Source organism: Trachemys scripta, chromosome 4, assembly GCF_013100865.1.
Source record: "Trachemys scripta elegans isolate TJP31775 chromosome 4, CAS_Tse_1.0, whole genome shotgun sequence".
Classification (NCBI taxonomy): domain Eukaryota; kingdom Metazoa; phylum Chordata; order Testudines; family Emydidae; genus Trachemys; species Trachemys scripta.
In genome coordinates this window covers 139,610,081-139,678,300 of record NC_048301.1, presented here as the reverse complement: position 1 = coordinate 139,678,300, position 68,220 = coordinate 139,610,081, and the positions used below count along the sequence as shown (strand labels likewise).

The following is a 68,220-nucleotide window of genomic DNA, read 5'->3' as shown; positions in this document are numbered from 1 at the left end:
CGCTTCCTGACCAGCAGGTTTTCTGCTCCCTTTGCCCCTGCCTCTCTCCCTGGCACAGGGAAAGGGACCTGGCTGAGTTCTCAACCTCTCCCAGCAGATGCCAGGATGGAGAAAGAATCTCCAGTGGGAAGAGTTGGTGGGAGCAGAGCCACATGGAACATCCTGAAGCAGGGCATTGTGGAGACCCCTCAGGGGAAAGGCCCACTGGAGACGAGGTAGATTTGACGTATGCCTCTGGGCAACAGAGACCCAGCAAAGGGGAGAGACCTCACTGCTGCCCAGCGTGTGGGAAGAGCCATGGCCGGAGCACAGACCTTGTCCGGCACCGGAGATCTCACACAGGCGAGCGCTCCTACAAATGCCCCGTCTGTGGGAAAGGCTTCAGCCAGAGCTCCAACCGCAAGTTCTTGCTAAAACATTAAAACTGTATACATAGTAAAAAACACACATACACAGACATGCAACTTTATTATCCCAGGCCTACACATTCTAATTATTCCTTATGTGAGAGTTATCTTCACAGTCTTCTGTCCCGCTCGCTTAGGTACTTCTGCTTGGTCTGCCACCGTTCAAACTGCTTTGCCTTCCTTTTTCATTCTTCAGTGATTTCAGCTCTTATTTTTCACCTTCTGACCAGTCTCCTGATGTTCACTCATTCCAGTGCCTTCCACCCACACTAGTTAAAGCCTATTAACTCTCTGCCTTATATACACATTCTAGTTCTTTCTGATTGGTAGGAATGTGTGGGATTGTAAAAAATAACCAATCAGGTTTAAGCCCTCTATGTGTCAATCAAAGCTAGACGTGATTGAAGACCTGTGCCTTAGATGTTGGACCTGACTGAAGTCCTGTGATAACTGACCCCTTCCTTCATGTTTTTGGAGTGACCTTATTTCAACTCAGCCTGCCGGCTGGCTATTGACCAAATATCTCCCTATCCTCCATTTTGGATTTCTCTGATTGTGACGGCTTGTGACCACTGTCTTATTATCCCTAGTTGTAACCACCTAAAATTATCTTTATTAATTATCAAACCTCTATAATTATAAACAACTATCCATATCGAAGCACACCCTAACACTACAATTCACTGTCACCCCTCTGTTTTTATTATTTTAAACAAGTTTAATTTGGATCTCTCCCTGCTTCAGCTAGTGGTGGCAGCCCAGTGCTTTTGGTGCTGTATGTCTTACACAGAACAGCGCAGCTGAAAAATCTCTTGTGTCTGGCACGGCACAGCAAGGTGAATGCTCAGCCTCTGGGAGAAAGGGTCAGGGGTGCTGTACTGACCTTGCATAGTCAGGAGCTCAGCTTTACGGCTCATCAGAAAGGGGAGGGAGACAAAGGAATCTTTTTTTCCTCACCTACCCACCCCCATCCCTAGCACATTCATCCATCCCTCCATCCCTAACTCCTAGCACATTCGTCCATCCCTAACTCCTAGCATATTCTTCCATACCTAGCAGTCTTCCATCCCTCCATCCCTAGCTCCTAGCATGCCCAGCTATCCATCCCTAGCTCGTAGCACATTCATCTCTCTCTCCATCCCTAGCTCCTAGCACATTTGTCCATCCCTAATTCCTAGCATATTCCTTGATCCCTAGCAGTCTTTCATCCCTTCATCCCTAGCTCCTAGCGTGCCCATCCACCCATTCTTTGATCCAAACATGTCCATTTATCCATACCAACATGCTGCCCTTTCCATCCCTACATTTGGCCTTACCCAAGTGGAGCTGTACCATGCTACCCATGTTCTCCACCAGTGAAGTCAGGAACAAGGTGATACTGAGCAGGATCTCCCCCCCCCCCCCCCGAGACACTGCAGCCCCTGGTTTGAATAAAGGAATGCAACTAGGTTTCCCTGCCTCTCACACCATGGCCCTCCTGCACATGTGCCCGAGAGCTGGGCTTTATTGGAAGGGGGGTGTCTGTGGGAGCCCCTTTGTGGAGTAGTCGTGGGCATCCACAATTCCAGATGGTCAGGAACATTAAACAGGGAGGTGATAGTTGCCAAGTGTACTTTTAATGCAGCTCAACTGGCAAGCCCCTCCATGCTGGGGGCAAAGTACCTGGGTTGTGGGCATCTCCTCCTGCCCTGCTCCCCCCTCCCCTGCTCCTCTTCCCAGTCTTTAATGTATGTATCTCCACTGCACTCTGCGGGGAAGTTCTATTATCTCCATTTGACTGAAAGAGAAATTGAGGCCCAGATCTGTAAATGGGAGGTAGGAGCCTAAATGGTTTGTGACAATACATGAGGGATTCTTCTGTGTTTGTCCTGCCTTGAGCCCCATGGGGTCCTGGTCCAGGAATGTGGCTCTTGGGCCCTACCATAATACTTCTAATAAAGTATGTACAGTGCCTAATGTAGTGGGGTCCCCCGGTCCATGTCTGGGGCTTCTAGTGCTACCATAATTCACCTAATAATGTACAGCATTTAGCAGATTGGGTCCGAGTCCATGACTGCGGCGTCTAGGTGCTACTATAATACACCTAGTAAGTAATAACAAAATTCTTGTGGTTAATTTTCTATTGGTCACCTGCTTACTGGTCTACTCAAGAAAGGTCCTATCTGACTTAAATCTCACCCAACCTGCTGTGCGTCTGGAGATGAATTTTCCCCCCACCCATTTTTGAGGTGCATCGGGCAAGTCATTTCTGAGAGGTGAGGCTTAGAACAGGAGAAAGATGAGTCACTTTGGAAAACCTGGTGGTTTACATGTGGGTGTGTTTGTGACCTTCACAACAGCTGAACGAAGAAACTTCCAGTTTGCTTGCTGTCTTTCTAAAACACACACACACACACACACAGAACTCTGTAACACTTGGGGGCCACACACACAATTCTGACACAAGGTACATGCACACACAAAGCTGGAACCCTATAACACTTGGGGGAGAGGGCACCCACTGGGGGGACACCCCACCCTGTAGTTACAACACCCACAAGCAAAAGTCAGTTCATGGCAACATTGACAACTTTAACTAAGCTTTTTACTGGGGAATTGCCTATAAACTTTGTTTTGTAACTGAATTGACGTTTGCCTGGAAAAAAGCATAAGTGTCCCCTTAGAACATAAGAACGGCCATATTGGGTCAGAACAATGGTCCATCTAGCCCAGTATCCTGTCTTCTGACAGTGGCCAATGCCAGATGCTTCAGAGGGAATGAACAGAACAGGGTTATTATTGAGTGAGTATTATTGAGTATCACCGAGTCCCAACTTCTGGCAGTTGGAGGTTTAGGGATGCCCAGAACATGGGGTTGCATCTCTGACCATCTCCATTGATGGACCTATCCTCCATGAGCTGATCTAATTCTTTTTTAACCTAGTTATACATTTAGCCTTCACAACATCTCCTGGCAATGAGTTCCACAGGTTAACTGTGCTATATGAAGTATTTCCTTATGTTTGTTTTATTGGATGTCCCCTGATTCTTGTGTGATGTGAAGGGGTAAATAACACTTCCCTATTCACTTCCTCCACACCAGTCATGATGTTATAGAATTCTATCTATCTCCTTTTAGTCATTTCTTTTATAAAGTGAACAGTCCCAGTCTTTTTAATCTCTCCTCATATGGCAGCTGTCCCATATCCCCAATCATTTTTGCCCTTTTCTGTACTTTGTCTAATTCTAATATATCTTTTTTGAGATGGGGAGACCAGACCTGCACACAGTATTCAAGGGGTGGGCGTACCATGGATTTATATAGTGGCACAATATTTGTCTGCCTTATTATCTATCCCTTTCCTAATAGTTCCTAACGTTCTGTTAGCTTTTTTTTTTTTTTTTTTGTGACTGCTGCTACACATGGAGTGGGTGTTTTCAGGGAACAGCTAATTTAGACCCCATCATTTTGTGTATATATGTATAGTTGGGATTATATTTTCCAATGTGCATTACTTTGCACTTATCAACACCCAATTTCATCTGCCATTTTGTTGCCTAGTCACCCAGTTTTCTGAGAAACTTGGTAACTCTTCACAGTCTGCTTTGGACTTAACTATCTCAAGTAATTTTGTATCATCTGCACACTGTGCCGCCTCACTGTTTACCCCCTTTTTCCAGATCATTTGTTAATATGTTTCTGATGGGTTGAATCACAGAAACTCCCTGGGAGCAGCCACCTGATGTGCCAAGACTACTTCTGCCCCTGCTTTCCTGCCCTGGCATCTTAGGACTTCAGTGCCCTGCCTGGTTTGAGCCAGACCCATTAGCCTGCTGCAAACCCAGACCCAGGGTCTGAACCACGTCCCCTAATAGCCGTAGGCTTAACTGAAAGCAACTTACAGAAGTATTCCTGTCTTTAACACTCAGATGCCCAACTCCCAGTGGGGTCTAAACCCAAATAAATCCGTTTTACCCTGTATAACGCTTATACAGGGTAAACTCATAAACTGTTTGCCCTCTATAACATTGATAGAGAGATATGCACAGCTGTTTGCCCCCCGGTATTAATACATACGCTGGGTAAATTAATAAGTAAAAAGTGATATTATTACATACAGAAAGTGGGATTTAAGTGGTTCCAAGTAGTAACAGACAGAACAAAGTGAATTACCAAGTAAAATAAAATAAAACACACAAATCTAAGTCTAATACAGTAATACAACTGAGTAGAGATAAAAACCTCACCAGTAAAGCTTCCTTTTACAGACAAGCCTCCTTCTACTCTGGGTCCAGCAATCACTCACCCCCCTGTGGTTATTGTCCTTTGTTCCAGTTTCTTTCAGATATCCTTGGGGTGGAGAGGCTGTCTCTTTAGCCAGCTCAAGACCACCATGGAGGGGGTCTCCCATGGGCTTAAATAGACTTTCTCTTGTGGGTGGAGACCCCCTCTTCTCTCCTATGCAAAGTCCAGCTCCAAGATGGAGTTCTGGAGTCATCTGGGAAAGTCACATGTCCATGTATGGCTCACAGTCTATATAGGCCGAAGCCATTGTCCACATGGTATCTTGTATGACTCCAGGAAGACTTCTTATGTGGATTGGAGCATTCCAAGATGCATTATTCCTTAAGTGCTTCTTGATTGGGCACTTAACTTTGTGAATTCCTTTCTAAAGAAGCTTACCAAATGCCCATCACATCCCTCAGCCCGTGCCACTTCCCGCAGCCCCCATTGGCCTGGAGCGGTGAACCGTGGCCAGTGGGAGCCGCGATCGGCCAAACCTGCAGACGCAGCAGGTAAACAAACCATCCTGGACCGCCAGGGGCTTTCCCTGAACAAGTGGCGGCCCAACTTTGAGAAGCACTGCTCTAGTGGCTTACAGACGGTAAATTAACATCCTTGCCCCTAGGGGGAGCCACTGTATCACTAGCTGGCTGTAGACTAGTTTTTCTGCAATTCACAAATTCAGGGCTCTCCATCCTGGCGCTTAAGCATCCAAGCCAAAGTGATGCTACCCTTCAACCACGCCCCCTGCAGGAGCAGGGATGTTCAGCATTTTACTAAAATACACACAGGGGAAAAGGAAAGGGACATTTGTCAAGTTAAACAAAAGATGCTATCAATGGGCCCATCTAGCCCGATATCCCCACTTCCTGCAGTTCCAGATCAGACCCCTGCATCCGTCTGCCCAGATCAGAATCATGGGCCCATCTAGCCTGGTATCCCGTCTCCAGCAGCGGCTTCAGAGGAGCCAGTAAGGAGACCCCTAGTGGACAGTTCCAGAACAGCCAGCCTGCTGGGAAAGCTTCCTCCAAACAACTGTCACTTCCTTACTCGTGTCGTGTCCTCTCAGCTCCTTCCAATGACAAAAATGGAAAAAATTCGAGACTGAATTCCCAGCACCCTGCTGGGTTTGGATGTTTGATCCCCACCACAAAGGCAGCTGCAAAAACCCCATTCTTTAAAATAATAATTTCCCTGACTCACTGATTTTTGCCAAGTGGTGTGCCCTTCTCCCAGCTAGGACAATGGAGATTGGATGGCCCGGAGGTTACAGTCCTAACTTAGGATGTGGGAGACTTGCATTCATTCCCCATTCCACCACAGACTCTCTGGGTGGCCTTGAGTAAAGCACACACGTGCTCACCACGCTTGCAGCTCTGCATTATGACAATCAATCTAATCTAATCTCATACTTCAGAGCTTCATCCCTGCAGCTGTCAGGAAGGACTTTTCCCCCTGATGCACAGTTGGCCAGGTGCATTCTGAGAGGTTTCTTTCCTCCCTTCCTCTGAAGCACAGAGCGTCGCAGCTGGAGACAGGACACTGGATAGGGTGAGCCAGTGCTTTGAGCTGGTCCAGAGAATACTTTCTAAATGCCTGACTAATGAGTCTTGTTCACATGCTTAGGGTTGCCAGATTTGGGGTCAGGAAGGAATTTTCCCCCAGGTCAGATTGTCTGGGGCTTTGTTGTTGTTGTTTTTTTTGCCTTCCTCTGCAGTGTAGGGCGTGGGTCACCTGACAGCATCATCTGGGCATATCTCATCTAATCAATTCCCTGAGGAGCTGGGAGCTGAGCAGGAAGTTCTTCCCACATGCAGTGCATTTGTAGGGTCGATCCACTGTGGTGGACATCAGTGGTGGGCTGGGCTGGGCTGGGCTCTCCTCCTCCCTGCTCAGGGAGGCCCTGCACGGCTCTGCTCCTGCAGGCCCTTCCTGCTGGGGAGTCTCTTCCATCCCAGGAGAGAGGGTTTGTCTATACTGCCCACTAAATCTGGGGCTACAGGCCCGTGGACTCTGTTTCCAAGCCCATGTGTGAGCATCCACACTGCATTGTGAACAGACTCTCATGGGGCACAAAGGCACTAGTGTGTCTCTACTTCTCTCCTGTGGGTGGAAGGTTAACACACAGCCCCTTTTATTCAGTTTCTCTCTGCTGTAACCCAGGCACTCAGACATTCAAGTCCCAGAACAACCTTGGGGTTATAAATTTGCTCAGCAAACTCAGTTACTATGTGAGCAGAGGGTAAATTAGGAGGCAGGGACTATTTGGGCTGAACTCACACATAGGGCTCAAGGCCACCTGGGTTCAATCACTGTCTGGGTGGGAAGTAGGGTCTAATGGTTAGAGCACCAGTGGCTGGGAGCCAGGACTCCTGGGTTCTGTTCCCTGCTCTAGGAGGGGAGTTTAGTGGGTTCGAGGGGGCGCTGGGAGTCAGGACTCCTGGGTTCCATTCTCAGATGTGGCTAGGGAGTGGTCCCTAAGGCACTAGTGGCTAGTGACCAGGACTCCTGGGTTCTATTCTTGGCTGCGGCGGGGAGTGAGGTCTAGCGGGTTAGAGCAGCATGTGGGGGTGGGGAGTGAGGTCTAGCGGATTAGAGCAGCATGTGGGGGTGGGGAGCCAGGACTCCTGGGTTCCCCTCCCAGGTGGGGGCGGGCAGTGCGGTGAGGCGCTGGCTGCTGGAAGGGTCTCTCTCCACTCCCAATCCACTCGGTCTGCGGCTGCTCCCCCGGCCAATGGCAGCTGGGCTGAAGGGGGGGGGTGGCCTGTGCCAGCCAATCACTATGGAGATTCTCCCGGGTTTCTCCCCCTCTCCCCGCATCCTCTCCCCCCATAACGTTGTCTCCGTTCCTGAGTCCCTCCCCTAGTGCCCTCCCCGCGGGGACCGCAGCGCGGGGCGAGCTGGAGCCGGGGGCGCACCCTAGGGCGGGGAGCCCAGCTGGGGAGCCCGCCCCCGCCCCCGCGGTGAGTGGGTGGCGGTGCTGGGAGGAGGGGGGCACAGGAAGCAGTCAGCACCAGCCCCAACTTCCTCCGGAGTCCCTGGGAGGGGGAGCCCCCCAGAGCGAGCGGGGTAACGTGGCGTGGGGGGGGGCTGGCAGCAGCACGTGTGGGGGATGGGCGGGGAACAGCTGATTGCTGGGGGCAGGGCTCCGGAGGGTGGGGATGGGCCCGGATGGGGCGGCTCCAGGGCTGTTGGGGGACAGAGGTGGGAACCGTCTGGGGCTCAGTGGGAAGGCGGGTCCCTGCCGTGGGGGGAGAGGGGCTGCTGCGTGGGGAGGGGGGGTTAGACACCTTGTCTCTCTTGGAGGGGTGGGGATCAGGACTCCTGGGTTCTACCCCTGGCTCTTGGAGTGGGGTCTGGTACTTGGTGCATGCAGCTGTTTTTGACCGTGTATTTTCCTCTCCCAAAGCCGCCCTTGGCCCCGTCTCCAGACCCGATGGAGGAGGAGGAAGACGAGATGGAGGAGCAGGAGGGGAGCTCTCAGTCTGAGGGACTCAGACTGGTGATCTCCATGGATGGGGATTCAGTGAGTGACTGGTGGGCAGGGACTGTGTCCTTGGGATTCCCATTCTGCTCTCTGGGAAAGTGTCTGTGCTGACTTGCCTCCAGCGGGCCCCATGCGGGAAGCTGAGGCAGCAAGGCTGGGCTGTGGGAGGAATGGTAGCTGGCTGACTGGCCCTAGGGACTACTCCAGGATGAAGAACGGGGGTGACTGATTGGGTCCAGGATGTGGGTCAAGGGCGGAGTTATGGGGTTGGGGGGTGGGTGGCCAGGTCTAGAGGGAAGGGGCCTGGCTGGTTGGGCCGAGACCTATCCTAACCTTGTTCCCACCTTTTATATATATACCGGCAGGACTGGTTGAATACATGCAATGAATCCTGGGCCCTGCCACATCCAGAAGGGATTTGGTGTGGGTCTAGAGTGGGAGCTTGTCTTGCTGAGTCCCCCTTCTCCTCTGATGCTCCCCCTTTAGTCACAGTCCCCTTCTCCACCAAAGTGGGACTCTCCCGTTCCTCTGGCCGGGCAGCCCGAGCTGCAGCAGGAGGAAGAGGAACCAGAGGACGAGGAGGAAGACCAGGAGTTCCAGGTGCAGACATTGAGGATCCCAGCAGATGGGGACTCAGTGAGTAACTAACAGGCTGATAAGTGCCCCCTCCCCCCCATGTGATGCTGTGCTGTGGGGCAGGGGGTGAGCTAACCCCAGGGCACTGCTAAAGGGTGCTGTGCAGCAGGCAGGGGGGCTCAGTAGGGGGTGCTCTCCCCTCACATTCAGTGCTGACCCCAATGTCCCCATATGCCACTAGGGGGTGCTGTGCTGCATGGAGCAGGATGGGGTAGCTCAGTGGGTGGTACTCTTACCTTCTCCCCAGAGACAAGGTTTTATATAGATGCGTGGAACAATCCACACCCATTGTGCTTTGTACATCTTCCTGTGGTTTCAGCTAGATCAGGGGTTCTCAAACTGGGGGTCGGGACCCCTCAGGGGGTTGTGAGATTATTACATGGGGGTCGCGAGCTGTCAACCTCCACCCCAAACCCCGTTTGCCTCCAGCATTTATAATGGTGTTAAATATATTTAAAAGTGTGTTTAATTTACCGGGGGGGTCACACTCAGAGGTGTGCTGTGTGAAAGGGGTCGCTAATAAAAAAAAAGTTTGAGACCCACTGAGCTAGATACACTTCCTGTGTTAAACTGCTTAGTGACTGATAACCAGCCTCTGTGTCGTAATCCAGAGGTGGCTGCATCACAGCACCAGGTGAGGGACCCCTGTATAAACAGACCCTGTGCCCCACCCCAGAGGTGGCTGCATCGCAGTGCCAGGCAAGGGACCCCTATATAAACAGCCCCTCCATGCTGCCCCAGAGCAAGTAAAGCTCTTGGGCCTGTGAAAAGATTGGGGTGAACGTTAACCTGGAAATAGCTGAGCGGTTTCTGTACTGGGGGGAAAACGCCCCAAGATCAAGGCAAAGTACTGCAGTGTATTAAAGGGGAACTAGCAGAGCTCAGATGGCTTACCCCATGGGGTAAGGGGTCTGGGAGTCAAGACTCCTGGGTTCTATCCCTGGTTCTGGGAGGGCAGTGGGGTCTAGTGGGTTAGAGCAGGGGGGACTGGAAGTCAGGACTCCTGGGTTCTGTCCCCAGCACTAGAACCTTAAGTAATTCATTCTCCTCATCTTGTGCCTCAGTTTCACTCTCAGGGCTAAACACTTATCTGCCTGTCAGTGAGAGGAGTCCCAGCCTCTCCCCCAGCCCCGCCCTGTCTGGGACCAGGAAGCGGGGGTTTGAACTGTGCCTGGTGGCTGGATCAGGTTGTGCTGAGGGACCAGGCTGGGGTGCCCCTCCCACGCTGTTTAACAATCTCCCCACTTGCCTTTCCCTTAGCTGGACTCTGCCGCTTTCCCAGAGGAGCTGTCGGAGGAGGAGGGAGATGAGGAGGAAGAGGAGCTGGTAATCAGAAGGGTGAAGGCAGAGGAGGAAGAGGACCAAGAGTTTGAGGTACAGAAGCTGAGGGTTTCCATGAATGGAAGTTCAGTGAGTGGGGCTGACTGGGGGGCTGGGGAGGTGGCTGGGTCGATGCAGAGGGGAGGTTCACTGGACTGAATTTGGGGGCAGGATGTCTATCGGCCAAGGAGTCATGAGGCCAACCCGGGGGGTGAGAGGGGAGGGGTGCTGGGTTAGCTGGGCCCATCTAGGAGGGGGATGGTTGGCCCAGGGGCCAATCTGAGGGGAGACTGGGGGGGCGGCTGGCTGGGCCAATGAGGGGCAGCAGTTCCCTTGCTCTAACTCTGCCCCCCAGCTGGAGTCGGAGGCACGCCAGGGCTCGCTGCCCACGGAGGAGCCAGTGGTGGATTCGGAAGTGCGGGTGGAGACCAAACTCGAGGGGCAGAAGCTGAGGATCCCAGTGGAGGGGAATTTGGTGAGTAACCATGGAGGGTGGGGCAGGCCACAGCTCCTCCCTCACCACCTGAGCCCCTGTGAGGGACCATGGCGAAGGGATTGGATGTGGGTGGGGGCTGGTGCCTTAGAGATTGTTTGCTCAGCTGTTGAGGAGTGAGGGGTTAAATTGGGGCTCCCTGGGTCAGGGCAGGGCTGGACGGGGAGGGGGAATCCTGTGGTTACAGGGATGGGGGAATTCTGGGGATCCCCTTATCAAGATAATCCCTCTTAGTGGCACTAGCTTACCCCCAACCAGCCACTGTAAATGAGGGGCAGAATGTTGGGGGGCGGGGGGGACCGAGGGTTCCGGGGGCGGAATGTTGGGGGAGGACCGAGGATTCCGGGGGCGGAATGTTGGATTGCAGTTAGTGAGAGAGAAAAGGAGAATTAGGAGAATGAGGGAGGGCCGGGGTGGGGCAGCAGTGCCAGGAGAAGGTTCATTGTCTCTGACTCTCTCCTGAGGGCTGCTATCCCTGGCTCTGGAAAGGCGGTGGGGGTGGGGGCTGGGAGTCAGGATGCCTGGGTTCTATCCCCAGCTCTGGGATGGGGGTAGGAGACAGGGGCTCTATTCTTAGCTCCATGGAATTGAATTAATGCCTTGGTGCCTCTCCCCCACAGCCCGTCCTACAACTGATGGCGTCCCCGGGGGGTGGGGGCAGAGCGAGGGCACCGATGCCGGAGCGCTCCAACACCTGCGTGGAGTGCGGCAAGAGCTTCAGCCGTCGCTCCAATCTGGTGAAGCACCAGATCATCCACACCGGCGAGAAGCCCTTCTCGTGTGGGGAGTGTGGACGCAGCTTCACCCAGAGCTCTGCCCTTACCAAGCACCAGCGCACCCACACCGGGGAGCGCCCCTATGTCTGCGGGGAGTGCGGCAAGGCCTTCACCGCCAGCTCCAACCTGCTGCAGCACCAGCGTTTCCACACCGGGGAGCGCCCCTATGTCTGCGGCGAGTGCGGCAAGGCTTTCAGCCAGAGCTCCAATTACAATCTGCACCGGCGCACGCACACCGGCGTCACCCCCTACCAGTGCGGCGTCTGCGGCAAGCGCTTCACGGGCAGCTCCTGCCTGGCTCGCCACCGGCGCACCCACACCGGCGAAAAGCCCTACCAGTGCTCTGAGTGCGGCAAGCGCTTTTCTGGCAGCTCCACCCTGGTCAACCACCGGCGCACCCACACCGGCGAAAAGCCCTATGGCTGTGCGGAGTGTGGCAAGGCCTTCACCCACCATTCCAACTTGGTGGACCACTGGCGTGTCCACACCGGCGAGAAGCCCTACATCTGCGCTGAGTGCGGCAAGAGCTTCCGGCTCAGCTCCCACATCATCCGGCACCGGCGCACCCATGCCAACGCCGGCGCTGCCAATGCCAATGGGGCTGACCGCCTGTACATCTGCAGCCAGTGTGGCAAGGGCTTCCAGGTCGGACCCAGCCACCTGCAGCAGCAATCCCACCAGGAAGAGGGACCCTATAGCTGTACTGAGTGTGGCAATAGCTGCTGGACGTAGAGGGGCGGAGCCTGTTGCAGGGGCGGGGCTTGGCACATCCCTTCCTCCGCCCCCCCTCCGCTCCAGGCACTTTGTGGTTGTGGGATCAGTTCCTGTGGGGGGCGGGGCTTGGATCATGTCAGGGGCGGGGCTTGGAACACAGCTTGTGGTCCTGCCCGTATGCCGCGCTAGCTGCCATGCCCCCAGTTCCAGGGTCCACCTGGGGGATCAGCTCCCATGGGGGGGGGCCTGGTTCCCACAGGGGGGTGGAGCTCTGCCAGCAGCAGTAGAAGGACCTTCAGAGCCTTATGTGGCAGTGGTAACCGATGCAGAAAGGAGGCAGGGTCCTGCCTTGTAGAAGGAAGGTGGAACCTACGGGGGGCGGAGCCCAGCCCCTCTCCCCCGTGGCAGGGAGCCCCCTGCCTCCCAGGCTCCCTCGTTTCAGTAGCATTGCTCCTGCTAGGGTGAGGCCACAGAGCCATGGAGGGAATTGTGGGGGGTGAGCGGCTGAGTCGTAAGGTGGGGTCCCCCATTGTCCATCTTCCCATCTGTACTGGAAGGAGCAGACTTGGAGGGCGGGGAGCTGAATGATGGGGGTGAGGAGTGGGTTGGGGCTAGTGGAGGAGGGAAATAAGGGTGCCTCAAAGTGGGGTGGGGGGGGAGAACAGATCCCTCTCCCTTCTGTGCCCAGCCTGCACTCCGGTGGGGCTTATGCCACTGTGGCTGAGAATCAGTGGATGGGGTTGACTAGGAGGCAGGGACCTCAGATCTGCTGGTGAGCAGGTGCTGGGGACTTCAACCCTGTTTCCCTGCCCTCGTGCTGTGGGCTGAGCGCAGAGGGGTTGATATTTTAGGGGAATCAATATCCAGGGGGTGACCCACCTGGGATCTGATTTCCCCTGCAGTGGGGGTCACAAGGGAGCCCAGAAATTGATGCCCGATGGATTTCTTTGCAGGATGATTCCCCCAAGGCGGGTCTATGGCTGGCAAGCAGAGGGGGGAATGGAGGGATGATGTTGCCCATAGGGCAGCGTGGGTATGATGCTGTCCCCTGGCTGGCCCCTCATGGAATCATGGTGCTGTGCGGAGAACAGGCTGTACTTCTCTTTTGTTTGAGTGGGCAAAAAAATCATAGCCAGACCCCACTTTGTCTGAGTCGTCTCTGCGGCGCTGAGCCCGGGGAATGCCCTCTGCGCTGGAGCGGGGGCAGAGTGCCCCGGGATCGGCCCTCTCCCCCTCCACCCACCAGGCATCATTAACCCCTGCAGGCCCCATCCCAGGTGTCAGTTGGAGGTTGCTGGTTCTGGACCTTGCTCTCTGCTCCTTCCCCTCTCCTGGGATCCGGGTTGGGGGGGTGAGGCTGCTGCGAACTGGAGGGGCTGCTTCCCAACAGGCTTCAAAGACAAGCTTTCACACAGGGAGGGGCAGCCCAGCTCCACGGCCCGGCTCCTCTCTCTGTCGCACACAAAGCTGCTGGTTCAGGAGCCCGGTGCCAGCCAGGGAATGTCCCCTCCTGGGCCCGGTGCAGCCAGAGAGGATTCCCGGAGCCCAGCTAGTCCTGCCCGGTTCCCAGCAGGTACCTGGCCATGCTCTAGTTCCGGGCTGCGTGATCAGTGTTGCCCCCTAGAGGATAAACCCTCTTCCTCCTCCCCCCACCCTGCACTTGCCCATCTCCATCCCCAGAGCGTTCACTGCAGGGAACAGTAGCAGCCCCCTCGGGCCTGGGTCTAAAGGAGTTGAGGTAGTAAGCAGAGAGAATCAATCCTTAGTCTGGCCACAGACCTGAAGGGAAAATCTGGGGCTGGAGGAATCTAGTAGAGCTTCCACTTACCTTATTGTTAGGTATATTACAGTGGCAGCTGAAGATCTGCCTCTTTGTGCTGGGAGCTGTACAGTATGCAGGCCAGGTGCTGCACGGGCCCAGAGAGCTCCCAGCCTAGACAAAGGGTGGGGAAACTGAGGCACAAAGAGGGAAGTGACTTACCCAAGGTCACACAGCAGATGAGTGGTAGAGCTGAGGATAGAACCCAGGAGTCCTGACTCCCAGCTCCCCTGCCTCCACAACCCATTGGGTCAAACTCAGCTCTTTCTGGGGTGGTAGAAGACTGAGGATAGTTGGGGCGAGAAAGCCCTTGTGCGGTAGAAAGGGATAACAGAGAAGTGGGAACTAAGCTTGATACAATCTTGTGAAACTCAGATCGCCTGGGTTTCTGCCAGTAGAGGGCTTCCTAGGGCAGGGTCTTCCTGTGTTGGTTGTACAGCTGGCACACTGGGGTCCTGGTACTTGATCTGGGCGAGCAGGCACTGCCCCAATACAGATAATCAATAGTAATTAACAAGATGGCTGGGATATGAATCATGACAGATTCATACTGGCCTCACATACAATCTCTGTGTCACACACACACAGCGGGAGTAAGGAACCTGCCTATTCCTGGCAGTTCCAAACTCTTGGGAAAAATTGGTTTTGGGTTGAACCAAACCCAAAATGTTTTGATGTTTTCAGCAAATCAAAAAGTTAGGGGGGGTGGAAAAAACATTTTGGGTCAATTTGTTTTAATTTTAAAGCATTCTTGATTTTATTTTAAAAGTAGAATTAAAGGAAACTTTGAAATAAAAAGTCATTTTGAACCAACAACTTGAAACATTTAAAAAATTTCCCCAAAAGTTTACTTTTTTTCTACCCAACCCATTGAGCGAAACTGACGGGAAATGTTTCGGAGTTGCTGCATGGGCATATTTCTCTTGGAAGAAAAGTTGTGGGTGAGGAAAAACTTCTCCCAGTTCTGCACACATACACACACAATATGACACATTCAGAAAGTTAGAAGGAATGGATGAATCCATGGGCAATCACTGGCTGCAGATGTTCCTTGCCTGTTCCTGGATTTTCAGACACACCCATATTGTGATATCTATGCCCCCTGTTGGCTACCGTCAGAATTGCCCTGCACTGGTTGGTGGGAGATAGGAACTTGTGAGGGAATTAAAGTCTTATTTCCTGCTGCGATGACCTTCCATGGGGGTCTGGTGCCTGGGGTCTGGGACAGGCTGTGTCGCAGTCTTATTTGTACTCTACTCTGGGTGCTGGGGTTTGAAAGGAAAATGGCCTGCTATTCTCCTTTCATGCACATGGGCTCGGTGCAGTTTGTGGCATGAATGAGCGCCCCGATCTCACTCGGGGTCTGTCCAGCACCTGGTGCAACAGGGGCCCTGATTCCAGCTAAAGGATTTGAGTTACCGGGTAGAACCAATCCTTCATCCACATGCATCTCCAAAGACACAGCAAAAGAAGGAAGAGCAGTGAAAGCATTTGAAATGGAAGGTGTGAAGTCAGGCTTTCATTTTAACAACACGACTGGCAAAGGTCAGTCCAAAGAAAAAAGCCCTTGGCTGACAGTCTGAGCTGGTGTCAAACCTGGCAATAACTGTCCACGGGGGGGGGGGGGGGGGGGGGGGAAGAGAAGTTAGTGGAGATGGTCTGGAGCCGGCACTGAAGTCCAAGCCCATGTCCTAAGAAAACAGAACAAACCCAGGAGGGAAGACGAGAAAATGCAGCACAGCATCTGTCTCTAGTGTTGATTCTCACGTGCAACCTCCCTGCTGGAGAAACACGGACCCAGCCCAGGGTCTGAGCAGTCACTCTGAAACCTGGCAAACTCACATCACCATTGGGCTGTTGAGGGGTTGCGTTTCGCTTCCTTTCTGGTCACAGGCTTACAGCGGTGCTGCAAATTATACAGCCTTGGCTATAGCCTGCTAGACCCCACTCCTCTCCCAGAGTCAGGGATAGAATCATAGAAGATTAGGGTTGGAAGAGACCTCAGGAGGTATCTAGTCCAACCCCCTGCTCAAAGCAGGACCAACCCCAACTCAATCATCCCAGCCAGGGCTTTGTCAAGCCTGACCTTAAAAACCTCTAAGGATGGAGATTCCACCACCTCCCTAGGTAACCCATTCCAGTGCTTCACCAACCTCCCAGTGGAATAGTGTTTCCTAATTTCCAACCTAGACCTCCCCCACTGCAACTTGAGACCATTAGTCCTTGTTCCGTCATCTAGTACCACTGAGAACAGTCTAGAACCATCCTCTTTCGAACCCCCTTTCAGGTAGTTGAAAGCAGTTATCAAATCCCCCCTCACTCTTCTCTTCTGCAGACTAAACAATCCCAGTTCCCTCAGCCTCTCTTCATAAGTCGTGTGCTCCAGCCCCCTAATAATTTTTGTTGTCCTCTGCTGGACTCGCTCCAATTTGTCCACATCCCTTCTGTAGTGGGGGGCCCAAAACTGGACGCAATAGAAGGGACTCCCAGCCCCCCACCCCTCCTTTAACCCACTGGAGTTAGGACTCTATCCCCAGCTTGGGGAGGGGAATCTAGTGGGTGGGGGAAGGGGGGGCTGGGCCGCAGGACTCCTGGGTTCTCTCCCTGGCTCTGGAGGGAGTGGGGCTATGGGTTTGGTGGGGGCTCCTGGGCTCTCAGGGGTGGGAGGGGCTCCAGTGGGCTAAGGTGAGGCTGGCATTGCCCCGCCCACCCCAATTTGGAGCTCAGGAAAGGTGAGCTGGCTCCGGGGCCAGAGCCAATGAGCGTGGGCGGGGTGGCGGGGGCTGTGCATTTGATGGACATGCAGCTGGTCCAGTGGCAGCAGCCCCGTCCCGCCTTGAGTGGCAGGCGGCAAGGCCACTCCCAGACCCCATAGCCTGCTACGCCCGGAGCCAGGCACTTCCTGTGCTCGGCCCCCTCCCGGGGAGGTGAGTGAGCCCCGCTCCCGGACAGGGGCCGCCCGGACCCCGGCTGAGCGATGCCACCCTCAGGGTGGGGCACCCATTGTCCAAAGAGCCCGACTCCTGGGTTCTCTCCCTGGCCCTGGGAGGCGAGCGGGGGTTGGGGGGTTAGAGCTGGGAGCCAGGACTCCTGGGTTCTCTCCCCGGCGAGGGGAGGGGAGCGGGGGTTGGGGGGTTAGAGCGGGAGCCAGGACTCCTGGGTTCTCTCCCCGGCTCTGGGAGGGGAGCGGGGGGGCAGGAGCCAGGACTCCTGGGTTCTCTCCCCGGCTCTGGGAGGGGAGCGGGGGCTGGGGGGCTAAAGTGGGGAGGGAGGCGGTGGGGGTTGGATCTGGGAGTCAAGAGTCCTGGATTCATTAAGTGGGTAGAAATTCCTAGGAGATCAAGAAATAGCCACCAACCTTGGGGTCACTTGCGCTCGGTCTGTCTCTCTCCCCACAACACTGGAGCTGGGGGGGGCTGGGAGAGGCTGTTCCTGTGTGTCACATTCCTTCTGTGGCTCTAATTTCTCTCCCCTCTCCACAGAGGTGATCATCCCCTGGGCTGATCTCATCCCCCCTTGGACGTGCCCCCCCCCCCATACAGATGGTGCTGCAGGGGGTCCATTGCTGATGCCAGGCAATCCCCAGGGAGATACGGCTGTGCTCCGGCTCAGAGACGGGCCATGGCTACCCAGGTGGCTCCCCCAGCCGCTCTCAGGCTCCAGTTCCAGCCCCCACCGGGATGTGGCCTGGTTCCCAAAGAGGAAGTGGAGGAACCGGATGCCCACGGACCCGTCGACATGGAGATGCATCGTCTGCGCTTCAGGGGGTTCCGCTACCAGGAGGCTGAGGGGCCCCGGCAGGCGTACGACCACCTCTGCCTCCTCTCCCGGGCGTGGCTGAGGCCGGAGCAGCGCTCCAAGGAGCAGTTGCTGGAGCTGCTGGTGCTGGAGCAGTTCCTGAGCATCCTGCCCCAGGAGATCCAGAGCTGGGTAGGGGAGTGTCACCCCCAGACCGGGGAGCAGGCCGTGGCTCTGGCGGAGGGTTTCCAGTTAGCCAAGGAAGAGCCTGGAATATGGCCACAGCAGGAGGTAATTTACGGATGTGAAATCATTAGGGAGTGGGACATGGGGCCTTTCCCCTCTAGGGGGCGCCAGCTCCAATCCACCCATGAGGTGGGGGGGACTGGTTGGCTGAAGGGGGTCTGGGATTGGGATATGGCACCTTTCCTCTGTTAGTAGAGCCACTGGGAAAAATATTTTGTGGAGATGATTTTTCGGATGAAAAATGCCCATTTTGCCCAACCAAAGTTGTCCCTGGGGAAAAATTTAAGTTTTGTGGGAAAATTCTTTTCTGATGGGAAAAATCTCAGTGTAGGCTCCTCACCCCCCTGCCCACAAGTCTCTCACAGTCACTTTCTGCCAATGAAATTGACAACTTTCTGGGAGGGCTGCCTGGGTGAAAGCGTCCTCTCCCCACACACCTCACTCTGGGACCAGAGAGGAAGAGAATCCTGGAGCGAAGGGGGAGGCAGAGAGTCATGGCTGTCGTCTTCTCCAGCCCTGGAGCTGTGGGCAGAGGCTGGGAAGTGGTCTGTCTGGCGGCTGGGAAGCTGAAAAACTTCCTCTCAGTTCTCCCTGAATAGACTTTTCTGTTTAAAAACCCCTCCCCAGAAAAAAGCTGCTTTTAAAAAAAAAAAAAAATTAACTCCAATTGGGGGTAAAAACGTCAAAAAAACGCAACATTTTCGGCAGGCAAGGATTTCCCTTGTCTGGCTAGCTCTGTTCGCTGATGGGGAGTGAGGGGTATGTGGCTGCCAGCACTAATGGGAGCGCCTTTGTTGTTCCAGGAGCCGGGGACGTGGGAGAAGGAGGCTGCGTGTTCCTCCGTGGCAGAGCGGGCAGCGCTGGCCCCAGAACATGGCAAGATCTGCAGGGAGATTAAGGAGGAGGAGGAAGAGACTCTGATCTCGCCAGGTGAGGAGCTGCTTCCCCTCTGGGTTTAGGAGTTGGGGGACTCTAATGCACCTGGGGCTTTGGCTCTGGGCTCTTTCTGGGGGATCAGCCCCTGGAGCCCACAGACCCTGCAGCACAGAGATTGTCGCCCCTACAATACAGCTCCCGCTGGGAAGCATGAGTGCTGCCGATCTTGCGCCAGCCACACGATTCCTACCCCTTTGCTTTCTCCAGAGCAGAATTTCCATTTCCCAGCTGGACCTGACACCCCTGATGGGAAACCGTGACATTGGCTGTGACGGTGCCCGGTTCTTGGGGCACTGAGGACTGGGAGTCGCTTTGCTGCCCCCTGCCTCCAGTTTGAGGGATTCTTGCCTGTGGTGACTGGGGGTTAACGCCTGTGAGTCACTCAAGTACTCCCCTCCAGGCTATGCCAGCCTGTCACTGCCTTGCAGGTTAACAAGAGGTGCACCCCAGTCCCTTTGGGTTGTTCTCCTGCGATATCCAATCCCTGACACTGGCTACTCACAGAAATCCCAGACCCTCTGCCCCAAAGGAGCAGGGTACCCTACGTTACTAGTTTTACCTTATCTTGCTGCTCCTCTAAAGTCACCCAGTACTTGTGAGTGCTTCTAATAAAACAAAACTAGGATTATTTAAGAAAGGGTAAAGATTGAACTAGAAATGAGAGAGTGGGATAGAAACAGCTGGATACAACACAAAACAAAATCGGAAAACATGACCCTGGGTGCACACTTGTGGGTGCCCCTCTCCCCCTGTTAAGTCTGTTGCAGAGCTGACTTATTTCACAAGAACCAGGATCCAAATGTTCATGAAAACACACCTGCTCCACAAAGGGGTTTCCTCAGTGAATGGATTCAGGGGACCTCTCCCTCCTCTGTGTTATGCTGAAACAGTCTTCTGTTTCTGTTCATAGACAGGGTGAACCCCGGTCATGTTGTAATGTTCCTTTGTTTACCTTCAGGTGCTTTTGATTGTTTGCAGTTGCTTCTGATGGGTTTTCCATGGATGGTCTTAGGCCTGGTCTACACTAGAAAATTAGGTCAGCTTAACAATGTCAGAGAGGGATGTGAAAAATCCACACCCCTGAACAACAGTTCAGCCGACCTAAATCCCTGTGTAGCCAGCGATAGGTTGACAAAAGAATTCTTCCATTGATCCAGCTACCATCTGGAGAACCTCTCCCACGGTGCAGGGAGTGTCTACACTGAAGCGCAGCTATGCCGCTGCAGCATTTGAAATGTAGACAAGACCTCCGTGTTGCACAAGGCTAAACAATTGAGCCTTGAATTGGCTAGATAGGGCAGGGTGGCAATACCCTCTTGCCTGAACGGGTCATCCCGGAGACTTGTCCCCTGGTGACTAATTTCTATTCAAAGTCCTATAGTGTCATGTCAATAGAACTATATTATTCCGTATATATTACCTGCATGTACATCTCACAATGATTATGATACATTACAAGCTTTCTGTAGATACCTTATATGTTACCCTTTATGGACGATTACCATGCCAGGCAATGCCTTTGGTATAGTGAGTTTGACGGGTCTGAGGTGAGATTTGTTTGCAAAGAACAGGGGACCCTTTGCCAAGGGGTCAGTGTGTCACACTGGCTCAGAGACCGTCCAGGAGTGAAGGGAACAGCTGGGATCCCAGCAAAGCCGCCGGGAGCCCCCCCAGGTCTGTCTCAGTGTCATCCCCAGCAGGTGCCCTGTCCTCACGGCAGGTATCACTCCTGGCTCCCACCCTGGCAGGAGCCCTCCCCTCCCCCAGCCTTTCTCTGAGGGCTCAGCTGGGCTGTTGGGACAACCCCGTCCCCTCCTCTCCCCTCTGGGAAAGGGTGTGAGGGGATTAATTTCCTACCCATCAGGTTTTCTGCTCAGCAGCAAACCCCTTTGCTGCCCCCTCTCTTCCCCACACAGGGAACAAGCCCCAACTGGATTCTCTCTCTCTCTCTCCTCTCTCTCCCAGCAGGTGCCAGCACAGAGGAGGGGAATCCCCAGCAGGAGGGGTCTGTGGAAGCAAAGACACATGGGACGTCCCGGAGCGCCAAGCAGGGAGATGCTGGTGGGGTGGGACAGCAGCAGGGAGACCCCCTGGGTAATGGACTGAACTCATCCGCTGAGCATGAAATGAGTTTCTCTGGCCTCGAGAGGAGACTTGATCGGTCCAACTGCAGGGGCGAGAACCAGGGCGGGGCGTGCCGGCCACAGGGGGACCCCCCAGCTAAGACTCCCAAGGCCAGGCGCCCCAACGCCTGCGCCGTGTGCGGCAAGACCTTCAGCAACAGCTCCAACCTGAAGAAGCACCAGACCACCCACACCGGGGAGAAGCCCCACGGATGCCCCCAGTGCGGCAAGCGCTTCAGCCACAGCTCCAACCTGCGAAAGCACGAGCGCACCCACACCGGCGAGCGCCCCTTCCGCTGCCCAGAGTGCGGCAAGAGCTTCCGCGAGAGCTCCAAGCTGCTCCGCCACCAGAACACCCACGGCCGCGAGCGCCCCTTCCGCTGCGCTGAGTGTGGCAAGGCCTTCGGCGACGTGGCCCGGTGTCTGCGGCACCAGGCCCGGCACACAGCGCGGGCCTACGCCTGTGGGGAGTGTGGCAAGAGCTTCCGCCAGAGCTCCACCCTGCTGCTGCACCAGCGCGTCCACACCGGAGAGAAGCCCTTCACCTGCCCCGACTGCGGCAAAAGCTTCAGCGTCAACGCCAACCTGGCGCAGCACCGGCGCACCCACACCGGCGAGCGCCCCTTCCCCTGCGCCCAGTGTGGGAAGCGCTTCACCCAGAAAGCCACCCTGGTCAAGCATCAGCGCACCCACCGGCGCGGCGAGGGGGCTGGTGACGCTGCAGGGCCCAGGCTGGTGCAGCACCGGCGGTTCCTCCCGGAGCAGGGCCCTTCACCTGGCCAGATGTGGGCAATGCTGCGGCTGCAGCTGGGCGCCCGCTCACCTGCCCCAGGGCCACAGTGGAGGACTGGGGACGTGCCTATGGGCTGAGAAAAGAGGGGGATGTTGGCATGGGGCGGGAACATAGGCTCCTATGGAGAGACCCCTTAGCCTGCCAGGAGAGAGCATTACAGGACTTCAGGGGGGCCACCGTCCCTGAGAGAAATGTCAAGGCCTCTGTTGGAGGCCATGTGTGGGAGAGCGACAGTGATTTTTGCCAGGGAGACGCTCGCCTGAGAGATACCGGGGAGAGGCTGCAGGCTCCATTTCTCTTTTATTGGTATTATTTGTACTATGGTGGCACTTAGAGACTCAAGGCTGGAGGATGGGCTGCCTAAGGGGGCAGGGAATGGGACATGGAGCCTTTCCCCTCTAGGGGGCACCAGCTTTGAGCTAGCCACAGGATGGAGGGACTGGCTGGCTCAGAGGTTGGAGAATGGGACATGGGGCCTGTCCCCCTGGTCACTTCAAATGTCCTTGTTTTTCTTCACAAATGTTAGAGAGACCTTCCATGCCCACCTAGCCCCCCCAGAGACCAGTTCCTTAATCGCCTTTATGGCTGGACAGATGGACTCTTCCATGCAGGAGGGGAGAGTCCATTTCCTTCTCCCCAGTGGCGCCTCCACCACCCGGCTCCTCTCCGCAATGCATGGAGCTCGCTGGCAGCTGGGGATGTGCCATCCTGGCTCCTAAGCAGCCGGAGAAGCTCCCTAGGGTCTCGCCTCCATCTTGGCTCTCTGCTTTCTCAGTTGGTGATCAGGGTCTATTGTCTGGATGCAATAAAGAAACTGCCCCAACTCTGTGTCCTTAGTGTTGCCCCTGGGGTTTGCCCCCTTCACCCCCCCCATTCTGTGCTTGCCTCACCTCATTCCTGGAGAACAGCCTAGCCTGGGGGTGCAGGATTTCCAGGGGGGTCACTGGGAGAGGGAGGGAGGTTCCCTCATTGGGAACTGGGGGTGCAGAATCCACCTGTCTTCCTGCAGCTGGGGGTGAGTCTGGGTTTCCCAGCTGGTTGCACTAGATCCTCCACTGGCCCAAGTGCTGCTCCCCATTTCCCCATGTAAACACTGGATCTCCCTGTACCCAAGACTAGACCCCTGTAGGGGCTGGGCCATACAGGAGTCTGCTGCTGTCCCCGACCTAATTGCCCACCTTTAGCTCAGGCATTAGAGCAATGGTTTTCACACTGTGGGTCACAGAATGTCAGGCACTGGGTCGCGGCGGCTCTGGTCAGCACCGCCGACTGGGCCATTAAAAGTCCCGGCTAAGGCAGGCTAGTCCCAATCTGTTCTGACACTGTGCTGTGCCCCAGAAGGGGCCAGCAGCAAATCTGGCTCCTAAGTGGGGGGGCCCCACAGGGCTCTGCATGCTGCCCCCGCCCCCAAGTACTGACTCTACTCCCATTGGCTGGTTCTGAGCCAACGGGAGCTGGGGGGGGTGGCGGTGTCTGCAGGCAAGAGCTGCATGGAGCCGCTTATACACCTCCACCTAAGAGCAGGACCTGCTGCTGGCCGCTTCCAGGGCGCAGTGCGGTCTGCGGTGCCAGGACAGGCAGGAAGCCTGCCTTAGCACCGCCGCTGACCGGGAGCTGCCAGAGGTAAGCCCCTGCCCCAACCCCCTGCCCCCAACCTGGAGCCCCCTCCTGCACCCAACCCCCTCATCCCTGGCTCCACCCCAGAGCCTGCACCCCCAGCCCAGAGCTCCTTTACCCCAACCCCCTGTCCCAGCCCTGAGCCCCTCCTACACCGCACCTCACACCCCTGATCCCCAGCTCCGTTGGGGCGCGGGAATCAACAATTTTCTTCAACGGAGTTGCCAGAAAAAAAGTTTGAAAATCACTGCACTAGAACAATGGTTCCCAACCGGCAGCCCAATCAGCACACAGCTGCGGCCCATGTGACATTCTCAGGGCCATACGGGTCTTATATAGATTGTGTGGATGTGGCCCACGTGACACCTAGAGAGCTGCATATGATAAATCAGTTGAGAATCACTGTGCTAGAGGCCAGTGTTGTCAAACTCACCCCCAGTCCGATCCTCACATGAGATTCATCCAGAGACTTTTGCTCTTTCTGTCTCTTTCCATGCAAACCTTTGTCTCCCTTGAGTTTTTAACACACCCTGCCCCATCCTGGCCTGGCAAGGCGCTGGATGGGAGGGGTAGGCAATGGTTTCCCTGTACAAATTTGATCATGTGCCCTGACCAGCCTGCGCTCTCACAGGGAGGACAAGGACTGGACAGGCCAAGGGAGAGGTCTCCAGCATCCCCCTCCGATATGAAGGGGAAAGACCCAGTACTCCACCCCCCAGGCTAGCCACTCCGCTGCCCTGGGGGCTGTAGGACAGTGATTCTCAACCAGGGATACGCAGAGGGCTTCCAGGGGGTACAGCAACTCATCTAGATATTTTCCTCGTTTTACAACATAAAAAAGCACTAGTGAAGTCAGTACAAACTAAAATTTCATACAGGCAACGGCTTGTTTATACTGCTCTATACACTGAAATGTAAGTACAATATTTATATCCCAATTGATTTATTTTAGAATTATATGGTAAAAATGAGGAAGTCCACATCTGTTCAGTAAGGGGAATTAGCTCAAATGGTAGAGCGCTCGCTTAGCATGCGAGAGGTAGCGGGATCGATGCCTGCATTCTCCAGTAGGGTTTTTTTCGGGGGGGGGGTTGCGGTTTGAGCATTGGCCTGCTAAACCCAGGGTGAGTTCAGTCTTTGAGGGGGCCATTTAAGGATCTGGGGCAAAAATAATCTGTCAGGGACAGTACTTGGTCCTGCTGGGAAGGCAGGGGAGCAGACTCAATGACCTTTCAAGGTCCCTGCCAGTTCTATGAGATGGGTATATCTCCATTAAAAAAACAAACAAACTAGTGTGGCTGGGAGACTTTTGTATTTTTATGTCTGATGTTGTAAGCATGTCGTTTTTAAGTGGAGGTGAAACTTGGGGGTATGCCAGACAAATCAGACTCCTGAAAGGGGTCCAGTCATCTGGAAAGGTTGAGAGCTGCTCCTGTATCATAGAATATCAGGGTTGGAAGGGACCTCAGGAGGTCATCTAGTCCAACCCCCAAGCACCAGATTACTAATATAGCGCGCAGGAGGTAACGAACAGCCCACAATGGGAATGGGCAGCTGAAACGCCTCCACCAGTCCACCTAGCCCGAAGTGCTCGCTGGAACTAAGTCCCAAACTGGGTCAGTGCAGGAGTCGAACCTGTGACCTCAGGATCCAACAGCCTGAGCATCCAGCGTAGGGTTGCCAACCCTTCAGGATTGACCTGGAGTCTCCAGGATGTAAAGATTAATCTTTAATGGAAGATTATGTCATGTGAGGAAATATCCAGGAATACATGCAACCAAAACTGGCAACCTGGGCCAGTCCCGGGCCCAAGCTAAGTGATGGGCTGCAACAGTGACCTCCGAAGAAGTGGGCTGTAGTCCACGAAAGCTTATGCTCTAATAAATTTGTTAGTCTCTAAGGTGCCACAAGTACTCCTGTTCTTCTTTTAACAGTGACCTCGTCAGCCACTGGGGGCGCCACAGAGCCACGCTGGAGTAACATGGGGCACAAATCCAGGTAACCCCTGGAGCGCCCCCAAAGACCCGTCACCCGAAAGGGACCTTTCTCTCCCCGCTGCGTTATGGAGGCTGGCGGTAGACAACGGGGGACGGGCGGCCCCTCTGGCTGTGGAAGGGAGCGACATTGACCAGCCGGCGCTGAAAAATGCAGCCACCTCTGGGGCGCGGTGCAGGGGCGCTCGGATCTAGCGGGTTAAAACCATAGAGCTGCGAGCCGGGGGGAAGGGGCGGAGGCAGCGAAGGGAGCGACTTCCTGCTGCAAAAGCCACTGGCTGCGGAGCTGCTCGGCAGCTGCGGGGCTGAGCGCCCCGGGCAGGCACGTGGGTCCCCAGGCACCGGATCCGGGTTTGTGAAGCGCCCCCCGGCCTGGCCCCCCTCCAGGCGCAGGGGAGACCCAGAGTCCCAGCCAGAGGCGGCCCCGGGGATTGAGAGAAACAGCAACAGAGGCAGCAAATCGCTGCCTGGAGCAAGCAACCACGGCAAGCAGGCTGGGCTAGCAGGGGCTGTGTGTGGGGGAGCCCAGGGCTGGGATAGCAGGGGCTGTGGGTCGGGATTATGGGGCACCGGNGGCAGGGCTGGAGGGGGGAACCCAGGGCTGGGCTGGCAGGGGCTGTGGGTTGGGATTATGGGGCACTGGCAGGGCTGGGGGGTAGAGGAGCCCAGGGCTGGGATAGCAGGGGCTGCGGGTCGGGATTATGAGGCACCGGCAGGGCTGCGGTGGGGGAACCCAGGGCTGGGCTGGCAGGGTCTGTAGGTCGGGATTATGGGTCACTGGCAGGGCTGAGGGGTGGAGGAGCCCAGGGTTGGCAGAGCAGGAGCTGTGCGTTGGGATTGAGGGTCATTGGCAGGGCTGTAATGGGGGCAGTGTCCCACCAGCCTGCTGTATTCACAGCTAACCCCAGTCTGCCGGCTTCTGAGAGCCCGGTCTCTCCAGCCAGCTGGGCCTCTGGGATGGGTAGGGGGCTGAATATTTCTTCATGGCGCTTGGCTATTTGTGCCTCTCGACAAATACCCTTCTCCCCAGTTCTTCTCGGTCCTGGCTCCATGGTGACTGGTGTCTTTGGGTGTTTCCAGGGCCCGAGATCTGATGGCGCAGCCGGGCAGCCCATCCCAGGGTGAGATGGAGCCAAATCCCCCCAGGGCAGCAGAGAACCAGTCGCCTGCTGAGCACCCAGAGGATCCCGAAGCACAGCAGGAAATGGGTAACCAGTGCGGGCTGGGCAGTGCATGCACCAGATGGCAGGACCGGGACGCCAGAGCTCGGACGGCAGGTCTCTGGGCTGACGCTCTCACCCGTAGAGCCTGAGCTAAGCTTCGCTGGCTGGCGGGTGGCAGCCAGTTCCTTTCTGGGGTGGAGGGGCGCAGTGAGCTGCTCAGGGTTACGCTGGGCCATTGGGGCAGACCTGGCTCCTCCTCTCCCCTCTGGGGAAGGGTTTGGAGGGATTTCGCTGCCTGCCCAGCTGGTTTTTCGCTCCCTTTGCTGCCTGTTCTCTCTCCGGCGCAGGGAATGAGCCCCAGCTGGATATTCTCTCTCTCTCCCAGCAGGTACCGGGACGGAGGAGGAAATTCCTCTGTGGGAAGGGCCTGCAGGAGCAGAGCCGCACGGGCCATCCCGGAGCCCCAAGGGGGGGGAAGCTGGTGAATTGGGACGGCAGAGGCGGGCGAAGCGGGATGGTGAAGTGGCCCCGCCAGGCCGTGCCTCCCGCGAGGGGCCCATCATCTGCGGGGACTGCGGGAAGAGCTTCGCCAAGGACTCGGAGTTCGTCAAGCACGAACGCACCCACACGGGGGAGCGACCCTACCAGTGCCCCGACTGCGGGAAGGGCTTCACCAACAGCTCCAACCTCCTGCGCCACCAGCGCATCCACAGCGGCGCCAAGCCGTACCCCTGCGCCGAGTGCGGGAAGAGCTTCCGCCACAAGGAGCACCTGACCCGCCACGGCCGGGTCCACGCCACGGAAAAGCCCCACGTCTGCACCCACTGCGGGGAGGCCTACAGCACCCGCACCAACCTGCTGCGGCACCAGAGTACCCACACGGGAGAGCTGCCCTACAAGTGCCCCGAGTGCGGCCGGCGCTTCGGGGAGGCGGCGGCGCTGGCGGGCCACACGGTGATCCACAGCGGGAAGCCCCACATCTGCCCCGAGTGCGGGAAGGGCTTCCGGCGCGGCTCGTCGCTGCGGGAGCACCAGCGGGTCCACACCGGGGAGCGGCCCTACGGCTGCCCGCAGTGCGGGAAGGGCTTCAGCCAGCGCTCCTCCCTGGTGCTGCACCGGCGCACCCACACCGGCGAGCGCCCCTACGTCTGCGGCGACTGCGGGCGCAGCTTCAGCGTGAGCTCTGCCCTCATCACCCACCAGCGGCTGCACACCGGGGAGCGCCCTTTCCCGTGCCCGGAGTGCCAGAAGCGCTTCAGCGACCGCAAGGCCCTCAAGCGGCACCAGCGGGTCCACACTGGGGAGCGGCCCTACCGCTGCACCGACTGCGGCAAAGGCTTCAGCCAGAGCTCGGCGCTGGCCACTCACCAGCGCATCCACACCGGGGAGACCCCTTACGGCTGCGGGGCCTGTGGCAAGCGCTTCGGAGACCTCTCGGCCCTCAAGCGGCATGAGCGTATCCACACCGGGGAGCGGCCCTACCGCTGCGGCCAGTGCGGGAAAGCATTCAAGCACAGCTCGGCCCTGGCCCAGCACGGCCGTACCCACACCGGAGAGAAACCCTACGTCTGCTCCCAGTGTGGCAAAGCCTTCTCTCAGGGCTCCACCCTCATCCAGCACCAGCGGGTGCACACCGGCGAGCGCCCCTACCCTTGCCCCCAGTGCGGGCGAAGCTTCTCCCAGGGCTCTGCCCTCACCCAGCACCAGCGCACCCNGGCGCTCCCAGTGTGGCAAAGCCTTCTCTCAGGGCTCCACCCTCATCCAGCACCAGCGGGTGCACACCGGCGAGCGCCCCTACCCTTGCCCCCAGTGCGGGCGAAGCTTCTCCCAGGGCTCTGCCCTCACCCAGCACCAGCGCACCCACACCAAGGAGAGCGACCCGCTGATGGGACCCGGTGGGGCCCGGATCTACCGGGACCCTTTCGTCCAGCTGCGGGATGAGGATGACGAGGAGGATGGGGTGGGGGAGGTTCTGGTGCTGCCTCCAGGGACGTGGGACGCGGAGCTGGACGTGCAGATCAAAGAGGAGCCGGAGTGATGGAGGCGGGTGGGAGCAGGCCGCCCGCCATCAACTGATTCAACGTGGCTGGATTTGGGTGTCACGGGAAGTAGTTGTCTCTGCATTGGAGCTGGGGGCAAAGTGCCCGGGGTGGGGGCGTCTCCCCCTTCACCATCCTCCACTCAGCAGGGATTATTAACCCCCATAGGCCCAACCCGTTCCAGGAGGACCTGTCCCGTCACTACGTGGATCTCGCCCTCTCTGTGCCTTGGTCTCTGCTCCTTCCCCTCTCCCGGGGCTGGCGAGGAGTGGGGGGGCTGGGAGCATTAGGGGCTGCTCCCCACAAGGCCAGAGAGATGGATGCTCCCAGGTGAAGGGCAGCCCCTCTCCTTCCCGGTGCCATTAGCCCCCCCTGAGCTAGTTCCCAAGGGCTGATGTGTATGTTCCCAAGACTCCCAGCCCTGTCTGTCGTGATGGGCACAAGGACGTTTTTTATCCATTGTCTGTTTCTACTTCTGTCTGAAAATAATAAACCCACAATACCTCCCTCACTCACGGTCCGTGGCGGCTCTGCAGGGGCAGCAGCTGGGTTATGCTGTTGACATGCAAAGGGCTGCAGATGAGAGAGGTTAGATCAGTGAGGTGGTGGGGCTTGGTGTGTATTTAGTGAGCTGGGTACTGGATCAGGAGTCAGGACTCCTGGGCTCTATCCCTGGCTCTGGGAGGGGAGGGAGTTTGAGTTGGGGGAGGGGCCAAAGCAGGGAGGTAGGACTCCTGGGTTCTAAGCTCTGGTGCTCACTTGCTGTGGGATCAGAGGCAAGTCACCCCCCCCCCCCTTGGTTTCCCCATCTATATGGCTTGGATGATGCTAATTAGCTCTGTTGTATAGCACAGGGATCTAGGGCTGAATGATGCTCTGTAAGAGCCAGGAGCTGTTACTCTTAGTAGCACCTCCAGGCCTCAGTCAGGGAGCAGGACCCCATGGTGCTGGCTGCTGCCCACACATCTCACACAGATTCAGTGCCAGGGCTGAGACTTGAGTCCATCCCCGTTGTACGGTTTTCCCCTACGGATTACCCTGGAACCTTTGGGTCTCAACATTCCACCCCCAGCCACCACAGAACCCTCAGGCCCCCAGCATTCTGCCCCTAGCTGCCACGGAACCCTCGGACCCCCAACATTCCACTCTGAGTGCCATTTTCAACCACCATGGAACCTTTCATCCCTGCCACCCCCATCCTGCTGCTGCAGCCGGGTTGGTGCTACCGAGCTCACTGCAAAGCCCTGTCTCCTATGCCTGTGCTCTGCCTGTTGCCACCCAAGACCAACAATGGGGAGGGGTCCCTGGCAGCAGCCATTTCACTATCTATTGGGCCTTTTCTCCTCGAACTGGGGAGGGAATTTGGAACAGGAAGGGGAGGGGCATCCATAAACAAGGAACTCCTCAGGAAGCGGCGAGAGGCCGGCACTGTGTGTTCACCAGAGGTGGGGTTCGGCCCGAGTGCCCAGGTTCACGTCCAGACTCTTGGGATAATTCACACGACATCTGTAATGGATGCAAGTGGCCTGGCCTGTGGTTTAGATGCCAGCTGAATTCCAGTAGCCCACTATTGATTATTTAGATTGCAACCCCATTATCGTAGCGCATGCCACTGGCATGCTGGGGCATCCACTTAAAATACTGACCCACAGGGGAGAGGGCCCCTTACTGAGCCCCCATCCCGCCCCCTGCAGCACAGCACCCCCCAACACTACATGGGGTGGGGGGTCAGCACTGACTGTGGGGAGAGAGTGCCCCCTATTGAGCCCCCCACACAGTCCCTTCAGCACTACATTCCCTACCAGCACGTTGGGGTCAGCACTGATTTACAGGGGAGAGCGCCCCCTACTGTCTCCCCAGCGCTGCTCCCTGCAGCACAGCAACCCTTAGCACAGTGCTGGGCTATTGGGGAGAGATGGGGCAAGCCCAGGGGCTGCGGGTTGGGAGTGAGGGGCACGGGCAGGGCTCATTCATTCCCTGCTCTAACAGGATTGGCTCCGGATTGCACGTGACGCCTGCAGAGGGGAAATGATCTCAGGCAAGATGGAGCCCCCGAGCTCCCTGCTGGAGCCCGGTTCCCAGCCGGGGGGCGGAGGCAGGCGGCTCCCCCGGGGCTCCCCGGACAAGCCGCTGCCGGAGCCCCGCGAGCGGCAGGACGTGGGTATGGCGGGGCGGGGGCAGGGGCAGCAGGACTGAAATCCGGAGTTGCTGGAGCTCCAGAGCTGGGCTCCGGGTGCGTGGCTGCAACAGACTCAGCGAGTGTTTGTGCCTCGTGCCCCACGCGAGCCCCAGAGGCTGCCAGCGGGGTTCACACGCCCCAGATCCCGGGGGAGCAGCAGAGAGGTGGCTCCGTGGGGCTGGGAGCCGTGCCAAGGGGGCTGGCGATCCCAGCAGCTGCCCAGGTGCCCTAGGATGAGCATGACCCCAGCAGGGCCCTCTGGACTTTGTGCCAGCCACGGGTCTCCAGCAGAGCGGTTAGCTCCATAGGGGGCCATACACCCCCCACTGTGGGGCTGTGCCCTGGCCTCTGACCTCCCTGTGCTCCCCACAGATCGGCCTGCCCTGGGCGAGGAGGGGAGCGGCCCGGCACTGGAGCTGGTGGTCGCAGTGGCTGGCTCCCAGGTGAGATGCGCAGCGGGATGTGCGATCGGACAGTGATCACTGCACCTTCCCCCTGGCTCCTCCTGCACGCACTCCCCCTTTGGGCTCTCCCAGCGGTGCCCCTCGCTGCCCGCCCTCTGAGCCAGCGCTGGGGGCCGTGGCTGGAGCGGCAGGTGCTGAGCGGGGTCCCTTCTGGTTCCAGGCGCCGGTGGGGTTCGAGGAGGTGGCCGTGTATTTCTCCCGGGAGGAGTGGGGGCTCCTGGACGAAGGGCAGAGGCAGCTCTACAAGGACGTCATGCAGGAGAATTACCAGACTCTGATCTCGCTGGGTGAGGCGCCGCTGCCCCTCGGGGATCAGGAGCTGATGTAGCGGGGAGCCCTGGACAGCTTCGGCTCAGGGCTCTTCCCTGGCCCCGTAGATTTCTGGGGGATTGGCCCCTGCCCCAAACCCCACAGGAGAGACCGTCACCCCCACAGCCCCTCACTGGAAGGAGATTCACAGGGGATAGTTTGATCCCCTCCCCCAGGGATCTCCAGCGCACAGGTGGCTGCATTTCCTTGCTCCGGTTCACACACGCACCGAATCCCTCTATCCCCCTCCCAAGGCAGCTCCGTGCCCAGCAGGGCTTCTGCTCTCTCTGCAGGGCTAGGAACGGCCCAGCGACTCCCTGAGCCATTCAGTCCCTGACTGTGTGTTGAGATCCCTGACTCCTTTACAGGGGGCACAGCCCATCCCCCCAGGTATCACCCTGCCCCAAGGGTCCCTGTGAACATATCCCACCAGCAGAGAACAGGTTCGGGCTTAAAACGAGGGTGTGTTCTCTGCCCTGAGCCCTCCAGGGAGACTTCACCAAGCACCACCTCGCCTGTTTCCTTCCCCCGAGCAGGATTCCCTGTCCCCGACCGGGCCGTGATCTCCTGCATGGAGCGAGGGGAAGAGCCGAGGGTCCCGGATCTCCAGGACTCCAAGGAAAGGGAGATCCTGAGAGGTGCCCACATAGGTGAGGAATGAGCGACACTGGCTCGGAGACCATCCGGGAGTAAAGGGAAAAGCTGGGATCCCAGCAAAGCTGCCGGGAGCCCCCCAGTTCTGTTTGATCTCCCTTAGTATTGTCCCCAGCAGGCACCTGTCCTCATGGCAGGCGTCACTCCTGGACCCCAGCAAAGCCACCGGGAGCTGCCCCTGAGTTCTGAACAGCAGTTCCCAGCCCTCAGGATTTAGGAGAGTCTGTCCATGTCTTTTGCTCTTTGCACAACAGCAATAATCTGAAGAATCAACTCAGGCCCAGCTGGGCCCAGTGTAACCACCCGGACTAATTACACACAGATGGCGAAGCCCGGCTAGGGGCATATTACACCTCTGGTGGCTTCTAAACACACAGTGTACGCCTCTAGAGGGCTCGCATGCTATTTAAAGGAATACTGTGCAATTCCTGTACATCATAGAGATAACTGGAATCTCTATGCAGCCAGGTGGGACACATTGGGGTCAGCACAGATTGTGAAGGGAAAGAGCCCCTGACTGAGCCCCGCCTTCGCTCCTGGCAACACAGTGCCCCCTGTCGCTGCATTGGGCCAGCACTGACTGCAAGGTGAGGGCACGCCCTAGTGAGCCCCCAATCCTGCTCCCAGCAGCACAGCGCCCTCTAGTGTCGCACTGGGGTCAGTGCTGTTTCAGCTGGTCGTTCCCTCAGTAGAGCAGGTGGCTGATGTTACAGGAGAGATTCGTTCCTAGAGTTGGGGGACAGGACCCCAAAGCTAGCTAGCAGTGCTTGAGAGGCTTGCATGGGAAGAGGCCAGGAGCCCCTGAGTCAGCCAGTCCCCCCCCCCCATCCTGGGCAATTTTTAAATCAAGTTTGGACGTTTTTCTAAAAGATCTGTGCTACTTCAAACAGGAAGTAATTCGGGGACGTTCTCTGGCCTGCGCTCTCTAGAAGGCTGGATTAGATGATCTCTTCTAGCCTTAGAATGTATGAAGCTATGAATTTTGGACCTTGGTAAAATTATGATTCCCGCCTGGATTCTCTCTCTCTCTCTCTCTCCCAGCAGGTGCCGGGAGAGAGAAGGAGAATTCCCAGCAGGAAGGGCCTGCAGGAGCGGAGCTGAATGGGACGTCCCGGAGCCCTGAACGGGGAGATGGCGGCAGAACAGGATGGCAGCGGGCAGACAAGGAGCCAGGGTGCAGGCGCAGGAGGGCACGGCCCGTCAACTGCGGGGATTGTGGGAAAAGCTTCATGAAGAACTCAGAGTTAATCAAACACCAGCGCACGCACACGGGTGAGAGGCCCTACCAGTGCCCTGACTGTGGGAGGTGCTTTGCCATCCGCTCCAGCTTGGATCGCCACCAGAGGGTCCACACCGGCGAGCGGCCCTTCCCCTGCACCCGCTGCGGGAAGAGCTTCAAGCTTAGCTCGGCCCTGAGCCGGCACCGGCGCGTCCATGCTCAGGAGGGGCCCTGTTTCTGCGCTGAATGCGGCAGGGGTTTCAGGCACAGTGCTGCACTAACCCAACACCAGGCTGAGCACCTGAACCATGGAGACCCCACCAACGGACCTGTGGGGACACGGGTCTACAAGGACCCCTTTGTCCAGGCACGGGACCTTGAGGGGGAGGTTGGTGGGATATGGTATGCTGAGCCTGTGAAAGAGGAGAGTGGGTGATGGGATCTGCACTTGGGTTGTGGGTCTGGGCAGGAGACACTGGAGTGAGAAGAGAGCAGCTATAAGGAATGCAGGGACTGAACCTGTGATCTGTGGATCTAACATCTGGAGCTGGGCTGTGAGGCAGTGTGGTCTAGTGCAGTGGTTCTCAACCAGGGGTAAACGTATCCCTGGGGGTAGGCAGAGGTCTTCCGGGGGTATATCAGCTCATCTAGATATTTGCCTAGTTTTACAGCAGGCTACATGAAAAGCACTCGCAAAGTCAGTACAAACTAAAATTTCATACAGACAGAATGAGAAAGTCATCAGTTTTTCAGTACTCGTGCTGTGACATATTTGTATTTTTATGTCTGATTTTGTAAGCAAGTAGTTTTTAAGTGGAGGTGAAACTTGGGGGTTTCACGCAAGACAAACAAGACTCCTAAAAGGGGTCCAGTCGTCTGGGAAGGTTGAGAAGCACTGGTCTAGTGGACAGAGCACTACGTTAATACTTCTGGCTCAGTCTCTGGCTTGCTGGGTGATCTCAGGCAAGTAACGGCCACCCCTGTGCCTCAGTTTCCCCATCTGCAAAATGGAGACAATGATACTGTAAAGTTCTTTGAGATCTTCTAATGGAAATCACTAGATAAGAGCTGGGCATAATTATAATGGCTGAAAAATTTTCATTTAAACTTTATTTGGATGAAATGTTTGATTTTTGATTAAATGAAGTTTTTCCATGAAAAGTGTTTGCATTCCATGGAAAATGTTGAATTTTGTTTGTTAAAGAAACAGATCCCTGAAAACAGAAAAATTTAAGCTGGAAACTGAAATGTTTCAATTTGTGTACGTGCCCTAGTGCTTTCTGAGAGTTGTGGTTTGGTTGTACTCTACAGACTACATATCCCATGATGCACTACTTCCCAGCTCCTAGGGGTGACCATAGTGCATCATGGGAGATGTAGTCCAACCAGGTAGGCCACTGCCAGCCTATGGAAGAGAATGGGAGCACGAGGCACCAAAACTACAACTCCCGTGAAGCATTTCCAAATTTAATTTTTTTGTTTTGGCTGAAATTTTCCAATTTTTGCTGAAAAAAACAAAATTTTCCTTGAAAAATATAGGCAAGTGATTTTTCCTCCTTTTCTCATCAAAAACTTCAGAGGGGGAGAAAAAAACCCAAAACATTTTCCATTGAGCTCTTCCCACAGTCACCTTTGGCCTGTGCTAATGGACCAGGCCTGTTAGCTGGGAGGCAGTAGAGTAACCCACTGGTGATGTGTGTCATAGCTCCCCCCCGTCCCTGATCCACAAAGGATAAGAGTCTGTTACAGCCCTGGTTAAAGGGGGTTTGGTCTTTGCTATAACAGCAAATTTTTCTATTTTGAGGTCACTGGTGCAATCCTGGATAGGCTGACTGACATTAGCAGCTGTGTGATGTGAATAAGCCACAAAGCAGTTGATGGAGGAAAAAGTGAGGCTGATTGTTTTGCTTCACAACAAACACCTCCAGGAATTACTGCAGCCCTCAAGGTGCAAACTGCCCCAGAATGGGGTTCATTTCCCCCTGTTCTGCCCCTTGCTCAGCAGGAATCATTAACCATCTCACACACGGATTCCTGGCTCTGCCACCAACTTGCTATGTGACCTTCAGCAAATCATTTTGCCACTGTCTCCCCTCCTATTCCTTGTCTTATTTAAACAGTGAGCTTCTTGGGGCAGGGATTGTCTCTCACTGTGTCTGTGCAGCACCTGGCATGATGGGGGTCCTGATCTCGGTCAGGCCTATGCAGTGCCTGGCATGATGGGGGCCTGATCTCAGTGAGGGTATGTCCAGTGCCTGGCACATGGGGGGGAGGGGGAGGCTGATCTCAGTGATGACCCTTTGCACTAGTAATATAAATAATAAATTACAAATCCATCCTGATCCCTAAGGTTAGAGCCTTCATGATTCACATCCCCAGCCTGGCTTTGCATTGTCTATATCTAGAGGGGAAGCTTTATTTATTTTAGGATTCCTATTTGTCTATTCTTCTCTTTCATTTAAGAGTATCTGGGTAAATTGGAGCTTGGCTCAGGATTTGATGCATCTGGAGAGGAGTGGTTACTGACTCTGGCTTGAGAGATGTGAGTTTCCTACCTTGTTACAGAGACAAAAAGGGTGGAATATGTTACGTCTTGAAGGCACTGGAGAGATCAGGACTCCTGGGTTCTATCTCCAGCTCTTGCAAGGGATCGTGGTCTAGTTGGTTAGAGCAAGAGGACAGGGAGTGAGGACTTGTAGGCATTCTGGTTGTGATGTGCTGTGTTAAACTTTAAAAGTCACTTCTATCAGTACCTCACTTTCCTCATCTATAAACTGAGAGTGATAAAACCAACCTTCTTCCATGCAGCAGTTTGAGAGCTATGGCTGAAATGTTCTAAGTCTGTGTAAAATAAATGCTCTGTATGTGTTACGTGGTCCTAGGTTTAAAACACCATGGCTCTTCAGTGCGTGTGTGTGTATGTGTGTGTGTGTGTCTAACACACGTGTTGGTGATGAATGCAATAGAACTATTAACATTATGTAAATTAAATCTCCTCCCCCTGTTTGTCAGATCTAGCTTTCTGTTATCTGCAGAGGACTAGAGATGGTTGGAAATATGTTGATAAAATGTTTCCATGAAAAATGCCTATTTGCTGAAACCAAAACTATTTGTGGGAAATTTTTGACAAATTTCTTGACTGAAAAAACAAAAACAACCCAACCATTTTCAAATTGTTCAAACTACTTTTTTTTCCAGATTTTTTAAATTAAATTTTTAATTTTTCCATTTCAAAGCAACTTTTCATTTGGAAATTGAAGCTAATTATAGTGGGGAATATTACAAAAAATGGTCAAAATTAAAATGAAACATCATGAAATTATCAAAATGAAACCTGAACCTGTTCCCCCCCCCCCCCCCCTCCAGATTTTCAGTTCACTAAAGATTTCCAAATTTTGACTTTGCATCCCAATTCAGGATGGGAAAAAATTCCAAAAATTTGAAAATTTTCATGGGATGGAAAACAATTTCCTGTCCAGCTCTATGTATGGGGGTCCTTTTGGATTTCTCCTCCTCCTTTCTGATCACTACTCTTGTGTGCCACCCCATAGCATGGGTAGGCAGGCCGAAGCTGGGATCTTTGGCCACTAAATACGGCACAGGCCTCTAACCCTATGAGCTAAAAGATTCATTTAGCAGGTAGCAGTAGTAGGTTATTCTCCATGCAGCTCAGGCACTGGAGAGACAGATGGCACATGCTTTGCCAGTGAACATATTCCCCCTGTCAGTTCCTGAGCATCTCAGTTCAAGTCCTTGCTCAGGGTCTACAAAGTGCAAGGCCAGGTGGCCCCATAGCTAGAGCTGCTCTCTCTAGTGTGTCTGGCCTTTCTGTCACCCCCCACTTGTATTTCTAGGGGCAGCTGCTACCACCATAAAGGAGGCATGTGAAGTACTGTCGACATGGATGCCTGGTATGGCTCTTTCCCTGCTGACTCTGAGCATGCCCAGGAGAAGCTCATCTGACCTTCCCAAGACAGTTGTGGCATCTGGCCTAATCTGGAGCCTGCTTGCCCTACTGTGGGCTGATCTGGTACCTGTCTAGTAACACTGGGTTCCTATAACAAGTCTAACTGGTTCTAATTTAGCAGTAACTAAGGATCTCTTCCACAACAGCCCATCAAGGAAAGGGGGTTACACTGGCACAGCAAATGTCTCCTTCAACTGCCATGGAACCTTCAGGCCCCAACATTCTGTCCTCCCGCCATTTCCAACTGCCACGGAAGGCCACTCCATATGGGTATCCTGTATTGTCCCCTCCTCTTGGACAAGGTCTGTCAGCTGCTGTAGGAATGTTTTTTAGCTTTAACTTTGGTCTTTTTGTTAAGACCAAAGTTTAGATATTTAAGTCAAAGCAGACTGCGAAGAGTTACAAAGGGATCTCATAAAACTGGGAGATTGATTGGGCAACAAAGCAGCAGATGAAATGCAATGTTGACAAATGCAAAGTAGTGGATATTGGAAAACATAATCCTAATTATACATATAAAAGGATGGGGTCTAAATTAGCTGTTACTACTCAAGAAAGAGATCTTGGAGTCATTGTGGATAGTTCTGTGAAAACATGCACTCAATGTACAGCCGCAGTCAAAAAAGTGAACAGAATGTTAGGAACTGTTAGCAAAGGGATAGAGAACAAGACATACTGCCTCTAGATTAATCCATGGCACACGCACATCTTGAATACTGCATGCAGATCTGGTTGCCCCAACTCAAAAACATATATTGGAATTAGGAAAGGTACAGAAAAGGGCAATAAAAATGATGAAGGGTATTGAACAACTTCTATATGAGGAGAGATTAAAAAAATTGGGACTTTTCAGCTGGGAAAAAAGATGACTAAAGGGGATATGATACAGGTCTATAAAACCATGAGTGGTGTGGAGAAAGTGAATAAAAAAATATTATTCATGCCCCACATAACAAAAGAACTAGGGGTCACCCAATGAAATTTTTAGGCAGCAGGTTTAAAATAAAAGGAAGTATTTCTTCACACAATGCACAGTCAACCTGTGGAACTTATTGCCAGGGGATGCTGTGAAGTCCAAAAGTATAACTGGGTTCAAAAAAGAACTAGATAAGTTCCTGGAGGATAGGTCCATCAATGGCTATTAGCCAGGATGGGCATGGATGTAAAACCATGCTCTGAAGTGTCCCTAGACTCTGTTTGCCAGAAGCTGGGAATGGGTGATGGGATGGATCACTTGATGATGACCTGTTCTGTTCATTCCCTCTGAAGCACCTGCCATTGGCCACTGTCGGAAGACAGGATACTGGGCTAGATGGACCTTTGGTCTGACCCAGTACGGCCATTCTTATGGCCTAACCCCAAGATCCCAGTGTTTTGGAGATGGGAAGAAATTCCTGTATCCTACAGGCACTGCAGAGGGTTTAGGGATGCAGAATGGAGTGGTCCATGAGATGAATGGGCCAGGACACTGTTATCATTGTGCTGGCCTTGGGGGGCAATGACGTGACATCAATAACAACCAGTTTTCAGACCTATGGTTTAAGCCCAGCATGAAAGCTGGAACCTCCATCAACATGACAAAGTAGCACTGGCCTCAGGTCCCTGCACCTTAGCGCCCCCTACCACTGCATTGGGGCCCGCACTAACTGTGAGGGGAGAGTGCCCCCTACTGAACTCCCCAAATCCCTGTAGCACAGCACCCCTAAGTAGGGATGCCATGTGTCCAGTTTTTGACCGGATTGCCCGGTCAAAAACGGACCCTGGCGGCTCTGGTCAGCATTGCTGACCGGGCCATTAAATGTCCGGTTGGCAGCGCAGTGGGGCTAAGGCAGGCTCCTTGCCTGCAGTGGCTCCATGCGGCTCCTGGAAGCAGCGGCATGTCCGCCCTCTGGCTCCTACTCTGGCAGCCAGGGGGCTCCATGCACTGCCCCCGCCCCAAATGCCAGTTCTGCAGTTCCCATTGGCCGGAACTGCAGCCATAGGGAGCTGCAGGGGCGGTGCCTGCAGAGGGGTCAGCACCCAGAGCCGCCTGTCCATGCCTCCGCGTAGGAGCCAGAGGGGGGACATGCTGCTGCTTCCGGAAGCTGCTTGAAGTAAGCACTGCCTGGAGCCTGCACCCCCTTCCCCAGCCCTGATCCCCCTCCTGCCCTCTGAACCCCTCGGTCCGAGCCTGGACCACCCTCCTACACCCCAAATCCCTCATCCCCAGGCCCCCCCCAAGTCTGCACCCCCAGCCAGGGCCCGCACCCCCTCCTGCACCCCTGCCCCAGCCTGGAGCCCCCTCCTGCACCCCAAACCCCCGCCCCAGCCCCCTGAGCCAGTCGGGTGAAAATGAGTTAGTGAGGGTGGGGAGAGCACCCACAGAGGGGATGGACTGAGTGGGGGCGGGGCCTCAGAGAAGGGGCGGGGCAAGGGTGTTGTGTTTTGTGGGAGCAGAAAGTGCGGCTTTGGGGCATTGGGGCCAGCCAGCACTGAGTGGGAGGGGAGAGTGCCCCCTACTGAGCCCCCCACCGGCGTTAGCACTGGCTGAGTGGATTCCTCTGCAAGCAGCCAGCAGGAAACCCCCCATTGTAGCGTGTGCATTGAACGTCGGATTTGTGATCCTGAAGGTTTCTTCCCAGACGGGGGGGGAGGGGCGGGGGCTCCCCCAGAAATGCTCATCACTCATCACATGATTTCTAAACCACTCCTGATTTTTCACCCGGGTCCCATGTTTTTTAAGCTCCTCTCGTGAGTGTGAATGTTGGGGGCGATTCATTTTCGCGGGGGGAAAATTCAGGGTTAATTCCACTGAGTTCCCAAGCCGGGGAGAGAGAAGCAGGAAGTGATCTGAAATGGGGACGCAATAACCTAGGGACCTTCCTGTGCCAGCCCCCCCTGGGCTCGCCTCGGAGTCACTCCTTGCAGCCTGTGTGGCAAGGGGCTGAATCCCCGTCTGCAGTCCCAGGGCCCCGGAGGGAATCGCCCTGGCCGGAGCGGTGAGTGGGGCGGGGAGTCCCAGCCAGAGGGGCAGGCAATGGATGCAAGCAGGCAAGAAGAACAAATGAGAAAAGGGCTGTGGGTCGGGATTGAGGGGCACTGGCAGGGTTGTGGGGCAGCACGGAGCCCAGGACTGGGATGGCAGGGGGCTGTGGGTCGGGATTGAGGGGCACTGGCAGGGTTGTGGGGTAGCACAGAGCCCAGGACTGGGATGGCAGGGGGCTGTGGGTCAGGATCGAGGGGCACCAGCAGAGCTGTGGGGGAGCTGCCGGTAGCTGCCAGCTGTACAGTGACTAGACTATTTCCCAGACCCAGTTCAGGTGGTCCCAGGGTAGAGGTGCGCCTCCTCGACAGAGGAGCTCCAGAAGGAGGAGAGGGAACTGCTCCCCAAGTGGCTGGAGCCTGGGGGCTGCCAATGGGGCTGATTGTGCTCCAGCAGGGCCCACTCCTCGTGGGAGCGGCCGTGGGCTCTAGCTGAGGGGTTTGATCCCTAAGGTACCCTGGCCTGACTGGGTCTGGTCACTGACCCTGTTTCCCTTCCAGATTTGCACCGGCTGTCCGGTCCGCATGAAGAGGGGAGTGATGGAGGGCAGGATCTCCTGCCCTGTCTCCTTATGCCCGGCTTCCAGGTGAGCTGCTGCCGAGCCATCCTCCTGGGTTTGCTGGCCTACCAAGCCCTCCTCTCCCTTCTCCTCCATTTCTACCCCATCTATCCCCTTTATGCCCTTTCCGCAGGGTTTCCAACCCCCAGGGGATGGTGGCGACTTGGCAGACCCTTCTCATGAGCGCAGGGGTAGCAGGAGGTCACGCAAGGGCACTCTCCCCTGTGGGGCCACTGATTTCCACCTCCCACCCCACTGAGAAGCAGTTGTTGCCCATTGGTGATTGTACGCCACAGATCTCAAAGAGGACAGGAGTCGGTTCCAGCCCGTTTTGCGGAGCCTTGGTTCTTCAGCTCAGGCTGTAGCAGCGTTCGCTCTTAGTTCCGCAGGTCCCTGGTGTGTTGGCTGAGATGGCGGCCATCACAGCATGTTGCTTGGAGATGAGGCCTCTCTGCTCAGCAGCACAGCACGAGCCGAAGGCAGGAATCCCAGCTCCCTCCACCTGCCAGGGAACGTGCTGGCTTCTCCACTGGCCTGGGTATGAAGTTGTGGGGAGGATGTGGGGTGGTGCAGTTGGTTCAGGGGAGCAAAGGTAGCACAGTGAAAGGGTGAGAGAGACCATCTCTTGGAGAGAGGGGTACCCTGGAGGAGACAGAGTTCAGGGATGGGCAGACAGACCGAAGTACACACACCTGTTTTGTCCAATCCCACAATCCTTTGTGCCCTCAGAGGATCGCGGGGCGGGGGGAGAGTTTAGCCATTTTACGGCATGCGGACCAAAATGGAGGCTGAGAAGCAACGAGGCATTGTGGAGGAGCAGAGCTGTAGTCAGGTGGCTATCAGCTTCTCTGTTCTGGGCCAGCCGAAGCGCTTGTGAGATCACAGCTCGAGGCTACAAGTGTCGAGTTGCAGCAATCTCAGCCTCTGGAGATGGCTACAGCATATATCGTCCCGGCCGGGTCTACAGAGGTGCAACCCCTGTCTTGGCCACTCACAGACAGGAGACTGTTTGGAAGCTGTAGCCAATCTGAGTGCGAAGCCCAGAAGGCTGTAGAGGGGAGGTACTTTGGTTGAGGTCAGCTCTTCAAAATCTCTCCATTTGCCAGGCCAACATGATCTCCATGACTGGGAAGGGTCCAGAAGGTGTAGCTGGAGTTGTCTATTTCTTTATCCACCTCGCTTAGAGGGCAGGTTTGGTACCAGGAGCTGGTTAGCAAGGGCCATAGGATTTAGAGAGATACAGGGCACACCGGAGTCTCTCACCACTTCCTCTCAGGTTTCACTCCCACGTCCATATCTCGGAAAGGTCATAGAATCATAGAATATCAGGGTTGGAAGGGACCTCAGGAGGTCATCTAGTCCAACCCCCTGCTCAAAGCAGGACCAATCCCCAGACAGATTTTTGCCCCAGATCCCTAAATGGCCCCCTCAAGGATTGAACTCACAACCCTGGGTTTAGCAGGCCAATGCTCAAACCATGTTCCCACAGAGCAGCCCTGGCTCTCTAAGAAAGACTGATTTAGCTCACTGAAGAGAAGGGGAAAAGGTAACTCGATCACAGTCTATAACCACCTTTGTGGGGAGGAGATTCTTGAGGGCAGAGGACTCTGTTAACCTAGTAGACAAAGTAGGAGCAAGATCCAAAGGCTCGAAGTGGAAGTTAGATTACTTCAGCCTGGAAGTAAGGCGCCCATTTTAAACAGGGAGCGTGATTAACCTGCTTCTCAAAGGACGGAGTCCTGAAATCCAGATGGGACCTCCTCCTAAAATGTATGCTCTAGTCTAGTTCAACCACAAGTTATTGGGCTGGATACGGGAATTGCTGAGTGAAATCCTCTCACCTGAGTTATACAGGAGGTTGGATGATATGATCAGAACAGTCCCTTCTGGCTTCAATATACGGCTCTTTTTGACTCTGTTGTAGAAGCATATCCCTTCTCTTCCTTTCCTGCCCCAGCCCACGCCTTTGTAATCTCTCTCTTCCAAAACCCACACCAAGGAAACCTCTCGCTGCTTCCTTTCCCCCTTGGGGTTTTGCCACAAACTTTCTGTGCTGCCCCTTGTGGCTCATGCACTGATTTTCTGGAGGGAAGGGAATTGGTGCAGTAGGTTCTGATGGGGGTCCCTTGTGGTTCCAGGTGCCGGTGACGTTCAAGGAGGTGGCCGTGTGCTTCCGCAAGAAAGAGTGGGGTGACCTGGACGAAGGGCAGAGGCAGCTCTATGGGGCAACTTCCACGAGCATTATGAAACTCTGACTTTGCTGGGTGAGGAGTTACTTCTCCTCGAGGATTAGGAGCTGGGGGTGCATGTGCGCACTGAACTGCCCAGGGCAACTCCTCTGGGGTCATCACTCGAGTCAGTTAGCAAGTTTTAAGATGGCTTAATAGTTTCCATTTGCTTGAGTCCTCCCAGCCTCTTTGTGTGTGCATCCTTGACTCCCCTATAGGGGAGCGGCCCATCTCTTCCCCACTGGCATCTCACTGCTCCAATGGGTCCCCATGAACTTTCCCCCTCTTGGATACTGTTTCTCCCAGCAGAGAACATGGTCAAGGTTAAACTCTGGGAGCGTTCCCTGTATCAAGTCTCCATGGGAGATTTCACCAAGCGCCGTCTTGCCTGTTTCCTTCCCTGTCAGCAGGATTCCCCGTCCCTGACCCGGCCATGACCTCCCGGATGGAGCGAGGGGAAGAGCCGAGGGTCCCGGATCTCCAGGGCGCCGAGGAAAAGGAGATCCTAAGAGGTGCCCGCACAGGTGAGGAATGAGCGACACTGGCTCAGAGATCATCCAGGAGTGAAGGAAAAAGCTGGGATCCCAGCAAAGCCCCAGGAAGCCCTCCAGTTCTGTCTCCTCTCACTCAGTATCGTCCCAGCAGGTGCCCTGTCCTCATAGCAGGTGTCATGTCTGGATCCCATCTGCTCTGCCTGACTCTGGCAGGAGCCCTCACCTCCCCCAGCCTTTCTATGAGGACTCAGCTGGGCTGTTGAGGCAGAACCTCCTCTCCTCTGCCCTCAGGGAAGGGTTTGAGGGATTCACTTCCTGCCCATCAGGTTTTCTGCTCAGTGACAAACCCCTTTGCTGCCCCCTCTCTCCCTGGCGCAGGGAACAAGCCCCAGCTGGATTCTCTCTCTCTCTCTCTCTCTCTCTCTCCCTCTCCCAGCAGGTGCCGGGACGGTGAGTGAGAATGAAGAGGAAAATCACCAGCGGGAAGGGCCTGTGGGAGTGAAGCCACATGGGACGTCCCAGAGCCTCGAGCAGGGAGAGACCGTCGAGAGCCAGGCTGGGGCAGGGCTGGGACAGGGGAAGGCCCAGGCTAAATCCGCACCCCAGGCACGGCACAGGCGAGTGGGCCGTGTCATCTGTGGCGACTGCGGGAAGAGCTTTGTGAAGAACTATGACCTCTTCAAGCACCAGCGGGTCCACACAGGAGAGAAACCTTACAGCTGCCCTGACTGTGGGAGGAGCTTCGCCTTCCACTCCACCCTCAGCAAACACCAGCACATCCACACCGGCGCCAGGCCCTTCCAGTGCGCCGAGTGTGGGAAGAGCTTCCGGCAGAAAGGCCACCTGACCCGCCACAGCCGCGTCCACGCCAGGTTAAAGCCCTACGTCTGTGCTCACTGCGGGGCGGCCTACAGCACCCGCACCAACCTGCTGCGGCACCAGAGCGGCCACACCGGGGAGCTGCCCTACAAGTGCACGGAGTGCGGCCGGCGCTTCGGGGAGATCGCAGCCCTGGTGGCACATCTGGTGGCGCACTCTGGGGAGCGGGCCCACAAGTGCCCCGAGTGCGGGAAGAGCTTCCGGCGCGGCTCGTCGCTGACGGAGCACCGGCGGGTGCACACCGGGGAGAAGCCCCACGTCTGCCCCCAGTGCGGGGAGAGCTTCATGCGCCGTGCCACCTTCAACGACCACGTGCGTGGCCATTCCGGGGAGCGGCCCAATGTCTGCGACGTCTGCGGGAAGAGCTTCACCAAGCGGCATTCGCTGCTGCAGCACCAGCGGTCCCACACCGGAGAGAAGCCTCACCAGTGCCCCGACTGTCCCAAGAGCTTCATCGCCAGCTCCGCTCTGGTGCAGCACCGCCGGATCCACACCGGCGAGACACCCTACCGCTGCGAGGAGTGCGGGCGCAGCTTCAGCCAGCGCTCGGTGCTGACCACCCACCGGCGGCTGCACACCGGTGAGCGGCCCTACAAGTGCGGCCAGTGCGGGAAGGGCTTCAGCCAGAGCTCGGCGCTGACCCAACACCGCCGCACCCACACTGGGGAGTCGCCCTATGGCTGCGCCCAATGCGGGCGGAACTTCAGCGGCATGTCGGCCCTCAAGCGACACCACCGGACCCACACCGGCGAACGGCCCTTCCGCTGCGGCCAGTGTGGGAAGGGCTTCAAGCAGAGCTCCACACTGGTCCAGCACACCAGGATCCACACGCAGGAGAGGCCCTTCTCCTGCACCCATTGCGGCAAGAGCTTCAGCCAGCGGTCGGCTCTCGCCAAGCATCAGCGGACTCATGCCAAGGAGAGCGGCGGCTCTCATGAGGCCGTGGGGACGCGGTTCTACAAGGACCCCTTCGTTCAGCCGGGGGAGGGCGGCACTGAGCCCGAGGAGGTGGTGGTGGTACTCCCGCCGGGGACGTGGGATTGTGAGATGCCCCCCCGCGTGAAGGAGGAGCCGGGGACACCCCTGCAGGTGAAGGAGGAACCGGAGCTGCCTCAGCAGATTCAAGATGGGCCCTATCGGGTTAAACAGGAGCAGCCGGAGCGGCCACAGGAAATTAAAGAGGAACCAGCGCCCCCACTGCAAATTAAAGAGGAGCCTGAGTGAAGGGAAGATTTTTGGGAGGGGCTAGATCGAGGGTTTGGGCAGCGGGTGGTGGAATAGGAATTCAACATGGAGGGGTTTTTTCCAGGGACACTGAGCCACCTGCCTACCCAGACAGCCGGGGACAAGATGGAGGGGTCAGAGCCCGGGATGTCGGAATAAAAAATGAAACACAAACTTTATGAAGGGAAAACGTAAAGGGCAGTTACATTCTGCTTCTCAGGGGTCCCGGGCATCCCCTCCTCACTGGAGTTGGCCAACAAAGTGCCCCAGGTTGGGGTAGTTTTCTCCCTTCCCCACTTGGCAGGGCTCATTAACCCCTCCTAGGCCCAGCTTGGCTTCTAATGTAGAGCTGTAGCATTTTTAGCCTTGGTAACGGAGACCCCTGGCTCTGTGCTGCCCATGAGATGAGAGTGAAAATGCTTTTCATCAGGGGTTTTCGCTGTTGGTTTTCTCTTTCTTATTTCTTCCCTGTCAATAAACAGGATCTTGGTGAAGATGAACTCTTCTCTGTAGTGTGGTAGCCCCTAGGAACCCCACTCATGGACCAGGACCTCACTGTGCCTGGCGCTGTACAAACACACACCAAAAAAGCAGTTCCCGGAGCACAGATTTTACTGTGGAGATGGAGGGGGGCGATTGCCAGCGTTAGGTTTACCATACGTCTGGATTTTCCCGGACATGTCCGGCTTTTCGGTCCTCAAATCCCCGTCCGGGAGGAATTTCCAAAAAGCCGAACATGTCCGGGAAAATAGGGAGGCATGGTAAGGGGACCCCGAGTGTGAGTGGCTGCAGCAAAACTTACAACTCCCGTGATCTGCTGGGGCACAGAGGCGGCGGGCGGCATCCGAGCACGCAGCCGCCTCCTCCCTGGGCTCCAACTTTCCCGGCTTCCGCCGCTCTCCACCGCGGCGGGGGCCGAAGCAACTTCCCCAGTGCAGCAGCAGCCGGGGGGCAGTAGGGAGGAGGGGGAATGTGGGGTGCTCAGGGGAGGGGGCGGAGTTGGGGTGGGGACTTTGGGGAAGGGGTTGGAATGGGGGTGGGGAAGGGGCCCCCGTGGAGTGTTCTCCTTTTTCAGTGTTGAAATATGGTAACCCTAGCCAACGTGCTGGCAGGGGAGACAGGGTGTTGGGGGGGAAGAAAATAAAAATGCCGTCCTCCACGGTACCGCGAGTCATAAAAGGCCTTGGGGAGACTACAAGGATTGTCTTCGTAATAAATCTGTGGCTGGCACAGTACGCCAGCCTATAAAGTAAATAGACTTTCCTCACCGTGATGCCTGAGACTCTTTCTCCACAGGACACGCTTGTGAATATGTCACTGCAGCTTTCCGGTTACTGATCTTGGCATAGAGCTTCCTTCAACCACCATGGAGCCGTCCTGGCCCCAACAGGCCCATTTCCCGCCATTTCCAACAGCCACAGACACCTCCCCACTCACCAGGCCAATTTCCCGCCATTTCCCACAACACGGGCCCCAGCGTTTGAACCTCCCGCCATTTGCAACTGCCACAGACCCATCAGGCCTGTGGCCCTCCCCAGAGTCTGCTGAGGGGAGTGGGGGTGGGCTTCACAATGGGTGGGCTCCATAGCTGATCATTCACCTCAAAACATTGCCCAAAGCGTGAGGCGGGAAAGGGAAGAGACTCCTGTACCCCTTGACGCTGTGTGGGATGGGGAGGGGGTGAGGAAGTGACTAGGAATATCCGGGAGTGTATTGAGCCAGGACACCAGGGTTCAAGCCCCAGCCCGTGGGAAGAGATGTGTGATTGGTACCGAACATGACTGCCCAGAACCTTTCTTTTAAGGCATATGTGCAACTGGGCACCATCTCAGCCCAGAACTCACAGTACAACATTGGGGTCAGCACTGGCTGAGAGGGGAGAGCGCGCCCTACTGTGGGTGTAACCTGACAGGGGTCATTAGTGGGCCAACAATGGGAAGCAGAACCGCATTCCCCCAAAGAAGCTCATGCATCCATCGGTGTGAACCACGGAGGGACATAGGAGTGAGGGGTGCTGCAGCACCCCTAGGTTTTGCATCCCTGCCGCCCAGGGTCCTGGCCGCTGGCCCTGCGCCCCTCTGCTGCCCGGGATTCTAGCTGCCAGCTCCACTGCCAGCCCCGGGTCCTGCTCGGCTGCTGGCCTCAGGTCCCACAAGGCCGCCGGCCCTTCGCTGCCAGCCCTGCATGTGGGGTGGCGGCCCTGTGCACGACAGCTCCACTGCTGGCCCCGCATGCCGGGTCCCGGCGGCCAGCCCCATGGCTGGGGCTCCCCACTTTTCCCTAGCTGTGGCCCCAGCCGCCGCTGTCTTACTCCTGTCCACGTCCCCCCTCCCAGAGCCAAGGCCCTGCTCCCGGCCCCAGATCTAGGGGGCGGTGAGAGGCCCAGACAGGGGTTAGAGGGGTGCAGCTCAGCACCCCCCACTCCAAAAGCTGTTCCAGCACCACTGTGCAGGGAGGGCTGGTGTAGGGTGACCAGATGTCCCGATTTTATAGGGACAGTCCCGATTGGGTCTTTTTCTTAAATAGGCTCCTATTACCCCCCATCCTGATTTTTCACACTTGCTGTCTGGTCACCCGAGGCTGGTGAGGGGCAATTCCCAGTGGAGTTGCTGGCTCCCCTGGTGGAGTCTATATCCCAGAGCCCCAGTTATTCTGACTCAGGCCCAGATCCTCAAAGATATTTAGCCTCCTAACGGCAGTTGAAATCTCCCCCTTAGAACCAGTGCTGACCCCAGGGCCCCAAATCACTGGAAGTTAGGAGCCTAAATACCTTGGAGGGCCTCGGCTGTGGTGCACAGAGCCAGCAGGGATGGGCTCACTCCGCAGAAACGTTTCACAGTGTTTCCCGATCTGGGAAGTTAATGGGTTAAAACCACCAAATCTCCCAAACCTGCCTGTGCCAGAAGCGGGGACTGTAATAGCGCTGGGACCTTCCTGTCCAGCCCCCTGCATCCAGGACTCAGAGTCACTCTTCTGCATCCCTGCAGCATCCCCAGGCCAGGGCCCAGGGGAATCACCCCAGCTGGCCGGGCGGGGAGGGGGGGGCACCAGGTGCTGGGGAGACACAGAGAGCGGCAACCAGAGGCGGCTCCAGGGGAGGGAGAGAAACAGCAGCAGAGGCAGGAAATCGCTGCCTGGAGGCTGGAAAGAAGCAGCCAGGATTAAGGAGCAGAGGTGGGGGAGTTTGCGGGGCCCACGGCAGCTCCAAGCCAGAGCTCTTAGCCTGGAAACCCCAGAAGCCTCGAGGGTTGCACCACGGTGGGGCCTGAGCGCTCAGCTGTGCTTGCCCTTTGTGGCTAGGATGCATGCGCCCCTCCACATAATGCTCCCCTGTTCTCTCATTCTCCCAGGCTCTGCTCGAGTCCTGCTTGCAGTTCGGTCAAGCTGGGCAGGAAGTGGTCTCAGACAAGATGGATTCCCTTAGCCTCCAGCTGGTGCGACTGAAGTGTGTGTCTCAGGAGGAACTTCCAGGATCCTGGAGTGCGCCGTCCCAGGAGCCCCGAGAGCGACGGGAAAGGGGTACTGAGCAGGGTGGTCGGGATGGGGTGGGAGAGCAGCTGAGGGGGCACCGTAGGGCTAAGACCGGTGCCAAGGGGGCAGCCCTACAAGGGGCGCGTGGGTGCCAGGGGCTAAGCATGACCCCAGCACGTGGAAGCAGAAGGGTTTGTCTAGAAGGAGGCAGATACCCGCATTGGGACCCCCCACATAATACATTCTTCACATTCTCTCTCCCCCCCCCCCTTCCCAGATCAGCTTCCGCCCCAGATATCCGAGGAGGAGAGCGATGACGAGCAGGAGTCCGTGTCATCGACGCCCATGGTCGGCTTCCAGGTGAGCTGCGTGGTCACTCCATCCTCGCTGTAGAAGGATGGAGCCCAGCGTCTCTCCGAGGGGAGGGGGCGGGGACGTTAACTGGTTCCTCTCTGAGGCTTGGAGGAATCATTCAAAAGCCCCCTGGGCACTGATCCTGCTCTGTCCGTGACTTTAGTTTGAACAGCAGTAGGGTGCCGGATCCTGAGGCACTGAAATCTGTTGCACAAGCCCATTGGCTACAGCGAGGGAGGGATTCAGTCCTAATTTGGGAGCAGGGAGAATTTGTTCCCTTGTGAATATCATCCCATCACCCTCACTCTTTAAACTCCTTCCCTCCAGTCCTTGCTCCCATCCCTCTATCCCCTTTCTCTGCCCCACTCCCCTTCTTCCTCTCTCCCTCCCTGACACGCCTTCCTCATCCCTGCTTCCCCCTGCTGTCAGATGGGACTGTGGGGTCTCTTCTGGTTCCAGGCGCCGGTGGCGTTCGAGGAGGTGGCCGTGTATTTCTCCCGGGAGGAGTGGGGGCTCCTGGACGAAGGGCAGAGGCAGCTCTACAGGGACGTCATGCAGGAGAATTACCAGACTCTGATCTCGCTGGGTGAGGCGCCGCTGCCCCTCGGGGATCAGGAGCTGGTGGGTGGGTGGACGGTTCAGAAGTGCCCAAGGTGGTTTTGGCCCATCAGATAAGTTATCTATGCGGGGTTAGACCTAGGTTTTATTTTTGTCGTCTGCCTGCATCCAGCTCACTTGTGCATGGGAATCCCTGACTCCCCTACAGGGTGCAGCCCATCTGCCCCCAGACGTCTCATTGTCCCAAAGGGTCCCTGTGAACATATCCCCCATGCTTGGATCCTGCACTCCACCCAACAGAGAGTGGGGCTGAGGTTAAAACCAGGCACGTTCTTTGTGAGCCCTTGGATGAGATTTCACCAAGCACCGTCTCGCCTGTTTCCTTCCCCACCAGCAGGAGTCCCCGTCCCTGACCCGGCCGCGATCTCCTGGATGGAGCGAGGGGAAGAGTTGAGGGTCCCAGATCTCCAGGGCTCCGAGGAAAGGGAGATCACGAGAGGCACCGGCGCAGGTGAAGAATGAGCGACACCGGCTCGGAGACCGTCCGGGAGAGAAGGGAAAAGCTGGGAACGCCCACCCAGTTCTGTCTCAGTTACTATGGCAACGCCCACAGGCCCTGTTCAGGATCTGGGCCCCACTGAGCACAAAGACAGACAAACACAAAGACAGACAGGTGCCTGCCCCAAGGAGATTACCCTCTTGAGCGACAAAGGATGGGCCAAGGGGATGGGTGAACGGGCTCTGGTTGATATCTCTCGACATGTTAGGCCCTAACAGTGCAGGGCCAGATCCCCAGCTGGTGTAAATGGGTTTTACTCCATTGGCGTGTCTGGAGTGATGCTAATTCGTACCAGCTGAGAGTCTGGACCCATTGACTCCAGTGGAATTATGGCCAATATATACTGGCTGGGGATTTGACCCATTCTCTTCCCTGCATTGGGGTCAGCACCCACTGCATGAAGAGATGGCCCCTTACTGAGCCCCTTTCCCTCCCCCACTCCCTGCAGCACAGCGCCCCCTACCGATCAATGCTGAGGTGAACTATTGGGTGCTCTCTCTCTCTACGTGCCATGTGAGCCATTAGATCCAAGTCACTGTCATGGTTCTGCCGAGCTGTGGTAATGTCCAGCTTCTTGAATGAGGGGTTCCTGTGAGATAAGCCTGTTTCTGATCCCAGCGGAGATATCAAAGCATATGGTCAGACCCTAGCTGGATTCTTTCTCTCTCCCAGCAGGTGCCAGGAGGGAAAACCCCCAGCAGGAAGGGCCTGCAGGAGTGGAGCTGCACAGGACGTCCCAGAGCCCAGAGCTGGGAGTGGCATCCGGTGGCGTGGGATGGCAGCAGGGGAAGCCATCTCAGCAGGAAAGACCCAAGACCGGTGGTCACCCGCGGGCAAGAGAGGGGCCCATCATCTGCGGGGATTGTGGGAAAAGCTTCGGGAAGAGCTCGGAGTTCGTCAAACACCAGCGCACCCACACGGGCGAGAGGCCCTACCAGTGCCCTGACTGTGGGAGGAGCTTTGCCATCCGCTCCAATCTCCTCCGCCACCAGCGCATCCACACCGGCGCCAGGCCTTACCCATGTGCCGAATGCGGGAAGAGCTTCCGCCACAAGGAGCACCTGACTCGCCACAGCCGCGTCCATGCCGGGTTAAAACCCTACGTCTGCGCTCACTGCGGGGCGGCCTACAGCACCCGCACCAACCTACTGCGGCACCAGAGCAGCCACACCGGGGAGCTGCCCTACAAGTGCACGGAGTGCGGCCGGCGCTTCGGGGAGATCACCGCCCTGGTGGCACATCTGGTGGCGCACTCCGGGGAGCGGGCTCACAAGTGCCCCGAGTGTGGGAAGAGCTTCCGGCGCGGCTCGTCGCTGACGGAGCACCGGCGGGTGCACACCGGGGAGAAGCCCCATGTCTGCCCCCAGTGTGGGAAGGGGTTCATGCGACGCTCCATCCTCAATGGGCACCGGCGCACCCACACCGGCGAGCGGCCCAACGCCTGCGGGGAGTGCGGCAAAGGGTTTACCCAGCGGTCATCCCTGCTGCAACACCAGCGCACCCACCGGGGTGAAAGACCCTACCCATGTCCCCAATGTGGGAAGAGCTTCAGCCAGCGCTCGGCGCTGACCACCCACCGGCGGCTGCACACCGGGGAGCGGCCCTTCCACTGCGCCCAGTGCGGGAAGAGCTTCAGCCAGAGCTCGGCGCTGATCCAGCATCAGCGGACCCACACCGGTGAGACCCCGCACCGCTGTGGGGACTGTGGGAAGGGCTTCGGGGACCGCTCGGCCCTCAAGCGGCACCGGCGCACCCACACGGGTGAGCGGCCCTACCGCTGTACCCAGTGCAGCAAGAGCTTCAAGCAGAGCTCAGCGCTGACGCAGCATGTTCGCATCCATACCGGGGAGCGGCCCTACGTCTGCCCCCACTGCGGGAGGGGATTCTCTCAGGGCTCGGCTCTGGCCCAGCACCAGAGGACTCATGCCAAGGAGAAGAGCCTGTCGGACGTGCCCACTGCCAGCCGCCTGTACAGGGATCCCTTCATCCGGCCACGGGATGTGGAGGAGGGACAGCAGGGCTGCCCCTGGGGACACGGTGCACTCAGCCAGGCTGAAAGAGAAGCTGCAGTGATAGAATCATAGAAATGTAGGACTCAAAGAGACCTCAAGAGGTCATCAATTCCAGGCTCCTGCGCTGAGACAGGGCCAAGAAACCCTTTCCCTGGCAGGTGTTTGTCCCACCTGTTCTTAAAAACCTCCAATGACGGGGATTCCATAACCTCTCTCGGGAGCCTATAGCAGAACTTAACTACCCTGAAAATTAGAAAGTTTTTCCTAATATCCAACCTAAATCTCCCTTGCTGCAGATCGAGCCCGTGACTTTTTGTCCTTCCTTCAGTGGACAGGGAGAACAATTGATCTTCATCCTCTTTATAGCAACCCTTAATATATTTAAAGGTTGTTATCAGGTCCCCTCTCAGTCTTCTTTTCTCTAGACTAAACATGCCCAGTTTCTTAAGCCTGTTCTTCTAGGTCAGGTTTCCTAAACCTTCTATCATTTTTGTTGCTGTTCTCTGGACTCTCTATCATTTATTCACATCTTTCTGTGGTGCCCAGGATTTGACACAGTTCTCCAGCTAAGGCCTCACTAGTGCCGAATGGAACAGGACAGTTATCTCCTGTGTCTTATGTAAGTCACTCCCGCGAATCCACCCCAGAATGATACTAACCATTTTTGGTTATCTTTATTGGTTAGCTCTCATCTTTATTGAATTTTATTGACGCAGGTGGGCAGGGTGAAGGGCTGGAGGCTGGATTTGGGCATCATGGGGAAAAGGAGGTGGCGTTTTAAGTCATTTCTACCGGGAATCCCATCCTTGCTGGGGCATGTTCCCTTCCCATACCCCTTTCCCAGCAAGGATTATTAACCCCCACAGGCTTAGCCTGTCCCCTAAAGTCTGTGCCCATCCCATGGGGGCCCCGTCCCTTCACTCTCCTGGATCTCCCCAGATCTAGTCATCCTTCTCTGCTCCTTCCCCTCTCCCCGGGCCAAGGTCGAGGGTTCGCAGACTGATCCAAAGCCCGTTGAAGTCAGTGGGAAGACTCCCATGGGCTTTAGGTCAGCTCATTAATTTCTCTGAGTCTCTGTTCTCAAAGTGTAAAATGAGGATAATCAAAATTCAGATTATGAGCTCTTTGGGGCAGTGACTGTCTCTCACTGTGTGTCTGTGCAGCGCCTGGCGCAATTCATTTATTTATAGATTCATTGATTCCAGTGCCAGAAAGGACCACTGTGATCATCTAGTCTGACCTCCCATATAACACAGGCCAGAGAACTTCTTTGAAATCATTCTTGGAGCAGAGCTTTTAGAAAAAACATCCAATCTTGATTTTAAAATGGCCAGTAATGGAGAATCCACTGCAACCCTTGATAAATTGTTCCAGTGGTTAATTCCTCTCACTCTTAAAAATGTAGGCCTTATTTCCAGTCTGAATTTGTCTAGCTTCAACTTCCAGCCATTGGATCTTGTTATACCTTTGGCTGCTAGACTGAAGAGCCCCAAATTTCTGTTTCCCAGGTAGGTTCTTATGGAGTGTAATCATGCCTTCCCTTAACCTCCTCTTTGTTAAACTAAATAGATTGAGCTCCTTGCATTTGTCACTGTAAGGCAGGTTTTCTAATCCTTTAATCATTCTTGTGGCTCTTCTCTGACTCCTTTCCAATTTATCCATACCCTTCTTGAATTGTGGACAGCAGAACTGGACATAGGATTTCAGCAACGGCTGCACCAGTGCCAAATACAGAGGTAAAATAATCTCTCTACTCCTTCTTGAGATTCCCGTTTATGCCTCCCAGGATCGCATTAGCCCTTTTGGTCACAACTTCACACTGGGAGCTCATGCTCAGCTGATTATGCACGACAGCCCCCAAATGTTTTTCAGTCATTGCTTCCTAGGAGAGAGTCCCCCATCCAGTAAGTATCCTGAGGTGGAGGCCATCCAAACTATACAGCTTCCCTTGCCCCACAGAAGATGGGCCAATGTTCTACGAATCCAAAACCCTACACCCTACACCACCTACCTAGCCAGGGGGTCACTTCCAGAATCTTTTGTCTTCCTTTGCTCTAGGGACAGGAAGGATCTCAGAGAAGATCACTTAGGCCAGTGATTTTCAATCTATGGTCCGTGGACCCATTGGGGTTGGTAGACTATGGCTAAGGGGTCTGCGAAAGGTGACTATGAAAATAAAGTTTCAGATCCCAGAAAAGGCATTCAATTTTTATGATCAATCAAAAGTATGTGAATACTACAGATCGAAACCCGGAATTGTTGTTGTTACCATAGAAGCGCACAGTTTAGCCCCCTTTCTTATGCCATGTCAATTGCCATGTTGAGCCCGTGCAACATTTATAATTGAATTCCGTTCAGTCCATTTTCAGTCTAAGACTTCTATGAAAGGGGTCTGTGGACCACAGGTTGAATTTTCAAAGGGGCCCCCATCTCCATTTGAGATTTTTTTAGGGGTCTGCAAATGAAAAAAAAGGTTGAAAACCACTGACTTAGGCATTCTCGTTCTTCAGCACACTTCCGAGTTCCATGATGTCATCTACTCTCTGCAAGATATCCCATGAGATATCTGCAAAATATCCCACAGCACAGTGGGGACCCTAAGCTCGATTGGGAGTCTGTGCAGTGCCTGGAACAATGGGGGCTCAGATCTCAGTTGGGGTCTGTGAAGCATCTGGCACAATGGGGCCCTAATTTCAGTTAGGACCAGTAAGCTTTACTGCAATACACTCAGTAATAAATTTGGAGATCTCCACTAGAAATCAGACCAAGATCCGTTCTGTCTTTTCTTAGTTTGCTTTGGTTCCGGTGGTTTCATATTTCCCATGGATGCCCCCTTCTCCTCATAAAGTTATCCATCTGATCCAGCCATCCATCCGTTCCCACCCACCTATCCAACCAATTTATATTAGACCCATCCCCATACATACTGTCTAAGACCCTCCTAACTGGTTAGGTGTAATTTCTTGACACTCCAGTTGGTACGGTTTTGTGCATTCTAATTTTAGTCTCACCACTAATTTAAGAGGAATCCTGTGTGTACAGAGCACATCAGCAAGTTTTTTTGATTTGTGCATAACTTTTATTCTAGGAAATTCAATAAACAAGATGTCAATTTAAAAAGAAAAATCAGCTTCCTGGGTTGTTTAGCTTGTATTTTTGTCCTCAAATTGTTCCAGATTCTCTTGATTTTGTATCCAACTACCTTGAAATTTGTCCAGGTTCTGGGAGAGCCTCCCAGTAGGAGTGGTGGGGGCAAACAACCTATCTTGAAGATGCAGCTTGATAAATTTATGAATGGAATTACTTGACAGGGTTGTCTGTGCTAGCAGAGGACTGGACTTAATGACCCAGGAGGTTCTTTCCTCTCCTAGGTTCCTCTGAGCCTCACTGAGCGGGAAAAAATAAAAGTATAGCTCTCTGTGATAAATCTGAGCATGCTCTTTAATAATTACTTATATGCTATCTGGAGCTGTCACTAGAGCTATATGTCAATACCATATAATGAAGTAGATATTTTGCGCTGGGGCGTGAAGGAGGGAGGACACTTTTTCTACTAGTTGCCTAACAGCTTAAAATGTATAGATTCTAGTCTGACCTGTATAGCACAGGCCATTAATGCCACCCAGTTGTCCCTGTAACAAGCCCAATGTGTTTGATTGAAGCATCTTCCAGAAAGGCGTCCCATCTGGATTTGAAGAGATGGAGAATGTGCCAGTCCTATTGGGAGTTTATTAACCTTTGCATCACTCATTCCCAGTGGCTATAGCTAGAGTTGAGGGGGACAGAGTTAAGGTTGCATTGGGGGTGTGTGTGATGTATATATTCCTTAACTCTATTTCCAGGTTTTCAGTGGGTTAAGTTTAGCCACTCTCAACATTCTGGAAAGGCCTAAGACACCCAGTGGGCTACCTAAATTCTGCCTTATCAAAGTTTTTTGTTTAGCTGAAGAGCGGCTAGTCTTTATGAAGGCCAGGAAGAGCTTAGCTGGGTTAGAGAGCTGGAGCAAGGCTTCTGTGGTAAAGGAAAGAACTGAGTTATTAGGCAACTCCCAGTGTCCATCACAGCCCTGCAGCCAATACAGAACTGCTTTCCATTCCCTCCCCAAACCCCTCCCACATATTCCTTGCAACCTCCCGGAATGTCTCCATACCCCATTCACTCCACCCCTTCAGACAGCTTCCAAAATGGTAGCTGGACTTACACACAGTTATGAGACCCTACATTGCCCTGCACTCTTATCTTCCTTCTCACCAACCTTTTTGTGTGTTGTTAATTGGTATTTAATAAAAACAAACTCTTTATTTGTCTCTACACATGGTGTTTGCTGCTGGTAGTAATACATAGTGTTAGTTTGATCATTTGCTGACTGCAAATCCCAGTCAGGAATCATTACAATTTTCACACAAGGTGGCAAGTTAACAAAGCATGGCAGAGTGCTGTATAGAAAAACACATCATTGGTGCTCATTGACAAAATGTTGCCTCAAAGCCTCCCTGATTCGAATAGCCTCCCATTGTGCCCCTCTAATAAACCTGGTATCTGGCTGCTCAAATTCAGCATACAGGCAATCCTGCCTCCGTGCTCCACCCTGGGGGAAACTTTTCACCCTTAGCCTCACAAATACTATGGAGTGCGCAGCAGGCTGCTATGACCACGGGAATATTTTCTTCATTTAGGTCTAACCTGTTATAAAGGCAGCGCCAGCGTGCTTTTAATCTGCCAAAGGCACATTCTACAGTCAGTCTGCACTTGTTCAACCTATTGTTAAAGCGCTCCCTGCTACTGTCCAGGTTTCCCATGTAAGGCTTCATGAGCCATGGGAGCAAGGAGTATACTGGGTCTCCCAGGATCACTATGGGCATTTCAACATCCCCCGCTGGACTTTTCTGGTCTGGAAAGAAAGTCCCTGCTCCCAGCTTTCTGTACAGGCCAGTGTTCCTGAAGATGCACGTGTCATGCACCTTCCTGAACCACCCACGTTGATGGTAGTGAAACACCCACGGTGATCCACAAGTGCCTGCAATACCATAGACAAGTACCCCTTTCTGTTGATGTACTCTGTCACAAGATGGTCCGGGGCCAAAATTGGAATATGCTTGCCATCTATTGCCCTACTGCAGTTAGGGAATCCCATTGCCACAAAGCCCTCCACTATTTCATGCACATTGCCAAGAGTCACAGTCCTTCATAGCAGGATTAGCTGCTGCCGGAACGGTCAACTTCCTGACTCCAAACTCATTTGCGACTGACCAGTAGCAGTCTGGAGTTGTCTTCCTCCTTCTCCTTCAAATGCCTCCTCCAAACACTCCGTTGCTGCGATGCCTATAAAAAACTTGACAACGGTTAGGCTGCTGGTGTGCTGAAACCACTACTGATCCTGCTGACCAGTATTATCTCATTGGTTCCTTGTACTGCCCTGTCTGCCTCTGCTGTCTTTTGCTTTAAACTCATATTGTACGCCCTTTGGGGCAGGGGATGTCTTTTTGTTTTGTCTTTGTACAGTGCCTAGAACAGTGGGACCCTGGGCCATGACTGGGGCCCCTAGGAACTACCATAATACACCTCATAGACTTTAAGGCCAGAAGGGATCATCTAGCCTGACCTGCACGTCACAGGCCACAGAACCTCCCCCACCCCCTCCCATAATAGACCCCTAACCTCTGGCTGAGCTACTGAAGTCCTCGAATCATGAGTTAAAGACTTACAAGTTACAGAGAATTCACCATTTATACAAGTTTAAGCCTGCAAGCAACCAGGGCCCCAAGCTGCAGAGGAAGGCAAAAAATGGCCCCAGGGTCTCTGCCTATCTGACCCAGGGGAAAAATCCTTCCTGATCTCAAATATGTCTTCTCTCTTCTGTGTTGTGTCTTTTGCTCTTTACACAACAATAATCTGAAGGAATCACAGCTGGGTTCCAAATAATTGTGTTTTCTAAATATACGCTAGAGGGCCATGCATTTAACAGCTTGTGTAGGCTGAGCTCTGGGACTCCTGGTATCCCTCCATCCCCCCATAAGCTCCCTGAATGCCCTCCTCCCATCCTCTCTATTTCAAGGTCTTCCTGCAACCCCCCCAACTCCCCCAATGCCAGGGCCTCTGTATGACCCCTTCCCCTATATCCCCCCAATTTCCCTCCCCTCACAAGGAGTTGTGCATCCCCCATTCTGCATATACTAGGGTGCCCCCGTGAGGGGTTCTGTCTGCCCTCCATTTCCCCATACCAGGATCCTCTATTCTCCCCACCGTGCCAGGGCTCTGTCCCCCACATTTCCTCTTCCCCCATAGCAGGATTCCATTCTCCCCACCAGGCCAGAGGCTCTGTCCGGCTCCTGCCAGGGAAATACATCCTGCTGCTCTGACTGCTTCTGAAGCACAGTGAGCGAGCGCTCCCACACTATTTACAGGGATAGGAGCCTGTTCCTGCACACTACACTGGGCCTGGTCTACTGGACAACTTCCAATCCAGAACGGAGGCCTTTCTGGAAGAGATGCTTTAGGCCAGTGGCTCTCAACCTTTCCAGACGCCTGGACACCTTTCAGGAGTCTGATTTGGCTTGTGTTCCCCCAAGTTACACCTCACTAGCTTGCTTACAAAATCAGACATAAAAATACACTATTACTGAACAATTGCTGACTTCCTCATTTTTACCATATAATTCTAAAATAAATCAAATGGAATATAACTATTGTACTTACATTTCATTGTCTAGTATATAGAGCAGAATAAACACGTCATTGTCTGTATGACGTTTTAGTTTGTACTGACTTTACTAGTGCTTTTTTTGTAGCCTGTTGTAAAACTGGGCAAATATCTAGATGAGTTGATGCGTCCCCTGGAAGACCTCTGCATAGCCCGGGCTGAGAACCACTCCTGTAGGCAGGGCCGGCTCCAGGCACCAGCTTACCAAGCAGGTGCTTGGAGCGGCCACTTTGGAGAGGGGCGGCACGTCCAGCTGTTCGGGGGCAATTCGGCGGACGGATCGAATTGCCGTTGCAGATTGCAATCGCGGCTTTTTTTGTTGTTGTTTTTGTTTGGCTGCTTGGGGCGGCAAAAACCCTGGAGCCGGCCCTGGCTGTAGGCAAACACAAGTGATTGGGATCAATACAGAGGTAACTGGGTGAGATTCTCTGGCCCATGCTATGCAGGATGTCAAAGTAGATCAGGGGTGGCCAACCTGAGCCTGAGGAGCCAGAATTTACCAATGGACATTGTCAAAGAGACACAGTAATACATCAGCAGCCCCCCATCAGCTTCCCCCCCCACCCCGCTCCCAGTGCCTCCCACCCACCATCACACCGGCCAATCAGCGCCTCCCCCTCCCTCCCCACACCTCTCAATCAGCTGTTTTGTGGCGTGCAGGAGGCTCTGAGGGGAAAGGGGAGGAGCGAGCGCATGGCAGGCTCAGGGGAGGGGGACAGGGCCTGTGGCAGAGCCAGGGGTTGAGCAGTGAGCACCCCCGGCACACTGGAAAGTTGTCGCCTGTAGCTCCAGCCCCAGAGTCGGTCCCGATAAAATTGGGACTGTCCCAATATTTAGGCGTCTGTCCCGCGTCCCGATATTTCGCAGCTTCCTTTTTTTTTTTTTGCTCCGCCGGCGCCCCCATGTATCTAAGGAGCTGCATATTAACTTCTGAAGAGCTGCATGTGGTTCGGGAGCCAGAGGTTGGCCACCCCTGGAGTAGATGATCAGATTCCTTCTGCCTTAAGATCCATGAATCTTGCTTTCACTTCCGTGACCCTTTCTCTCCCCCTCTTCTCATTCCATCCCTCCTGCCCCTCTTCTGTCTCTTTTTCCTACCTTTTCTTTCCTCACCCTATTCCCCCTCATCCTCCCTGTCTCAATCACATTCACACCCTCTCCTGTCTCGCCTCCTCCCCCGTCCTGGTGTTGCTGCTTGTGATTTGCTCTTTGCCTCTGGGAGAGCCCAATCAGGGATCCCCCTCTCCCCAGCTCGCTCCTCCTCCTCGGAAAGGTGCAAACTGGATCGCTGGCTTTCTCCCTGCGTCCCTCCCTAGCTGCCTCTCCCTAGGCTCCTCCCCTGGTGTCGCTGTCCCCCTCCCGGCCAGTGCGCGCTGGGAGCCCCAGGCCAGAGCATGGAGAGGGGCGCAGGCCTGCCGCAGCACATCATGGCCCAGGTGCGCGTCCAAGCCCCGGGGGCCGCGGCCAGCCTGGAGGATCCGTGCCGGGAAGGCTCGCGGAGGCAGCAGGCGGCTGCCGCTGGGGACAGGCTGGCCGGAGGGCGGCTGCTGGACAGCCGCAGCTTGGATGGGATCAGCCAGGCGTACGGGGCCAGCCGAGCGCAGGAAGGGCGCCGCGCCACCATCTCCAGCGCCCTGGAGCTGGAAGGGACGGTCAGCCACGACGGGGACCTCACCCACTTCGTGGCCAACAACCTGCAGCTGAAAATCAAGCTGAGCTCCCGGGGCAGCCTGGAGGAGCCGGAGCCCCCGGGCCAGCCCTTCCCAGGGCTGGGGCGGAGCAAAGCGGCCGACATCCCCCCCATTGACCCCGCGGTGCTGACGGAGCTGGAGCGCCTGACCCAAGAGGTGGCCCACAAAGTGGACCAGATGATGAGGAGCTTGAGCGGCAGCATCCAGAACATGACGGCCCTGAGCGTGGGCTACATCCAGACCTACCGGGACGCCGTGGACAGCCTGGGCGAGTCCGTAGACATGAGCATCAAAGGGATGTACACGCTGATGGCCCGCTGCGAGGAGCTGGACCGCTCCATGCAGCCGGTCCACGCCCTGGCCAAACAGATCCGGGAGATCAAAAGGACCCTGGAGATATTCGAGTCGCTGTGCAAGTAGCGCCGGTGGAAAACATTTCTCAGCTGCTTTGTTAAGGGTGGTGGTGGGGGGGGGGGGGGCGCTGTGCTGGTTGCAAACTCCAAAAGGGAACATGTCGTGTACTGTATGCGGTTGTGTGTTTGTTTCATGTCTTGTGCTGCCATAAGTCTGTTACACTAAAACCAGACACTGCTTTGCAGAGGATCTGTCTGAAAGGGGCTAATTCCCCCTGAACGATTACTTGAACTTTTCCCACCCTCTCTGTTCGTTAGAGGGGATGGTGCATGCTCAGGATTTCCAAGGACCCTAAGGGAAGGATGCTCTCAGATTCAATAGGAATCCGGCTTCAGTGGGAGCTGGGCTGCTTTCAAAATCCCAGCTGCGAAGAACTGTCGGCCTGACAAGGAATAGTGAACTGGATTCCCTCATCTGTGTAGTTCATCTTTCCCTGTAAAATACGAATATTTATACTTAAAAAAAACCACTCTGCAATTTGCCAAACCACCTAAAATGTGTCCATACGAAAGAACTTCTGCTATTGACCCTTCCCGGTGTTATTCCTCAACAAGCCCAGTATTGCTCTCGCTCTGCTCTCTTTGAAGTGAAAGGGAGGTTTACCTTTGATTGCAATGGGGGAAGAACAAGGCCGGCGCTGAGTGCTTTTGAAATTCCCACGCTCTGCATATTTCAGCAGCCGAGGAGATTGCCCTACGAGTGGATTTGCAGGGTGCTGGCTCAGAAGCGGATTCTGAATCCTCTCCCAAAACCTCTGATGACTCTCACATTTGCTTCCACATTTAACAGCCTAACCCGTGACCTATATTAAATATGGAAGGAATGACAGCGGTGTACATATGCTCTGTGGATCTTATGCCCTTCGACTGGTTAATTTCTTTGTTTTAGTACAGCAGGGCTGCATGTACACCTCTACCTCGATAGAACGCTGTCCTCGGGAGCCAAAAAATCTTACCGTGTTATAGGTGAAACCGCGTTATATCAAACTTGATTTGATCCGCCGGCGCGCGCAGCCCAGCCCCCCTGGAGCATTGCTTTACCGCGTTATATCCGAATCCGTGTTATAGCGGGTGGCGTTATATCGGGGTAGAGGTGTATTTAATATTTGGCATGTGGTATGGAAGTGCTCCTTTCAGTGTATCTGGGGAACAGAAAGAATTAACTATAGAGCCCCAAGGCTTTCCCCAGTTCCAGAGAGGGCCAGGCTATGCTGTAAGGGGGGGAACTTAATAAAGACAGGAACTTCCTGCTCTCAGCTGTTTCCTCATCTGGAGGTGTTAAGTGACTCGGGTGGGTCTGAGTCTCTCAGCCCCTTGGTGCACTAAGGCATTTCTCTCCTGGTAAGACCCTACCGGAATGGCACACCCATGTCTGTGCGCTGCTAAAGCCCAGGGGAGTCCGGGCTAAAGAGGAGTGGAAGCGGGAGGGGATCAGAGCTTGAATCCCCCCTAGACCCAGCAAGGATCCCCCCCCAGCAGCCCGGAAGTGTGTGGGGGGATATGCAGCTGGGCCTATCAGGGCCCCCTCCCCCCCCCCCGATGGGAGCTCGCAAACTGGAGTAGGGCTAGGGTGACCAGGTGTCCAGTTTTTGACCGAAACACCCAGTTGAAAAGGGACCCTGGCGGTTCCGGTTAGCACCGCTGACCGGGCCATTAAAAGCCCGGTCAGCAGGGCTAAGGCAGGCTAGTCCCTACCTGTCCTGGGGCACTGTGCTGCACCGTGGAAGCGGCCAGCAGGTCCGATTCCTAGGCTGGGGGGCCATGGGGCTCCACGCGCTGCCCCAACCCCACGCACCAGCTCTGCGCTCCCATTGGCCAGTTCCTGGCCAATGGGAGCTGGGGAGGCAGTGCCTGTGGGCAAGAGCAGCGTGTACTGTAGAGCCAATGGGAGCTGGGGAGGCAGTGCCTGTGGTAAGAGCAGCGTGCACTGTGGAGCCTCCTGCCCCTGCCTAGGAGCCGGAGCTGCTGACCACTTCCGGGGTGCAACACGGTGCCAGGAAGCCTGCCTTTGCCCTGCTGCGCCACTGACGGGGAGCTGCCCAAGGTAAGCCTGTGCCCCAATCCCCTGCCCCAGCCCTGAGCCCCCCCATACCCCAAACCCCTCAACCCTGGCCCCACCCCAGAGCACGTAGCCCTTCCTGCACTCCAGCCCATAGACCCCGCAAACCAGAGCCCCCTCCTGTACCTGAGCCCCCACCCCCCTGCACTTCAACCTCCTGCCCCAGCCAAGAGCCCCCCCGCCCCCTGAACTCCTTATCCCCTGCCCAACCCCAGAGCCCTGATCCCCTCCTGCACCCCAACCCCCTGCCGCAACTCACAGCCCCCGCCCGCACTCCGAATAGCTCAGCCCCAGCAGGAACCCCTCTTGCACCATAAAATCCCCCATCCCCATCCCAGAGCCCTGATCCCCTCCCGCACCCCAAAACCCTGCCCCAGCCCAGGGAAAGTGAGGGAGGGGGCATGTAGGGAGCGGGGGCGGGGCCCCGGGGAAGGGGCGGGGCTAGGGGAGTCGGTTTGGTGCCCATAGACAGTTGGCAAGGCTAAGCAGGGCAGGGGGTCGGTAAAACCCCTGGTGACCCCTTCCGGGGCAGCAGAGCCGCGGCCGCGCACGGGCCAGGTGCGAGGGAGGCCACGTTACACCCAGGCCACAGCATCGCCCTGCTGGGTCTCCGCAGCCCCCCGCCCCCTCCGACAGAGCATCGGTTACCGCAGCAACCCGACAACGCACTTCCGGCCTCCAAGGCCATAGAGCTCGGGGGTGGGGGCAGAAAAGCACTTCCGGTCTGCTCCAGCTAGTGGCGGCTTGGGAGACCGGAAGTGTCTTGTCCCCGAGCCTCCCTCGCCCTTCGTCACCGGAAATGCGTACCCAGGCTCCTTTCAGTCCCCACGGCGCTGGAAGATGGGTCTCTCCTCTCATTGGCCGGTCCCGCGGGGCGGGGCTAGGCGCGTTGCCCTGGCTGCCGGGCGGCGAGGCTGTGATTGGCAGGTCAGCGCGCAGGCGCTCTGGCTCTGCTATGGCCGCCGCCGCCGGGAGGAACGTGGTGTTCGTGACCGGCAACGCCAAGAAGCTAGAGGAGGTGGGGGTTAGGGAGCTGCGCGGATTGGACGGAGGGGGCCACCGTACCGGAATGAAGCATGGCGTCCGCCAACCCCCGGACGGGGGTCTTCCGGGGGAGGGGCCTCCTCCCGCGTGCAGCGCTTGCTCCCGCCCCCGCAGCTAGCCCCGCCCCCTGCTGCCACTGCCCGCCCGTTCCGCGCGCTGCCGTCATTAGGCTCCAGAGTTAACGCCCGGGCAGGCCGGGGCTCGGGCTCCGCAAGGACTGTCGCTTCCCTGGGGACGCTCCCGACGCTGAACCTGTCACTGGACGAACCCCGTCGGGGGGTTCCGCTCCCCTGAACCGGAGCCCAGGGCTGACGAGAGGGGGGGGAAGCTGGTACAAATTACCGGGGTCCCGGGGCCTGGCTCCCCCCCCCTCGTCGCCTTACCGGGGCCCGGTGGTCCGGAAGGGGGCCCGGGGACCGGCTTCCCACCCCCTCTCGTTGCCTTACTGGGGCCCGGCTTCCTCCCCTCTCGTCGGCCTGTTTAGCCGGTCTGCCCTTGCTGGGGGCCCGAAAATTTTTTTTCACCGGGGCCCGAACCTGCTCTCAGTGTCCCTGCCGGAACCTGGTAGGAGCCTTAGAGCAAGTCCCCCCGCCATCCCTGATCCCGGCCAAACGCTGCTCCCATCCAGCACTGCCCAATGCCCACCCTGCTCCAAACTTACTGTCACTTCCCCCCCCCGCCCCATAGCGCCTGGGTCTGAGGCGGGTGTTGAGAGCTCCTGTGGCTAGGGGAGGACGGGACCAAAGTATCTCACACACTGGGCTAGGTGCTGTCCCCCACCCGCAGAGCTGGCTGAACAGCCTCTGTCTTGTTCCCAACAGGTCCTTCAGATCCTTGGGGATGCGTTTCCCTACAGACTGGTCGCAAAAAAAATTGACTGTAAGTCCGTGACTTTGTTTCTCGCTCGTTAAATGGTAACGTTTCAGCAGCCATTGGCCACCCCTCACCTCGCAATAATCCCTCCTGTCCTTGTTGCAGTGCCAGAATACCAAGGGGAACCAGACGAGATCTCGATTCAGAAATGCCGGGAAGCAGCAAATCAGGTCATTTCCTTTTCTGCTTTCCCCACTTCCACAGGTGTCAGTCAAAAATGAATAGAGATTAACCAAGAGTTTAGGCTAAATGGCCCAGCTGTTACCCACTGCATGACTACCCACTCATTTGGCACATAGTTGGTGGGGAATTAAATGGCCATGGACTGACTGGTGCCAAGAAAAAGGATGTAGAAGATTTGAATATAGCTACAGAGAAATTCCAACGGAAGCCCTTATGAGAAAGGTTCATAAATAGGGTCTTCTACGGCAAAGGCCCTTCCCTGGCCTGATCCCATTGATCTCTAGGACTGAGAGTGAGATCAGCTCAGTTGCTTTGGCAGAACATTCCTACAACTGGTTCTGTCCTAGATGATTAGTATTCTTGTCTTCTAATCTGGTAGAGCAGGGACATGGTGAAGTATAGAGTGCCCATCCGCAGAGCTCTGGCCTCTCGCTTCCCTAGAACAGAGGCTGCTGCTGTTATTAGGTACAGTAACTCCTCGTTTAATGTTGTAATTATGTTCCTGAAAAATGCGACTTGAAGCGAAACAATATTAAGCGAATCCGCTTTCCCCATAAGAATTAATGTAAATAGGGGGGGTTAGGTTCCAGGGAAATATATATCTACACACACACACACACACACACATATACACAGTATAAGTTTTAAACAAATAGTTTAATACTGTACACAGCAATTATGATTGTGAAGCTTGGTTGAGGTGGAGAAGTCAGAGGGTGGGATATTTCCCAGGGAATGCCTTGCTGCTAAATGATGAACTAGAACAGCTGAGCCCTCAAGGGTTAACACATTGTTGTTAATGTAGCCTCACACTCTACAAGGCAGCACGAATGGAGGGAGGGGAGACAGCATGGCAGAGAGAGACAGAGACACACACGTGTGAGAGAGAGAGAGACGCACATTGCCCCTTTAAGTACACTTACCCCACTCTAAATACATTGCCTGTTTAAGTAGATCCTCAAATTGAGACAGCAGCTGCTGCCAGTATGCTCCCTTCTTCCTGATTCCTGTCGTGTCCCCCCCTGCTCTGTGGAGATGGGGGGCAGGAGTGGGGGGGGAAGGGGACACCCTGACATTAGCACCCCTCTCTCCCCGCACAGCAAGCAGGAGGCTCCCAGGAGCAGCTCCAAGGCAGAGGGTAGGAGCAGCACAAGGCAATGGGGGGAGGGACAGCTGAACTGCCCGGAATAGGATGGCTGCTGCACAGGGAACTTAGGGGAACAGGGAGCTGATAGGGGGGCTGCCGGTCCACCCCGGTTCCAAGCCCCCACCAGCTAGCTCCAACGGGCTGCTCTTTCAGCAAGCAGTGGACAAAGCAGGTGGCTGCCAAACAACGTTATAAAGGAGCATTGCGCAACTTTAAACGAGCATGTTCCCTAATTAATCAACAAAGTAACAATGAAACAACGTTAACCGGGACGACGTTAAGTCAGGAGTTACTGTACCTGTTGTGGCAGGAGTGGCAAAAATGTGTGTGTGGGGGGGGCCACCGGCACCGTCCATTTCCCCTAGGGCCCACCCTTGCACTGTCCCTTGCCCCTGAGGCCCCACCTCTTCCTGCCTGGGGCCCTGCCCCTTCCCTGAGGCTCTGCCCCAGCCCCGCCTCCTCCCCGAGGCCCTACCCCTTCTCCAAGGCCCCGCCCTGCCTCTTCCCCCGGGGCCCCACCCTCACACTGCCTTTCCCACTAAGAACCCAGCCCCTGCTCACTCCTTGCACACGCCCTACAGCCGGTAAAAAGTGGGAGGACATCGCCCTCCCACTTTTAAAAGTGATGGGGCTATGGCTGCATGGACCCTCTGTTCTGGTGCCCCCGATTGCGGGTACGGGGTCAGCGCCTTTGTTCCCATCTTATCATTTGGGGGGGTAAGGAAGTAGTTCTCCACCAGCCAGTGACAGGTTGTCATCCAAAGAGCCCAGGCACAGATTTTTTTTCAGAATGAAGAAGCCAGTTAGGCCTCGGGCTCCAATGAAAGTCAGGACTGTGCAAATGCAACAACCCCCCCCCCCCCTCCATTTTAGGTTCCTCCAATACTGCCCCCCAATGAGGATGATACCCATATGAATGCTTTAGATTAGCTCTCCTCAAACTTCCAAAGGAAAGCTTATTATCTCTGCCTTGGTAGTGCTACTTCTAGCTGCAGGTGCAGAGCACAGGTTTCGTTGCTTGTTCTCTCTCTATATAATCTCCTCAGATTTAAGGAGCTTTAATGGATGCTGCGTTTTTATGAAGCCTCTAACGCAGGGGTCGGCAACGTTTGGCACGCAGATCGCCAGGGTAAGCACCCTGGCGGGCCGGGCCAGTTTATTTACCTGCTGACGCGGCAGATTTGGCCGATCGCGGCCCCCCCACTGGCCGCGGTTCGCCGTCCTGGGCCAATGGGGGTGGCGAGAAGCGGCGCGGGCAAGTGATGTGCTGGCCGTGGCTTCCCGCCACCCCCATTGGCCCGGGACGGTGAACCGCGGCCAGTGGGGGCCGTGATTGGCCGAACCTGCCACGTCAGCAGGTAAATAAACTGGCCCGGCCAGCCAGGGTGCTTAC

General features: G+C 55.5%; 5 protein-coding genes, 1 non-coding gene and 1 pseudogene across 8 annotated transcripts in view; all 7 read left to right on the top strand.

Moving 5' to 3' along the window:
* Positions 1-7,806: 7,806 nt before the first annotated feature.
* LOC117876594 lies at positions 7,807-33,339 on the top strand (annotated as a pseudogene).
* LOC117876257 (zinc finger protein 397-like) lies at positions 16,768-22,413 on the top strand. 3 transcript variants are annotated; one of them, XM_034768223.1, is made up of 4 exons: positions 16,768-16,843; positions 17,399-17,945; positions 18,704-18,830; positions 20,802-22,413. In XM_034768223.1, the coding sequence occupies exons 2-4, from the start codon at positions 17,538-17,540 to the stop codon at positions 21,827-21,829; spliced, it is 1,563 nt and encodes a 520-aa protein (XP_034624114.1). In that variant the 5' UTR covers positions 16,768-16,843; positions 17,399-17,537; the 3' UTR covers positions 21,830-22,413. The 3 variants fall into 3 exon arrangements, with proteins under 3 accessions (XP_034624114.1, XP_034624115.1, XP_034624113.1); XM_034768224.1 differs by having other exon boundaries at positions 16,807-16,907; positions 20,805-22,413; XM_034768222.1 differs by having other exon boundaries at positions 16,807-16,907.
* On the top strand, positions 24,364-24,436 carry TRNAA-AGC. The gene has a single exon. It is a non-coding gene; the product is annotated as a tRNA-Ala (tRNA).
* Positions 30,609-33,826, top strand: LOC117876593 (zinc finger protein 316-like). The gene is made up of 5 exons (XM_034768845.1): positions 30,609-30,726; positions 31,117-31,187; positions 31,369-31,495; positions 32,054-32,167; positions 33,216-33,826. Exons 1-5 carry the CDS (start codon positions 30,609-30,611, stop codon positions 33,824-33,826), a joined length of 1,041 nt encoding a protein of 346 aa, XP_034624736.1.
* A 5,984-nt stretch (positions 33,827-39,810) lies between these two features.
* Positions 39,811-52,955, top strand: LOC117876592 (zinc finger protein 420-like). Its single transcript, XM_034768844.1, has 11 exons — positions 39,811-40,335; positions 40,880-40,965; positions 43,077-43,202; positions 43,574-43,690; positions 44,097-45,759; positions 46,861-46,924; positions 49,114-49,282; positions 49,512-49,594; positions 50,048-50,174; positions 50,544-50,657; positions 51,378-52,955. The coding sequence occupies exons 4-11, from the start codon at positions 43,600-43,602 to the stop codon at positions 52,787-52,789; spliced, it is 3,723 nt and encodes a 1,240-aa protein (XP_034624735.1). The 5' UTR covers positions 39,811-40,335; positions 40,880-40,965; positions 43,077-43,202; positions 43,574-43,599; the 3' UTR covers positions 52,790-52,955.
* A 7,752-nt stretch (positions 52,956-60,707) lies between these two features.
* On the top strand, positions 60,708-61,579 carry BORCS6 (BLOC-1 related complex subunit 6). Its single transcript, XM_034768329.1, has one exon. It carries the CDS (start codon positions 60,812-60,814, stop codon positions 61,526-61,528), a length of 717 nt encoding a protein of 238 aa, XP_034624220.1. The 5' UTR covers positions 60,708-60,811; the 3' UTR covers positions 61,529-61,579.
* A 2,809-nt stretch (positions 61,580-64,388) lies between these two features.
* The window catches only part of ITPA (inosine triphosphatase), a 9,839-nt gene continuing 6,007 nt past the window's right edge, over positions 64,389-68,220 (top strand). The window contains exons 1-3 of the mRNA XM_034768325.1: positions 64,389-64,598; positions 65,446-65,503; positions 65,603-65,667. Coding sequence (XP_034624216.1) covers positions 64,536-64,598; positions 65,446-65,503; positions 65,603-65,667 — 186 coding nt within the window. The 5' untranslated portion in view covers positions 64,389-64,535. The remainder of the gene's footprint in view (positions 64,599-65,445; positions 65,504-65,602; positions 65,668-68,220) is intronic.

Coding starts and splice junctions, on each gene's coding strand:
- LOC117876257 (XM_034768223.1), top strand. CDS start 17,538: ATGGCTACCCAGGTGGCTCCCCCAGCCGCTCTCAGGCTCCAGTTCCAG. Junction 17,946..18,703: donor GAATATGGCCACAGCAGGAG/GTAATTTACGGA, acceptor TTGTTGTTCCAG/GAGCCGGGGACGTGGGAGAA. Junction 18,831..20,801: donor AGAGACTCTGATCTCGCCAG/GTGAGGAGCTGC, acceptor TCTCTCTCCCAG/CAGGTGCCAGCACAGAGGAG.
- LOC117876593 (XM_034768845.1), top strand. CDS start 30,609: ATGGAGCCCCCGAGCTCCCTGCTGGAGCCCGGTTCCCAGCCGGGGGGC. Junction 31,496..32,053: donor CCAGACTCTGATCTCGCTGG/GTGAGGCGCCGC, acceptor TCCCCCGAGCAG/GATTCCCTGTCCCCGACCGG. Junction 32,168..33,215: donor CCTGAGAGGTGCCCACATAG/GTGAGGAATGAG, acceptor CTCTCCCAGCAG/GTGCCGGGAGAGAGAAGGAG.
- LOC117876592 (XM_034768844.1), top strand. CDS start 43,600: ATGACCTCCCGGATGGAGCGAGGGGAAGAGCCGAGGGTCCCGGATCTC. Junction 49,595..50,047: donor CGCCCATGGTCGGCTTCCAG/GTGAGCTGCGTG, acceptor TTCTGGTTCCAG/GCGCCGGTGGCGTTCGAGGA. Junction 50,175..50,543: donor CCAGACTCTGATCTCGCTGG/GTGAGGCGCCGC, acceptor CCCCACCAGCAG/GAGTCCCCGTCCCTGACCCG.
- BORCS6 (XM_034768329.1), top strand. CDS start 60,812: ATGGAGAGGGGCGCAGGCCTGCCGCAGCACATCATGGCCCAGGTGCGC.